Here is a 53,010-nt window from a genome sequence, read left to right on the forward strand (position 1 = left end):
AGGAAATGTAAAAGAAATTCCTTCATAAAAATAAATCAGGAAGAGGCTGACATCTGTGCTGTTTACCTTTCTTTTTTACACTCCTATCACACAAATTTGAGCCCTGACCCTGTAATTATCAGGCTTTTGGCCTGATATTAGAAAATGTTTGTGCATTTCCCTGAAAACGAGACTACTATAGGAAAGACAGAATAAAAATATTGTAAATCAAAATATTTTAAATAAAAATAACTTGTGCAAACTCAATTTGCTTAGGCTGGGAGAGTCTGGGAGGTAAATCCAGCCTGATGGATCACTCCCACGGAGGAGGGAATGTTTCCACCCTGAATTTGGTTTTCAACCCTGATTATTTTGTTTGTAGTCGGGGAATGTTTCTATTGTCAAGACACAGCTCTTGGAGCGGAGAGAACGAGCAGCAATATGAGTGATCCATGCTAAAATGTCAGGATAATATTCCTGTATCTCAGCACGAGGGAATGGTGTTTGCTTTTACTTTATCAGAAACCTGGTCTGCTCAACAGTTCTCACCCAGAGGAGTTGGGAGGGAAGATGAAGTGAAGGCTCCCGGCCAATTTAGCCTTGCTTTCACAAGGATTGAGTGAATTGCTGGAGAAGTTGGCAGCGCCGGGTTGTATCCGCGTGTCAATCTTTGCCCGAGCGGCCCAGAAGGGATTCTGGAATTGCACCTTCGGCACGCCGGCGGCTGCGTGACTCCAGGCTGGGTTTCACGCTGCCCTCCATCCACCAGTCTTGTTTCTCAGGAGATTCACTCGATTCTCCAAATGTTCTGGCTGCTCTCGTGCACTTCAGGAGCTTCCTAGAACAGAAGGAAGTCTCCACACTCCCCACATCTCTCCCTTGAGCATCCTGGTTGCTGCGTGGGAAGAGGGAGAAAGGGTGTCATAGTTGCTCTCTCCAGATCACTTAATTTTTCTTTGGAGTTACAAGAGGAGGGATAAAAATGGGTGAGAGGCAGCCCAGAGGTGTCCAAACCCTCTCAATCTGAGGAAGACACTGAACCTGGGTGCCCTGTGGTGAGTCAAACATTCCAGGCCCCAGAATGTCATAATAAAGCAACTTGTTTTGCCCCTGAAGCCAAAACACAACAAAATCCAGGAAAGAATCGCAGCCTGAGAGCTCAGATTTTATCTGAGTATTTCCTTTGGTTGGGAGTGAAGAAATACCTCGGGCTCTGATCGTGGTGACTAAGAGCAGGAAAAGGGGAGAAGCTGGGAGTCAGCTCTGCCAGTCAGGCTACAGGTTCTGCTCCTGACCCATCGGACACTCACCCAGGGTCAGCCAGGACAGCTCCAGCAAAACAAGGGATGGAAATGTCCCCCAAATTCCAGGCTGGCTGCTGGGTGGCTGAAAGCTTTCCGTACACAGCATCACCTGCTTGGCATGGGGGCACTGGGGAATTGGAGCAAAACTGGGGGGCATTTTTGGAGACCCCAAATGAAACCTCACTGTGCCTCTTCCCTGCATGGCTCTCCCTTCCTTACGGCTCCACCAGAGGATGCTGCAGACTTTGGAAAGAGCAGCCTGGACTGCAGCCCTGCTCATCCCTTCCAGGATCCAGAGATCCTTGTCCAGTGGCTCGCTGACATAACCTGGACCTCTTTACATGCATAGAATCACATGAGTTCAATAGCTGAGGATCCTGGAGTGAGAATGTTCTGGGGGGGATAGAAAGAGGCTGGTACAAGTAGCTTCCCTTGGTGGACAATTCCTACCTCTTGCTGTTCAGCTGATCTTTGTATTGGGAAGAATCCGACCATGGAAGTGCAGGGAGGGCTTCAAAAAGCCTTTTCCTGAAGCTCTCCTGGGTGGGAGCCAAGCCACCACTCAGCAAACCTCTGAGTTTGTCCCCCAAACAGAGACAGAGCTTTCAGCATAGTCTAAAAATGCAAATTCCAGACAAACTCCTGATGGAAAGCAAACAGCAGGCCCTTGCTCCGTGTGTCAGCTCTGCTTAGGCTCTCCTGCTATTCTCCATAATAAATTTTGGCATGTGATTGTGCTACAAATCAAACATCCCACAAATACTCCCCCTCGTGCTGTTCTATGGTCAGTCTCAAAAACCAGAAGTTATGTATATTCCGGCAAAAAAATTCCAAAATCCTTGTGTCACTTGAAAAACACGGGATTTGGTAAAAATCCTTATGTGTTTTGTCTTAAAAGGAGACATTAAAATACTTAAAAGAAGCAAAATTTGCTTCACAGCAAAGTACAGTCTGTTTTGGTGGAGAATCATCAAGTCCCACCACCAAAGTCCAAGATCATCAAATTGTGGAATGGTTTGGGTTGGAAGGGACCTTGAAGATCATCTCATTCCATCCCCTGCCATGGGCAGGGACGCCTTCCACTATCCCAGGTTGTTCCAAGCCCTGTCCAACCTGGCCTTGGACACTTCCAGGGATGGGGCAGCCACAGCTTCCCTGGGAAAACTGTGCCAGGGCCTCACCACCCTCACAGCCAAGAATTTTCCCCTAATATCCAACCTAAAGCTACTTTCTTTCAGTGTGTAGCCATTCCCCCTTGTCCTGTCACTCCAGACCCTTGTAAACAGTCTGTCTCCCTGTTTCTTGTTAGCTCCTCTCAGGTACTGGAAGGTCACAATTAGGTCACCCCCAAACCTCTTTTCAGGGCTGAACAATCCCAGTTCTCTCACCTTTCCTCACAGCAGAGCTGCTCCATCCCTCTGATGATCTCCGTGTCCCTCCTCTGGACTCGCTCTGACAGCTCCGTGTCCGTCCTGTGCTGGGGACCCTGGAGCTGGAGGAAGGGCTCCCTCCAGGTGGGGTCTTGGTTCAACCAGGTGGTTGAAATCATGATCCCTTTCTTCCTGAAAACTTAGGCCTCTACAGCACCGATGACTTTAATGTATCAAGGCGATTAATAATTGTTTATCAAATCACCACTTGGAAAATATAAGTGTTTGTCACCTTCCTGATGTGGACTGTTCAGTGTCCACTCCCTACCATGATTTACATTAACCAATGTGGTTCAAAATTAAATTAAAAGCTCTTTTCACCCCTTCAAGTTCCCTTGTGCTGTCGAGTCAGCAGTTTTGATACCAACTCCGTGTTACTGATACAGGGACACATCCAAAAGTCACTGGAAGGGCTCCCACCGAGGTCAAGACCCTCATTTGAGAAGGTCTCTCAGGAGCGAGCTCAGAGCCAGGTCAGCAGCACCCTGGGCACTCAGGCACCCCTGATTTTGGCTCTGGCCCATGAATTGCTGCTTTTCCCATCTCATTTTTCTTGGTAGCTCATTCCTGTGTGGCGGCATCTGCGATAGGATGTGTTCCCACAACCTCAGGGAAGGGGGGCAGGCCTGCTTTTGGGTTGATTCGCTCCGATCCTGACCCCACACTCGTGACAAGTGGCGTGTTAGGGCGATGGAAACCCAAATTTAGGGAGTGTATCAGCGATGGCTTCCTTTTGTTACTAAATAAATCCTCTGCACAGCTCGTTTGCTACGTGCCCTTGTTTATTACACATTTTTAAGCCCTTGGCACATTGTAAACTTCTTTTTCTTCTCCTTCTTCCAGAGAAACAAAAATGTTTTAACCCCTGCTAAACTTGAGGCATCAAACCCAACAGTCACCTGTGGAAAGGCATGATTTTCTATCACATTCCAGGGAATTCTGAAGGCCTGATGCAGCTCTCAGACAGCATTTCCCTCCCTTTTTTTAACTCCTGAACCCTTCCAGTTAAGCCTATTTTTAAATAGTTTTAGTAGTTTTAAATAGTTAAGTTGAAGTCAAGCCCATCTTTAAATAATTTTAGTTGAGTTTTAAATAGTTGAGTCAGGGGGTTCATAAATATCATGAAGATCCTGTTTCTCCATCAAGGATCTAGAAAGCAGGTGGATGATGTTTAGTCTCAGCCTAAGGGACAGGATGTTAATGCTTTCTCCTCTTGGAAACAACCTCCTCCTGTTTAGTTACAGGCACTTCAATATAAAACAAATATTCAATCAGCAAAAGGAGGGGGGGAAGAAAAACACCCTTTTTTTTTGTTTTTCCCCTCTCCTCCGCTGGGTCCCTTCCAAGTCAGACCCTGCTGTGCTAAGGCCCATACGGATTGCAGGGGATCACAGAGAACACATGGATATTAGCACCTCGCTCCCAGCCAAAAGAAACAAAGCAAAACAAACCCCCAAAGTTATTCTTAATGGCAAGAAAAGAGCGATTCCTTGCCAGGTTTACAGTCCCAGCCTCGCTGATCTTATCGGCCGCTGTGTTTGACCACGGCTCCGGTTAAAATAGCTGCTGGTTTGATGAAGGTGATGCCAGACAAACTCCACCTGATCCCAGCTGTTAACCAGGCAGAGCTTTAAAGAAAATAAGTCTAAATACGTTGGACTGAGTGATATTTTGGCAACGACCTGCTGTGTTTTTCCCTTGTTCCCCGGAAAGCAGCGTTGCCTCCCGAGACCCCAAACTTCATGTCATCCTGCAGGAGCCTCTTGACTTTCAGACACTGGAATTAGCCCTGTTGTGTTTTTTTTTAATGTAAACATCTGTCTTCACAGCAATAATATTTTCCCCCCAGTGATTATTTTCCTTAGAGTGCTGAAAATCCAAATTATTTGGGAAAAAGATGAGAATTTAGGTTTATATCTGGCCTCCCTGTGTGTCCTGAACCTGAGCGACTTCAGGGAGTCACGGTCTGCCTTTGGGCATCATTCCGTGGGCGTATTCCTGCCTCCAGGTGCTGTTGCAGCGATGAGAAAATGCCCTTTCTATCCCCAGATTGGGTGTGGAGTCTTGGCCGGGGATGACTAAACACGCGAGGAGCAGCTGCCTGGCGAAACAAACACCTGGCAAAATATTCCCGCGGAATTTCACGCTTAGTCACCGTCTGCGTGCCGGGGGAGGTCGGCCCCAGCTGCGCGGCTCGGGGGGTCACACACGCAGTCCCACGGAATCATTTAAGGCTGGAAAAGACCTCCGAGGTCATCGAGTCCAACCTGTGACCCGTCACCAACCAGACCGGAGCGCCGAGTGCCACGGCCAGAACACCTCCGGGGGGTGGTGACTCCACCGCCTCCTAACGCCTGACAACCCATTCCACGAAGAAACTCCCATCTGCTTTCATCTCTCATCCCGTCTTTGTCCGCTCCTTTCAGCTGTCCTGCTGGGAAAAGGGCCAGCTCCAGATCTGTCCCCGTCGCCCTGAACGCCGGTGGAACATCGTGATCTCATCACCAGGCACATCACGCTGCAGTTCGAGCTCATTAAGAGCCCAATTAATCCCCTTTTAACCATCAATATTTGTTCCCAGCACGGTCATTAAGCACAGAAGAGGAGAGGGGAGGGAGGTTCCGTGCTGGAAGTGAACAAATGGGTTATTTTTGGACTCCTCCCAGAGTTTGGCTTTTCCCCCCAAGCCCTCCTTGCCCGGTTTGGAGGGGAAATAATTCATTATTTCCCTTATAGAATAACAACAAAGAGTAAAGGAAACGAAGGAGAATGCTGTTGTTGAGGTGGTCGGGCTCTCCTGGGAGGTGGGAATGGGCAGGGCTGGTCCTTTGCTCCACCTCAGACTAATCACTCTTACAGATATTAATCAGATATTAAAACTGAAACCATCAGAGATTACAATCTTTCAGGAATTCCAAGAAAAGCTTAAAACCCAGATAACTGGAATGAGGCTTGGATGTGCCTCTTGTGGGCTCGGTGCCCACGTGGAGCTCAGGGTTGTGCCAGCCTTGGGGATAAAGGAGCAGATTAGGGATTTCTGGCTGTTTGACTCCCTAAGATCTGTGTCACTTCGCTTCTTTTCCAGTTGTTTTTGCAGCTCATATCCTTGGCTATGGAAGCAATTAACTCCCAGTCAGCAAACATCACTTACCTGGATAAGGGCTTCCCCCTGCTTGCCACCCTTCCGTGGGATCCCACCACCTGAGCAGTGGATAATTAATGAAAAGGAGGATTGATCCAAGGGGATCAACAGTGGGAAACGTGGCTCTGCCTGTGCAGGAATTCATGGGCTGGGCCACACCTTGAACCAAAACCTGCTTTTTACATCTAAAGGTTGGACTTGATGACCTTGGAGATGTTTTCCAGCTGAAGTGATTCCATGATCTGGTTTTGTCAAGCTCCGCCTTTGCACATCCCGAAAGTCAAAAATAATCCACCTCTAAGGCGAGGGGCTCAGTGGACTCCACCTGAAGGAGAAGGGTTTGGAGAGCTTTTCCCCCAATAATTTACCAGCTTTGTGCTTATTCCTAATAATTATGCAAAATCTCAGGGGTGGTTTTTAGAACCGTGGCCACCTTGACCTTTAAAAATACAAAAAGTAACATACAGAAGTGTTTCCAGGCTAACAGGTCGTCTTTGAAAGGACATTTTCCCAACTAACACTAAAATACTAGTATTCCTAGAGAGCACTGGGGTTAGGAATGCCCAGACACCCTTTGGAAAAGCAGCTGTGACTTTTGTTCAGGCCACGAGCTCTTTGTTAGAAGCATCTGCTTTTACTCCGGGGTGTTTTAACGATTGCAAAGCACCAGAAAGCCACAAATTCAAGAGCTGTAGAAATGCCAGAGTGGATAAAGTAAAAGTATCCCTTTGGCCGGAGCTGGAGTTTATAAAAGCTGTGCTGCACCTCAATTAAAACATCATGCTCCGTCTTTATCCTTTATAGGATTATAAGCCAGGATTGCAGGGAAGCAGGAAAATGTTGCTGCAAACACGGAGAAGGCTCCGAGTGAGGCTGAGTTTTCTGGGAGAGGCACAGGCAAGATGAACCGTGGTGCCCGAAGGGATGGATCTGACCTCTGGCCATCCCTCCACCTCGCTCTCCTCGGGCAGAAAGGGAAATAGGAATTGTTTCCATGGGCAGAAAGGAATTAGAACAGGTAAAAAAAACCTCGACTTGTTTTATTTCTCAGCGCCCTCAGAGATGGGGAAAATAAAGAAGCTGTGAACATCAGGAAACTGCTGGGGGGGGGAAGATGATTTTGCTGGTTTGCAGAGCAAAGCAGGTCTGAAATGACACCTAATTACATCTAAAATTCCGAGGAATTCTAAAATGAAGATTAACTAGGTCATCAGTGCCAGTGGGATATTTATTATGGATGTGCCAAAGAATCCTGACTGCACTTCTGTGAAGGGGCTGGCAACAGATCTCCAGAGCGCTGTTTATCCCAAAAATCAGCCAGGAGTGGTTGGGAACACCAGGATGGTGCTGCTCTGGCTGCAGTTGGGATTCCATAGGTGGGACTGCCAAGCCCGGGCTTGTGTTGGGAAGAACATCCCAAAATATGACAGGTCTGTGTTTTTAAGCCTTACCTACCACGACATGTGAAGACAAGAATATCCATCCTTAAAAAAGAATAATGAAAGGAAAACAGGCTGGACCCTTCAAGTGTCAGAGAAAAATCTGGCAGGGACATAAATGCCTCGGAAAGGCTCAGAAGCTGAAAGGAAGCAGAAAAAGATCCCAAATTACTTAAATATGATTTTTTACATCCATCTCTCCTGGATGGACTTGGGGGCCAAGGAGCTGACTGGCTGCTTCCCTCGCCCCACGCTGCCAGGAGATGCTCCACGTGACATTTCAAACTTCCCAAGGGAACACACGGGGATTCTGGAAAAGTTTCCGAGTGGATCTGTGGCTCCACAAATAGCACTTCCCTCTGCAGAGCAAAAGGTTGAGGGTTCAAGACACGCAACCAGAGCTGAGATATGAGCAAAGGGCCGTTTATAGGCCGAGAATTCCCACGTCTAAATGCCAACCATCAGGCTGTGCCGAGCTTTCCTGCCTTTTTCCGGAGCTGGGACAAGGTGCACAGAGTCACGCCATGCCTGTCACTGTGGCTTGAGCCACGAGGATCAGGGTGGGAATTGTGTTCCTCTGGAAAATGTGAGTGCGTGGGAAGGAGCATTCCATCTTTTCTGTGAAGCAGGAATATCATCCTTTTATTCCAAGGATAAGGTGCAGGACTGGAGGAACGGGGCAGAGGAAGGTGGGTTGGCACGCTCTGCTCCCTCCCTCCAAACTTTCCAGATGGGGCTGGAAAAGCCACCTGGGTTATTTTGCTGGAAAGATACACCCAAGAGGGTCTCCACACCTTGCTCCAAGCCCTCCTTGGGCAGAGCCGAGAAACTCTCCCGGTGTGCACCGGGATGCGCTTCCCCTCGGGAAAAACAGCAAGGGCCGTTTCGGGGGGTGCCCTCCTGGAGGACCCCCGAGCAGCAGAACAAACGCTCCGATTCCAAGGGCGAGGGTGGGAATTCTTTGTCCCGGAGCCCCGGGGCAGCGGAGCACCCCCCGCCTGTTTGTTTTGGCAGGGATGTGCCGCCCTGGGGTGGAGTTTCCGCCTCTGACCCACCCGCCACGGCCGCCCCGGGCTCGCCGTGACCCCCGCGCGATGCAGGCACAGCGTGTCCGTCGCCTCCCCGGGGAATTCTGGGGCTTGCTTTTTTTTTTTTTTTTAGGGAAACCGTCCCAAAAATGCAGCCGGAGGCGTGAAGACACCAGTGCCTGGGGTCCTTCCAAAGGGGCTGCCCATTCCCGAGCCCGACAGCTACACACGGCCCGGGATAACCCCGCTTATCCAGGGTCTGTGAAAATAAAGTTCATCCCAGCTGGATGTCAGTGCTCTGTGCTTGGAGATCGGCCAAGATATCCCATCCCAGGGGTTCCCGTCCGTGACACACACGGACTCACTCGCTCCTCAGCAAGCCCAAAGTCACATCCAGGCGGGAATGACGGAGGCATCACGCACTCCATGACGGAGCAGGGCAGCCTCCTGCCTCCAGCACCCTCGTGGGGATCCGTGTTCCCTGTTTTCTGTAATCCTTTCAAGCTGTTCCCAGCTTGAAATGTTTGCAAGAATTAGAGTCGTGCGTTCACGCTGTTTCTGTGACGGGAAGAGGCTGCTCCCTCTAATCCCCTGGAAAAAAAGCTTTTCCCAAAATGCTGCTCCGAGTCTGCCCTGCCATCCCAACTCAGGCAGGGAATGACCAACAGATCCCACCATGTCCAACACCACAGGCTGGCACAGCTCCTCAGGCATTCCTCCATGGAAAAGGAGGATAAGGAGGGATGCAGGCCATGGGGAGGCACAGAAGAGGAGCCTTGTCCTTGCTGGAATCCTGGTTGTCACCACGGGGAGCTCCTTGGACTGGCTGGCAAACCAGGAATGACCCCATCCACTCTGCTGATGCAATCCAAGAGCTCATTGCCATGGCAACAGAGCCAGGACCAGGACGTGGTGTTTTTCCAGCAGCTCCGGGTTCATTCCAGAGAGGCTGTTCCCACAGAGGGGTTTGGTCTCCCCAGTTTGGCACCAAGAGCTGCAGAGGAGACTCGTGAGCTTCCACTAGCTCAGTGTCAGGGAATGAGGAGGGAAGGACAGTCCCTCAAATCCCAGGTAAATGGGAGGAATAAGTGGCTGCGTAGCTCCAGCTATTCCCAAACACACATACCAGTGCTCCCAGTGAGCAGCTGGAACACCTGGAGACCCAAACTGATCCCACCTAAATAAAACCCTCACTCCTCATCCCCCTGCTGGAGCCGTGGCTGTTTGATCCCGGATGGATCACCCCGGGATTCTCCACCCTCGGCGTTTAATCACAACCAAATGCCTTTCGAAAGCCGGGTGGGAGCTCCAACACCGCCATTCCCGCTCCGAGCCAAAACTGCCGGGGAAATTTATAGCCCAAATTCCACAGGAGGCCGGTCCGGAATGCTCCGTGCTCGGAGGACACGCGCCCAAGGAGGATCACATCCGACATTCCGGCCTCAGCGGCACGTTGCATCCAGGGATTTGTGGCTGGGGGAGCAGGGGGGGGCTGCAGGAATCCGATCCCGTGGCCAAGGTGGGAATTTGCCGAGGACAAAAATGAAGGAGGGGCCGTCTTACGTGGAAAACCTCTCTGTCTCTGGGGATTGTGAAGGGGGATAATTTCGGGAGGTGGAATTTGGAGAGGGAATTTGTGGTTTGGATGAGGCTCCGATACCAACTTCCCTGCTTGGATAACGCGGGATGTCACTGGGAGCAGTGACACCGTCACCCCCCACGACTTTGCCCTGTCGTTAAGAGTAAAAATTAGAAATGGAGAAAGAAAGCTTGAGGAGCTGGGCAGGGAAGAGCTCCAAGGGAGGCTGTTGCCAGCACCACACATTCCTGCAGCCATAAACAGTGGGATGCCGCTTTTCAACCCCTTCCTCTTAAAAGTCATGGAAGTGGTGCCTGTTTTAAACTGTGCCAATGCAGAAGTGGCATTAAAGAGGAGAGTTTGGCTGAGGGGGATTCCCACGTCCATGATAACAGAGGGATGAGCACTGGTGGGAAGGGGAGCCATGGATACTGCAGGAATGCCAGCAGTAATCCTGTCTACTTGGGAAAGTGACTTTGCCCCCTGTTTCTTTGCAGGATGGGAATGACATTCCCTTTATTTTCCAAGTTGGCCCGTTTACAGTGGATGTGTGGTACGACCCGCTTCCCGCTTCCCCAGGGATAATCTCTCTTTCCAGAGGTCCCAGCTCCCACTGTCCTGTCAGGGTGCCACAGTTGCCAGAGGCAGAGCTGCCTGATAAGGCTTTCCCAGCTTTTCCTGAGATTTTTCGGGAAACCACACCAAACCTCCCAGATTGAGCTGTTCAATAGAGAAGTGAATCAGCTCCAGCAGGAGCAGTTGATGGAAAGCCCGGCCTTGGCACAGCATTTCCACTTGATCCCAAAAGGCAGCCTTTGGGGAAAAAGAAAAAATTGGAAGCTTTTACTTTGTGGGAGTGCAGGCTCTGACCCCCAGACCTCCTGTAGCTGAAGGTATCCAGCTTGGATCTCATTTGGAGCCTTCATAGGATCTTGGCAGCAGGAAAAAGGGAAATCCCAGGAGGGCTTTTGGAACGGGCTCATCCTTTAGGCACAGGCTCACCGTGTTCTGCCACATGCATTTTTCCTTGAATCCTACATGCCCAGTCCCTCGTTCCCCGGTGTTTTCTTTCCTACAAAAACAGGGAGGAGGGAATGTTTCCCCAGTGAGGTCAGTGGAAAGGCTGCCCTTGCCTCCAGCTGGGCTGGGATCAGGCTGGGCCGTGCAGGTGGCCGGGATGGACAAGGATTGTGTCCGTTTGCAAACCTCCCCCTCGGCAGCTCCATCCCCTGCGAGCCCCCACTGGCCCCTCTCTGCCCCCTCGGACCATCCCCTGTTCCTCCCCTCCTTTCTGCTGCTGCTCCTTTCGGGATAACAATTGCAGGATCCAGATGCTTATCTGCAGGGCTCTTCCCATTTCCAGCAGGCCCGTCCCGGGGCCGCGCTGTCCTTCACCAAAATCCACAAGGGATGCTCAGAAAGCATCCACAGATAATGCCTAGAGATGATCTAGCTCCTGAGAAAGGTAAAAAGCCTTGGAATTACAGCAGGGGAGGGAGCACCTGGAGCATCAAGATTCCTTTTTCATTTCCAGCGTGGGAATCGAGGTTGGCCATAATTATCCAGTGAAATCCCACAGCAACTGCAGCTACGGGAAGCTGCACACACAGCTTTGACCTGCCAGAGAATCACCAAAATATGGGAAAACACTAAATTTTGGAAAAGGGGGAGCATCCCACCTCCATACTGCTGGACCAGCTCCCTCCTGTTGGCAGGATGCGGCCTCTGGATGGCTGGTTATGGCCTCAATCCCTGGAACTGTCTCAACCAGTGGGCTCCCCCTTCCCAAACCCAAGATGAGACCCCTCCATCCCATGAATATCTGAATTCTCCCAAAAAGCTTAGCAAGCAATTTGGGACCCATAACAGCCTTGTGGCATCTCAGGAGCTGAACATTGGAGCCCAATCCATCTTTTTTTGTGGCTGTTTACGTTTTCCACCCAGGGCCAGTGGTCCCAGAGCTCTTCCCTCCCCTGGAATTCCCGTGACCTCAGCCCTGTCTCCATTCATCCCCCCTCCACAGGTGAATCCAGTGGTGGATACCTATAGCCACATGTTTGTATGGCACAGGAGAGGACACAAATAGTGCTGGAAAAGACAAGATGCCTTTTAAACCCCCAGGGAATTGTTTTCTTCCCTGTTTTTGGCGCCCCGGGGGGGGGGGCCAAAAAAAAAATTAAAAAAAAATCCCTGGAGTCAAGGGGAGGTTTTCCTCTGGCTGCGATCCCAGCGCTTCTCCCTCCCCTCCCTGTTCACCTTTATTCCCTTTTTCCCTCGCTGAAGCAGTGCCACTCCAGCTCGGGCACCCAGCACATCCCTTGGCACCGGCGCCCGGCTCCTGCTGCGCCGCGATAAGGAGGGAGGAACGCGGCCGCCGGACACAGGGAACACGTCCTTCCATCCGGGAGGGGCTTTGCCCAAACCTCCCCGGCTCTTATCTTTATCGCCCACATTCCGAACAATCCCCGCGGCCCCGTCTTTTTATTTATGGAGTTCTTTATCCTGGAGGTTAATGTGATAAACACGGCGGCTCGGGCACATCCAGCACCCACGGACGGGATCCAAGCAGGATCCAAGAGGAGGATGAACAGCAGCGTAATTCCACTAAAAATAACCTAATCCATCCCTGCTCCGCTGGCACCCCGGGGGTCCCGGCTCCCACTGGGAGCAGGGAAGCAGGACAAGCCGGGGCTCAGGCAGTGCCTGAGCGATGCCTGCAGAAAAGTGCTGATGTTTTCCTGTGCTGCGGGGTCCCTCCCTGCAGGAAATAATGCATTGTGCTGCGGAGCGCCTCGCTTCCCGGAGAAATCCCGGCGGGATCCGCGTCCCGCTCTGCTGACACCCCGCAGAGACGCAACCAGCACTGGGGGCTGTGCACGGAGGGGGAATGGGCAGCAAGGCCCTCCCTTCCCACGGGAGCTCCACCAAACCTCGGAGGGGTTTTAAAGCAGAGCTTGATAGCTCTGGTAAATCAGGCCGGGCTTAAGGCAGGGATCTGATCCCATTTTGTCAATCCCACCTCGGTTTGGGGCACGGGGGCTTTTTGGTCAGTCACCCGTGTCTTGGTGCAGGCAGGGCCTTCATTAGCAGAGAACAGCTAATTACTGATTGCTTTGCCAGAGTGATGAGTGCTGCACGTGGATCAGCACCCACCTGTGAGGAGACGGGTGCCATCGGATGGAGACGGCCGCTCTCCCATGGATCCATCCCAGCCCGGGAGAGGGAAGGGGCTGCCTGCCCCGTGGGTCACCGGTTACTAATCCCGTGTGGAAATGCAGTCATAGAGTGAGCTAATTATGGAGCTGATCCAAAGGTTCGGCCCCAGTGCTGGTGACCTCTGGCTGGGATCCATCCTGGCATTCTGGACGATTACAGAGGGATTTAGGGATGTTTTCCTGTGCCGCCTCCTGCCATGGTGCCGTCCTGCTGAGCCCCGTCCGGAGCGAGAGGGATTGGGAGCACATTTAGGATTTAATCCCAGCCACTTCCCAGCTTTCCAGCTCCCTCCCTGCTACCAGCCCAGCCTGTTCTGGTGACTCCAAGCACCCCGGGGTCAGATCCAGGGCTTTATTCCCACACAAATCACCCCCGCTGCTGAGCAAAGGCCATTGCATCCCAGCATCCATCCAGGAAGACCTGACATCCTGGTGATGTCTCAAACAGGGTGGGATTTGCTTCTTCCCAGTGTCAAAGCAAGAAAATAAAACCTTGCTCGACCTTTTCCCAGTGATTTTAGGGATTGTTTTATTTCCCTCCTCTCCCAGCCATCCCAGTTCCTTAGCAGTTGGTTTGCCCTGGCATGAGGCCCTCCAGCTGCTGGGATATCCTTTTTTCCAAGCCCTACATGATTCTTGCAGTGGAGTGAAGGGGAGAAGCCAGCTCAGAAGCGATTAGTCCTTCATCCTATTGGAATGTAGGGAAGCTCCACCAGCACCTGGATGCAGAGCCAGCTGTGCCGTGGGGCTCGACAGCTCCTGCCTTCCTCCCATTCAACCGCCCAGTTTCCGTGGATAAAAGTGAGCTGGAAGAGGGAAAAGAGTTAAACCAGAGAAAAACAAAGGAAAGAAAACTCGGAGCAACGTGGAAAAGAAAAACCACGTTGGAATTGCTCCGTGTATCCCACCAGGCTGTGGCTGCTATCCCGAGCTGTGCTCAGGACTGCGGCTCTTTTCCGTGCACAAAAAGGGCTTTTTGGTTGTTTCTCCCGCTCCAAACTGTTGCAACTGTTGCACCAACAGCTTGGAACAGCACAAGGCTTTGCTTCCCTCATGTTTTCCACGGAGTTTAAATCCATCTGCTCCACATAAACTGGGAAAACCATGGTCAAAATGCGCTTCCCTGGGCTCGATGAGACCCCGCGTGTGGTTGTAAAAATTCATAATAAAAGTAATTTAAAAAGTGGGTGAAAGGCAAATTTTCCCCTCAGAACGGAGCTTTTCCGGGATTTCTGTAATTACCTGAGCTCTCAGGAGGATGTGGGACACACCTGATCCTGCAAAAGGGACCCTTCCCCTGAGCAATTCCAGGCTCAGCACATCCCGGCAGCCTCTGGAGCTCAGCCAGGAGAGGGCACGGCAGCCTTGGCCACGGAACAGGGATCCCAGCTTGGGATTTACAGCAGCACCTCGTAGGGTTTCGGGTTCAAACCACTCCAGTGGACACTTTCCAGCCTCCTCTTGTTCCTGCAGAGGTGGCAGGGCTGGGGGATGCTCCTGGAGGGAAAGAGTCAGCCTGGGATAGCATCACTGACTCGTCCCGGGAGCCATGTGAGTCATTTCCCAGTTTTTCCTCAGAAACTCCGCCTTTGGGTCGTGCCAACAGCATTTTTGTGAGCTTTTTCAGCTTTTTATCTCCCAATTATGTGCTAGTGGGGCTCTGAGTTCAGGGATAGGGCAGGTTTCTGAGGAATTCTCCACAGCCAAAGGGGCTGGAAACTTTAAGGCAGAAAGTGAAGCATCAGCAATTCCAGGGAAATATTTACATGTTTATTTATTTATTTTGGCCCAGGTGGGAGCAAGCATTTCTTTTTCACTTAAAAGCTGAATTCTCCTTATGTGAGAAAACGTGGACAGGAGGGAAAGCAGGATTCTGGGATTTTTCTGTGTTTGGGAAGTGGGTCAGAGTGGGACATGGCTCTGCAGGGCAGGGAATGACCGGGACCTCCAGGCACTGGGAGCTGCAGCATCACACACCCCATGTGAGAAAACAGACCCAGCAGCATCCAGGGCCTGAATCCCAGGGGATGTGAGCTAGAAACAGGGAATGGTTATTCCAGTGCACGTTCTGATCTTGGAATGCAAACTCTTGGGGTTAAAGCAGAGCTCTCCCACATCCAGGCGGTTGGGAGGGAAGCATGGCCCGCTTTTTGCTACCTCAAGTGTGACTTCCAGCTGAACCCTGGGCCTTAGGAGGAAGCAAATCCATCCAAAAGTGGGGATGGGCCCACGTGGATCGGGCTTATCTTTGGCTTCCCCTTGGCTTTCTGTTTATACTCGGTTATGAGCGAGGTTTATACTGAATAATGTTCAGCACAGATGATTCTCTGTTTGTCCTGGAGTCAGCTGGATTTGATGACACCGGGAATAAAGCTCCGGCAACGCTCCCCAGCTGGCTCCTGGCACGTCTGTGATGCCAAAAAACCCGGAGCAGCTCCTTGCACACGAGCAAAACCCACTTCCCTGCCTGTGGAATCGGAGGGTCTCTGAGCTCCCTTCCAACCCCATCCGTCCAATGCTCCACGGAAACACGTGGCCTCGGAATGGCACATCCCAAAAGTCGTGGTTTTTTTCCCCCCAGAAACCAATTCTGCATTGGCAAAGAAACGGGGAAAAAAGGGGAAAAGACAGGACTAAAAAGCCCGTGCTATTCCCAGTTGGAGGTAGCATGGAAGAGATGCCCAGTAGGGAAGCAGAAAGGCAGCCGGGATAATCTTTCAGTTCCTCCCACCAGTGATAAATATCCCATTTAAATATCCGATTTCTCTCACCTCTGAGCCACGAAATTCATTAGCGAAAAGGAAAACAGATTATTTTTCCTCCGGATTCCTCTCGTGCCCCCGGAATGACAAGTGCAGCCCCATTCCCAGGGCAATCCAGAGGCACCAGCGCCTTCCAGGCAGTGCCTCCCTCCTCCTCCTCCTCTTCAAGGATGAAGATTTGCTGGATATAACTAAGAAAAAAGCCTGGAAAAGAGCCCAGTTCTGGAAGGCAGGAGCAGTCCAGGCATTGCTGGGATCAGATCCCGGGGGGAATGACCTCAATGTTTTCATGTGCTACAGGATACTTTCCTGCCAATTTTTTTTTTAAGGAGTATTGGAGTTTTAGGCTCATCTTCCTTCTTGATGCACTTCCCGACGGGATCTCTCCTTGGATGGGGAGAGGGCCTGGAGCTTCTGGGGGGCTGCTGCCGGTAGCAGCTCGGCAGCTCCAGATTTCCCAGTTGATGACACATTTATAACCCCGTTTTTTATGGAATTTCCCCCCCACACACACACACACGCTGACCACCCAGAGTCTCCCAGAGGGTTGGTGTATCCGTCCCACATCCTAAACATGACCTTTAGGGGTAGATGATGCCTGGAGGAGCCGTTTGCTTGGAAACGTTATCAGGAGAACAATAATTGTGAGGTGGTTTGTGTTGGAAAGGACCTTGAAGTGCACCTTGTTCCAACCCCTCGCTCCTTTGGAAAGCAGGGAATTAATTATCCTCCTGATTCCACTGCAGGTTGCATTTCACACCCTTCATCAATCCCTGGTTATCTGGGCTGTACCCATCTTTTATCCCTCTCTCCAGGAAGCAGAGGAAGAAGCGACCCATCCCACGCCACTCAAATGTGCCCTGGAAAATTGGGAAGGGTTCGGAGGAGCCGCTCATCCCTTTGGAGGATCCCACCCTCCCTTTCCTTCCAGCTATTGCTGCCCAGACCGGGCAACACCCCGGGCCCCTGGATTGTTTACAATCCTGCCTTTTCCTTCACGTTTCAGCCTCTTCCAAACCCATCTCCTTCCCCGGGAGCGTGCGCAGCGCCGGGAGGGAACGGAAAAGCAATTCAATGCAGCTGGGCTGGGACAGCGTTAAAAAAAATCCTGGGGAAAAATAGGAAAATGAGGAACAAGCCAGCTGGGTGTGTTGGAGGCACAGGGATGGTGCCACCCCCGCTGAGTCACCCTGGTCCCTCCCAGCCCCTGGGATATGGGAATGATGAGTAAATCCCGCAGGGAGTTCAGGTTGAGAATTAATTAAGCCCCATCCTTGTGTCTGATCCTTGGGGCCGGTCCGGGGATATTTGGGGGGGGTGGGATTGGAAATTTGGATTCTGCCACAAACGCAGAAATTCTGACAGGAGGGAAAACAGGCAGGAAATTGTGTGTGAGGAGTAAACAGGCTCTAAAGGGAGGAAATCAATATTTAATAACAGGGCCCACCACTCCCCTGGCTCTGCTCCAGGGAGGAAACCACGGACACTCGGAGGCACCTTCCTTTGTGTGGGTATGTGACTGCCCCAGACACCCAGGAGAGCCCCCAGATCCTCCATCCCAGGCCCTGGAGCCCTTTCCAGACCCGACTGTTCCCCCTGCTGGGATCACATGTGGCAGAGGCTGGATCTGTGAGTGCGAGATGATGGGGTTTCCTTTGGGATTCTCCCTCTGGCACCACGTGGGACGGGCACAGAGTATGAGGGACCACCTCAAACCCCCCTGCTCCTGGTTTTAGGTGAAAATGGGGAACTCGGGATATCCCTGGAATGTGGAGGACACCCAGCCCTGCAACACTCTCCCCTTGGAGCAACATGGAGCAGTGGAGGTGTCCCTGCCCATGGCAGGGGTTGGAATGAGAGGATCATTAAGGTCCCTTCCAACCCAAACCATTCTGGAATTCTACGATTTTCTCCCCTCGAGTCCCATTTGCAGCCCTAACAGAGCCCAGTTTATCTCCATTCCTACTTCCTGGCCTTTCCTGCCGCTCCAGCTCAGCTCCAGGCCAAGGGTGTTTCCCAAGGCTTGACGCTCCCTTGTAACAGGGACAAGTTTTTTCCATGGGAAAAAGCCTTAGGAACCACAGGGAAACAAGTCCCCACATATCACCTGAGAGAGCAATGGAGCAACACCTTCCTTCCCATGTGAATTCCATATTTAGACAGGCTGCAACCGGCTCCTGACGGACACCTTGGATCGTCTCCGAGGGCTCGGGATGAAGAGTACTGGACACCCACCAGCACAGGGAAATGTGCACTGGAAAGGGCCATTTGGAATTAAATATGTCTTACAGCCCAGCAGTAATGAGAGCTGATTAGGAGAATGCCTTGGATTCAGGCAAGCTTATTGGAGAAGCTGCTATCCAGGATCCACGTGCTGCGCTCCCTGCGGGAACACAGCCGGCCTTGCTGCTGCTCTTCCCAGGCAGTGCTTGATATGTATCTTTACAGCACTTGAAGCAGCTGCAGAGAGTGGAAAATGCCCCAAAATTAGGGATATGACGGCACCTGCGTGGAAGGCAAAGGGATGTTCATCCCACAGGCTCCGCTTTAGCCGGGAACCACGGGAACCACGGGAACCACATCCTCGCCTGGACACGCTTATCTCACTTCCACTTCGAGTGCTCTGTGGGTTTAGGATGGTTTTTTTATTTAAATTTGGCTTTTCTAGTTTAAATATCAGACCCAGGGCTGCTGCAGGCTCTGGAGAGCCGCCACATGCCTGAATTTCCAGGATCCATATCAGTGCTCCACAGTCCTTGCTCGGAGTGTTTAACACCCTTTGAGTGTTTGAACTGGAGAAACAATGCTGTCACCCAGTGGGATGAGCTAAAATGGGAATGCACAGGGGAGAATCCCAAGTTATGCCAAAAATAAAAGTTTAAAATGTGCTAAAAATGTTTTCTCCCCACGTTTTGCCTTTGCCTCCAGCTCCCCACAAAGAACAGGCACAGGAATCCAGGGAGAAAACATGCAAACCTTCCCTGTCCTTTTGGAATTATCCATTTCCTTCTGACACTTTGTATTTTGGGGCCAGAAATGGCAGGAACAGGTGAACCAGCCTGATTTTCCTTTCCTTGGGCAATCCCATGGTTGGGAAGGTGGGTTGGAATTCCCTCAGCCACGACTTCAGGAGCAGAGGGAACACAACCTTCCCCGTGCTGCCAAATTCCCTAACGGCTCATCCAGCAAAGCAGATGACCAGGAGACACTAAAAAAATTTGGGAATAACAGGGAATTCAACAGAGCTGAAGCGGGTTTTTTTTGCAGGGTTTTTTTTTTCCTGCCAGGGTCCCAAAACCAGCTTTGTCTCAGATCATCATCAGGCAAATCCCCGCTCCGAGCTCAAAATCCCAGCCCCGGCACCTCTGGATTGTTTGGCTGGAGAAATCCCAGAGTTTATTTGTGTGGTCAGAGGGGTGTGGGCTCTAGCCAGGTGTCCTGGTGCCATTCCAACATTAATATCCCTAAATCTCCCTCTGAAATTAAAGGGAGGGAGTGTGGGCTGTGGTTTTACGTCTGTCCTCTCCTTCACCTTCCCCCCCTGCTATGGCATAACTCCTGCAGAACTGCTCGTTGGAGAATATCCCTCATCCCAACAGTGGGAGGAGGGACAGCAGCTCATTTAATTCCCTGGTTTTCCTGAATGCACTCCATCTGCAAGGAGAGGTTGCTCCACGCCACGTTCCCAGCACCAGACCACCCAGTACAACCCAGTCAGCAGGTTCAAGGCACTGTATTGTTTGTAACTGAATAATGAAAATAATAAATAATTTTTTCCATTAAATAGTATTATTATTAGGATTATTTAAATAACAATAATAAACCCCCACTCCTAACAACAAAGTAAGAGACAAAACATCCCTTGGGGTGAGGATTTCCTTCCCGGGAGGCTTCCCAGGATGGTTGTCCTGTTCCCATAAGGATCTGAGGAGCTTTTCCTTCTCTTGTGCCAGAAAATCTGTGCAGACAAAGAGCCAGCTTTATTTTGTCATGATTTCCCAGTTTTCCAAGTGGCCCTGCTGCTGCTCCCAGGTCACCTATGAGAGCCTAACATTCCAGCTGTGGTCCACTCCTTCCACTTCCAGGAGGAAAAAGCTTGGGAAGAGTGTGCTCTGTGTATAACCCAAAGGAATTTAAAAGCACGCTCAGGATGTGCCTGCTGGTGTTCAGTGGGATTTCTCCTCCCTGAATTCCCAGTGACTGTATTCAAATGGAAAGGGAGAGACGGTGTTTGGAATTCCTGGGTTCAAACACACAGCAAGGTGGAAAATGGGCTGGAGAAGGGGGATAAAACCCAGCTGGATTTGGGAAGATGAGGACCGTGTCCTTACTTGACTTCCAGCATCACCCACATGGGAGCCACTCAGAACACCCAGAGCAGCTCCCTCCCACCTGGCAGAGACCCCAAACACCAGCAAAGGTCCACACACAGCTCGGGTTTAATCTGGGAGAGATACGGAATTCCTGGGTTTGATAAGGAGGTTTAGCCTGGGAGCTGCTCCAGTGTTGGAGAAACGCTGATAAAGCTGCAGGGAGGGTCCTTGGACACACAGTGCCAGGGTAGAAAATGCCAGCCCAGGCTTGGAACAAACCCCTCCTGCCGTGAAAGGGAGTGAGAGACCTGGAAGGGACGGGATATTTGGGGTGGGCACTGCTCCTTCCTTCCCTCACTCCCTGTTTCCTTCTGTCCAGCTGGGTGTTCACCCACTCCATCAAAACAAACCAGAATGGACTGGGTGGGAAAGGACCTTGAGGATCATCCCATTCCAAGGACACCTTCCATATATATATAATATGAGTCACAGATTTCCTCCACGGCTCACACGTTTCCCCCGAGGACAGGGACTGCCTGAGGAGTAAAGTGGCTGTGCTGCATTCCCCCCATAACAACGGTGAAAAACTAAGTAAAACAAACCTCCTGCTCCTGGTATTTGGCATTTCATTCCCACTTACAGCCCTGCTAATTCCGCCTTCTTAGCGAGGGGCTCCCAAACTGGCCACGGGGCTTCCGCCTCCCAAAACATTCAGCTGGGAAATGCCCCGTTCAGCCCTGACGGCTTGGAAAAGCACACAATAAAAACCTTCACATCCAACAGGGCACCTTTGGCATTAGCAGGGGGCACAACCCCGCTCCGCGCTGCCCAAATTCCCGATATTTCACGGATTAAAGCGCTGCCCCGTCCAGAGTGCCCTTCCCAGGGCTGCCAGGCTGTCCAGTGCTCCGTGGCCTTGGAGATGTCTCCGGAGGAAACCCAGTTCCTCCTATTCTTCTCCGTGGGCTGCTGGCGCAGGTGTCCCCCCCTCCGGCCCCATTGTCCCTCATCCCAGCCCTCGGGATCTGCTGATGTCACACACACAGAACACGTTTCCTCCCTCAGCCTCGCAGCAGCAGTTTTTTTAACCAGCGTCCCCTCGTCAAGCCGCTTTTTAAATTGTTTTTTAATTGAATTCCGCTTTATTTTAAGCCCCGCGTGCCCTCCGGCAGGAATTCTGCTCTCCACGAGATAATTTGGATTTGATTATCAAGCGAGGCGGGGGTTTATGGGCTCGTTCAGCCAAGAAACAAACCCCTTCTTAAGTCATGAGCCACGGCTTTGATTCTCGAACCATCAGGCCGAGAAGGAAATTTAAAGAGCATGGCGTATTTATTAAAAATGAAAGAAGCTCGATGTGTTTTTAACTCACCAAAAACCTCCCTTTGCCAAAGCTGTGGGTAAAAAATACTGGCACAAGTTTTGCAGACAGGGATCTCACCAAAAAGCGATGGGGGGGGAGGTTTCCTGTCCACAGAACTGTTTGTAAACAGGGATATTCAAATATTTATTGGGGAGAAAAATATAGTAAAGCTGCTGGCAAAGGTTTTTAGCTTCATTTTTGCAAATTGAGACACCACGGTCTTGAAAAAAGAAGTTCTTCCCTGGGACAGGAGCCCTGACTTCCTACACATCCTAATGGAGCAATTATTTAATTACCCTGGAATGACCTCTTGGATCCACACCCAGAAATTATATTTAAGTATTTTGGGGGTTTTTCATAAGCCCAGGTTGGGAACATCCAGAGGAATTATAGTTAAAAAATGGGCATTTTTTTTCTTCGTGGAATGGAGAAAAAGTGGACCAAAAAAAAATGCTGAATTGGTTTGTTGAAGCAATTTGTTGGTTGGGACTTGTGGGACCAGTTGGAAAGGGAAAACACGAGCCGTGTTTTTATAACAGTCCTGGGCTGGCAGCAAGGAAATGCTTTTGTGTTGAGCTCTCTTATTCCTTCCAAGGCAAAAAAAATCCCCCACCCCAGCCCACCTTTCTGAAATTCTGAATAAAATCAAGTTGAAATGGCATCAAAGGTGGGTTTTTTCCTCCCACTGCAGTTTTTTGGGGTGGCTGCTGACCCAAAATTCTCTGGTTTTGGAGTGTTAGGTGTGGATCTCTGGACCTTTGCTCAGACAGGGGAAGCCAGGAGACATCCCAGCAACCAGGGCTGTCCTGGGAATGCTGTACATGGGCAGGTCTGGGGAATAATGGCAGAAATCTGCAGTGTTTAGTAGTGGGATTTCTGGCAGCTTTTCTCTTTAGGAGGGATGCGAACGAGGGGGTTCCTCATTTTGCTTTCTCTGGTTACTGAGCCAGCTCAGCCCACAAAACCCAGATAAACCAACAAATCCTGGAATGAGCAGGGAATTCATGGCTGTGATGGGTGCCTGCCAAGCAGGAAAGGATACAACAGACTCCCAGGTCAAGGGGTTAAAGTCTGAATGAGCTGCTGCCAGAGGGAAGCTCCAGGAGAAGCTCCTGGGGATGCAGCAGGGCGGGTGGACCATCAGGGATGAGCTATTTTTAAACCCATTTTGGTCACTTGTTATCCCTCCTTCTGCTTTTCCAGTGACTGGCATCGCTTGACACGTGTCATCAAAGCTTCTGCCAGCTCACCTTCATCCCAGGGTCTCCCAGCAGCCAGTGGGAAGCACCAGGAGCACCGTGGCTGGAGACACCATCCTGCCTTCCTCCTGCCACAGGTGATCAGGGAGGTGTTAACGGAGCATCCTGGCATCCAGGCCAGGTTGGACAGGGCTTGGAGCAGCCTGGGGTGGTGGAAAGTGTCCTTGCCCACGGCAGGGGGTGGGACTGGGTGAGCTTTAAGGTCCCTTCCAGCCCAAACCATTGTGGGATTCCGCGATCCACCCTCGCCCACGTGATGCCAACACCGACCAGGGTTTGCTCGGGGCGGCATCAGAGCTTGGCTCTGTCCTGGCAGCCCGGACCTTCCCACGACCCAGCTCCTATTCCAAGGGCTCGTCCATCTATTTAAAGCACATGGAGAAGGGGAAAAATGCACTGGAAGCGTCGCGCGTGCGCGGGGGAGACGGCGCCAAATATTCCGTCTGCTTTAGAGGCCGATGGCCAGGGATCCCACGGCTCCTCCGTTCGGTTGTTTTCCTTCCCCGTTTTAGCAAGACGTGCCTGCAAACTCTCGGACCCTATTAGGGGTTAGAAAACCGTCTGCCGGGTTGAGGGAGTAAATCAAGCCCTTGAAAAACAGCAGCAATAAAAAAAAAAAAAAAAAAAAAGGCAGGAACGGGGCGAGTTTTTCCCGTAGAAAAGCGTCACCAGCCAGAGCAGCCGAAACTTTGGGATGGGAGCTCGGAGCCGGCCGTGCTGGGGGGAAGGGGAAGACAGCGAGGGACCAACAAGCAACCGGGAGCCGAACCACGCTACAGGAAACCGTGGCCTCCGGTGATAAATAGGAGACCCAGGAGCACAGGATGCGCGTAGGGCGAGCTCGGCGGGACGAGGGGATGTGAGCCGGCGTTGCCGAGTCCCTGTGTCCGTGTGTCCGTCCGTCCAGTTGGAGGGATGGCCCTGGCCTGGCTGCTGCTGCTGCTGCTGCTGCTGGCGCTGGCGGTGCCGGGCTCTGGCGGGGAGGAGGCGGAGGTGGTGTGCGCCGACAACGCCTGCTACACCCTGCACCGGGATGAGCTGGACTGGAAGGGCGCCCAGGAGCGCTGCCGGCACAACGGCGGCAACCTGGCCAGCGTGGGCAGCCCCGGCGAGGCTGCGCGGCTGCAGGAGCTGCTGGAGGCGGCCGGGGGGCACGGCCCGGCCTGGATCGGGCTGTGGCTGCAGCGGGGGCACTGCGTCCAGCCGCAGGAGCCGCTGCGGGGATTCTCCTGGGTGGCCGGAGGGACGCCCGGCAACTTCTCGGCGTGGGCGTCGGAGCCGTCGATGACCTGCACGAGCGCCCGCTGCGCCAGCCTGCGGCCCCGCGGCCCCCACGGCCCCGCCGGCTGGGCCGACCGGCCCTGCCGCCTCCCGCTGCCCGCCTTCCTCTGCAAGTTCAGCTTCCAGGGAATGTGCGGCCTCCTGCCGCTGGCCGGGCCCGGCCGGGTCACCTACGGCACCCCCTTCGGGGTGCGCAGCTCCCGTCTGGCGGCCGCGCCCTTCGGCACCTTGGCCGAGGTGGATTGCGAGGGGGACAAGAGCCAGGACTTCGCCCTCTGCAAGGGGACGCTGGACGGGGGGGGCTTCGCCTGGGACCCCCCCGGGCCCCTGTGCCCCGTGGCCTGTGCCCACCGCAACGGGGGCTGCCAGCACCGCTGCCTGGAGGTGCCCGGGGAGCCCCCGCGCTGCTCCTGCCACGCCGGCTACTCCCTGGCTGCCGACATGGCCTCCTGCGTGCCCGAGGATTCCTGCCACCCCAACCCCTGCCAGGGCACCTGCCGGGCCCGTCCCGGTGGCTTCGAGTGCGGCTGCGAGGCCGGATACACCGTGGCCCCCGACGGCCGGAGCTGCCTGGATGTGGATGAGTGTCTGTCCGGACCGTGCCAGCACCAGTGCCACAACACTCCCGGGGGCTTCGCGTGCCTGTGCCCACCCGGCTACCGCCCGGCGGGGCCAGGTGGCCGCCTCTGCCAGGACCTGGACGAGTGTGCCCAGCCCGGCGTGTGCCCGCAGCTCTGCATCAACGTCCCCGGCTCCTTCCACTGCGCCTGCCGGCCCGGCTACCAGCGCCAGCCGGGCGGGGATTCCTGCCTGGATGTGGATGAGTGCCTGCGGGATCCCTGCCCCGGGCCCTGCCGCAACTTGCCCGGGGGCTACGAGTGCGTGTGCCCGCCCGGCTTCCTGCCGGAGGAGGAGGGACGCGGCTGCCGCGCCGCAGCCGCCGCCGGAGAGGAGCCGGCGGAGGAGGTCCCCGACGGCCCGCCGGGCACCGCGAGCATCCCAGCGAGCACGGGCGCCGCGTGGACCGCGAGAACCCCGCGGAGCACGGGCACCCCCCGGACCACGAGCATCCCGCGGACTCTGGGAGTGCCCGCCGGGGTGACGCCGGCGGCCCCCACGGCGGAGGGAGCGGCCCCCGGCCCCGACGAGCACAGCGCCGACGGCCCGCGGCTGCTCCTCTACTACATCCTGGGAAGCTTGGTGGCCATCCTGCTCCTGCTGGCCTTCGCCCTGGCCCTCGTGGCTTGCAGGAGGAGGGCCGCCAAGAAGGAGAAGCGGCCGGCCAAGAGCGCGGCGGATAATTATTGCTGGGTGCCCGAGCAGCCCGAGAGCCGCGGGCAGGGCGGGGAGCGCAGGTAGGAGGGAGGCGGGGAGCGCGGGGCGGTCGAAAGTGGAAATAAAAGGGAGGGGGGATGATGTGTGTTCGGGGTGCGTCTGTGCGGTGCGGTCCTGCACCGGGAAGAGTTAACCAGGGGGAGGAGGAATGGGGTGGGATTTGCCTGCCAGGGCTTCTCCTCGGCTCTTCGGGACCTCGCCGTGCTCCAAAAAGGCAAATTAACAGCTATGGTTCGGACTCCTAAAGGAAAACAGTTCGTTTCGAGTTCTCCTGTAGCCCTTCCCCACCCTGTCCTTTGCTATCCCCAAAGCATTGCTCCCCCCCACTTCCACTCACGGCTGAATTCCACCATTGGATTTGCTTTGTTCTCTTGGAAAAGGGCTTGAAATTCGGATGTGTCTCACCGGGGTGAGAACTGACCCCTGCAGACACAAGCAGGGCGGGCTCGAATGTTTTATTTTGGGGTTTTTATTAAAAATCTGTCACCTCAGCGCTGGGAAAACTGCTCAGCGAGGGGCCAAGGCAGCACCTGTACTGGAAAAAAAGGTAGGAGAAGCTGTGTTTGGAAGAACCACCTACCCATTTCCAGTGTATCCTGCCTAAATCCACTTGCAAAATACAGCAAACAATGCTCTCCTTCGCAGCAACAGGATGGGAGGCCGGACTTTTCCTGTTGGATCACTCTTTTTGGGTAGGATCCCTTTCCTGGCTGCCTGGGCTCCGGGCTGAGCGTGTTTTCCCTCCCTCCCCGCGTAAGGAACGCGCTGGATGTTGGGTATTTGCTCTTTGTTATGCGTCAAACTTGTAACTCCACCACTGCAAATGCTTTCTCAGGGCAAAGGTGCCCCCCAGGTACTTCCCCAGCTTCACGGAGCCCCTCCTGACAACGAAGCCGTTTCATCAGGAATCCTTCCCAGAATCCCGAGGGGCGCGGGGACCTGCTTCCCATCCCATCCCAGCAGCGTTCCTTCCTGGTTTATCCGCGCTCTGCGGGGGCAAAAAGGTGCTAGCAAAGAACAGACACGTGATTTTAGGGTACAGCAGCTTCCTGAGGTTTCTGCTGGGTTCATTGTCCTTGAGGCTTAATTGCTCCAGGAGTGGGAATTGAACACAAAGGAGTTTGCAGTAGGCAGCGACCTGCATCCTGTTCTTCCAAGCATGGAGGAAAACCCTTTCCTGCTGTTATTTTTTTTCGTCTTTGGGGCTCCATTGTGAGATGAAAACACAGCACAGGAAAATGTAGCTGATAGGAATGTTTTCCATGTTCTGTCTGCGCTTTCTTTTCTCTGCATGGTGGCTGGAGAAGGGGGAGAAGGCAGCAGTGGGATTCTTAGAAATCCTACAGAAAATTCCTCCCCTGCCTGTGTTCTCCAAGGCAGGCACCGAACAAATTAGGCAGATTAATTACCCCGTCAAAATCAGGGGGACAGCCAACATACATCAAATTATGCCGACTCGGGATCTGTGGGAAAAGACAGCCTTCATTTTTATTAAGGTGTCCACAAACTGCTGGCTATAACAGTATAAACAAGAGAAAAGGAAGCATAAGGGTGGGACCAGAACTGGTACATTTACTCCAGAAAAAATGGTAATCCTAATTCCTGTTACAACCTCTGTGCATTCCAGTGGAATACAGAGGTGGGTCCGGCCTTGGGAAGACACTGCTTTTGATTCAAAGAAACTTCTGCCAATCTGAAAAGCACCTTTATTACGGCCGGGGAATGCAAAGGGGTAGTTGTTCTCCCCAGTGCACTCCGCTGAGCCAAGAAATAACACAGCTTTTTATACAGTTTGAAAGTAGCAAGTTCAAAAATATCTTTACACACACTCTTTTTGCAGTCTGTCTTATCTAAATAGACATTTAATTTTACCCTCTATTCTTACCATTAGAGAGTAGTTACATAAAGTTTTATCATTTCAAGCAGTTTCAGGTTCCCCACCCCTCTCTACGTGCTAAAAAAAACTTTCCCTATTTTCTAAGCTATTTTATCTCAATTGCCCACAGTTTGGGCAGAAACTTTTAAGCAGTTTTACATTTTGCAAAGTCACACTTACATTGCTGAATATCTAAATTTTATTTCACTTTCTATTTCACTTTGTGCTGGGCTTTAGTCTGAGTTCTCTCTGGTGGGCTATTCCCTGATGTGCAATTCCACCTGGATAATCTCACGGCTCCCTTTCTTCCTGCCACAAACCCAGCAGGACCATTTTGGATCCGTGTGCTCCTTAGGGAGTTGTCCAGGGACCAGTGAATCCCACGGGACAGGATAGTTTGGGGCCCTGTCTTACAGAGGATGCAGGACATTCATCCTGGTCCAAGGTTTTTTTTTCCTCATGGATGAGTGTTTTATTTTCCTGGGCCAGAATTAAACACTTGGACTCAAAGGATAAGGTTTTCCCACCTGTGGAAAAAAGGCTGTAAGTTGCTTTCTGGATGAAACACCAATAAAACCTGAACAGAAAGTGTCTTCAATGGTTTTTAATAAATATATTCATAGAAATCTGTTGGCTTGGTACTTGGAATCCTTGTGTTTCCCACAGCAGTGGATGGTGCTCCCAAATCCTCTGCCAGGGCTCATCCCATGTGGAATCTCAGCCTTTCCCAGGCTCTGCGGTCCTGGGCAAGGCCTTTCCCTTCATCCCTACCAAGGCCACGGTGTGGGGGCACTGGGATGGGCTTGGTTGGATCCTAAACCCATGAGCAACTTCCTAAGCCCACGAGGAAAGTCCCAAACCCATGAGCAAGTTCCTAAAACCATGAGGAAGGTCCCAAGCCCACGAGCAAGGACCTAAACCCATAAGCAAGGTCCTAATCCCATGACCAAGTTCCTAAAACCACAAGCAAGGTCCTAATCCCATGACCAAGGTCCTAATTCCACGATCAAGGTCCTAAATCCGTGAGCAATCCCTCTGATTTCAGCACAGCTCTCTATGAGGGTAGAGATCTGCTTTTTAGGGATCAAATAATAGGATGAAACCATTTTTGATGATTTCATATCAATTACGTTGTATTATTATTTTATATTCCATATTAATTACATTACATAATATTATTATTTTATGTTCCATTGCATTCTATTCCCCCGTGGATAACTGCCAGCATTCCAACTGAGGAACCTCATCTCCAAAACGCCACAAAGACGCCAAAAATCCCCCTGTTGACACACACAGGTCAGGACAACCATTCCAAGTACCCGCTCCCGGTGTCCCTCTGCCCGCGGGGCTGACAGTGACAGGGATGAGTCAGAGCCAGAGGGAAAAAGGGAAAGGTCTCCGTCCCCTTATCGCTCCGGGAACATCTCCCAAGAGCTTTGTGTGGCAGAGGAACATGATTAATGGGTTTGAGGGGGGAGGAAAAGCCGCCTCACAGCAGGAAGGGCATTTCTGGCACCCTGAGTCAGCCCCGGGCTGGAGGCAGTGCCGACGGGGAGGTTCATCCGAATAAAAAAGGGAATTATTAAAACATGATTAATCGCGTTCCTCCCGCCCCAGTTATCTTTTTAGCGGCAAAGGTCGACCCTGCAAATGCTGTTGGTGGGGCAAGGACATCAGTGTGGGATCATTGTTTGGGAGGGCTGTATTTTTTCCTGGAAATATTTCCCATCGCTCAGCCTTGACGAGGAATTTTTTTATCTGGTTTTACAGTTGCTTTTAAAAAAAAAAAAAAAAAAAAAAAAAAAAAAAAAAAAAAAAAAAAAAAAAAAAGGAACAAACCAGAAATCTATTTGGGTTTTTTTGGTTATTTTTTTTTTAATTTTCCACTTATTAAATTTGGTGTTCTTTTATTTTCTGGTTTTTTTGCCCTGAAATTCCACCCTTATTTCGCTGCTTTGCTTCTGAAAAAAAAAGAAGAAGTAAAAGAAGAAGTAGAAGAGGAAGAATTGAAAAAACTGAAGTGAAAATTGGGGAAGCAAGAGGTTTTACTAAAGCCAAGGAAGGTCAGTGTTACCCAGCTCTGCAGGGAAGCCCTGGGAATGATCCTGTCCTCATTTTGAGGGGATGGAGGGTGGCTGAGCTCTCCTTGGATGAATTCTTTATCCCAGGAATGGCCACTGCAAGCTCACACACGAGGACACTAATCTGTCCCTCCAACCTTTCTCCTTGGGCTGCATCCCTGCCTCTGGAATTAAATCCCATGGACACTGATTTTCCAAGCGTGTGGCAGAGCTGAAACCTTCAAGGGGATGAAAGGAGAGATAATAATTTATTGTTAGTGTTATTAAGCATTATTATTATTATCCTTTTCCCCACAGCCTCACGTGAGCTACGGGACCCACACGGGGTGGGAAGAGGGACAAGACAAACCACAGGAGTTTAATAAATAATAAATGAAGTTTTAATGAAGTAAATTCCTTGGGATGAGCCGAGGAAATAGGGATTTGCTGCTCCGCTGGGGGGATCCCAAGAGTTAATTGCAGTGACTGAGCCTTTAGGAATTAAAACCAAAAAGGGTCAAATACCTTTTCTTTGGGGTGGAGAAGCTTTGGATGTTTGGTTTTCATTTTTACTTTGTTCCTGGCTGTGTCCTGGCAGCAGAGACAGATCCCCCAGAGATGACACAGGGAATGGGACAGCTGGAGGTGCCCACAGGGAAAGGGAGATGATATCCCGGGAGTGGGACCCCCTGGTGCCCTGGGAGGAGGCTGTGGGGAAAAGGGTAATAATAATAATGCTTAATAAGATTAATAACAATTATTATAATTATAGAATTTTATATCGATATATAAATTATCTATAATAATTTACTGGCATATATACATATATATTGATTTATTATTGTCGTTTAAATTATTTAGTAAATAAATTTTCCGAATATCCAACCTGACCCTCCCCTGGCACAGCCTGAGGCCGTTTCCTCTCATCCTGTCTCTTGTTCCCTGGGAGCAGAGCCCGACCCTCACCTGGCTCCCCTCTCCTGTCAGGGAGTTTTTGGGAGCAAGAAGGTCCCCCCTGAGCCTCCTTTTCTCCAGGCTAAGCTCCCCCCCAGCTCCCTCGGCCTCTCCTGCTGCTCCAGACCCTTCCCCAGCTCCTTTCCCTTCTCTGGACACGCTCCTGCCCCTCAATGTCCTTGTTTTCATGCGGAATCCAAACCTGGAGACAGGATTTGAGGTGTGAGCTCAGCAGCGCCCAGCACAGGGGGGCGGGCACTGCCCTGGGCCCGCTGCCACGCTGTGGCTGCTGCACAAACAGGGTGACGACACCATTGGGGTGACGATCCCATTGGGGTGACGATCCCATTGGGGTGACGATCCCATCTGGGGTGACGATCCCATTGGGGTGACGATCCCATCTGGGGTGACGATCCCATTGGGGTGATGACGATCCCAGCGGGGTTCACCCGCTCTGACTCCCATCCCGGGGTGCCCTTTTGTGAAACCCAGTTGCTGTTTCCCCCTCGGCACCGGGAGAACCCCCGTTTTTCCCGGTCGCGCTCGGCCCCATCCCGCTCCCCGGCGCGTGCCCCCGTCCATCCCGCGGGATACCCCGCTCGGCTCCCGCCCCTCCCGCTCCTCCCGGGCGGGACCAGCCGGGGAGGAGCCGTGGGGAGGATGCGGGAAGGGGGGGCCCCGGGGCCGGCGTGGGCGGGTGGGAGGGGAAGGGGGAGACGCGTCTGGCCGGGATTCACCCGCCGCAATCACTCCCCGTCCCCCGAGGCGCTTCCTTCCCCCGACGGGGCGGGCGGGCGGGCGGCTATAAAGGGGGCGGGCGGCGGGCTCGGCCATGCCAGAGCTCCGCGGCGGCGCCGGCCGCCCCCTCCGCCGGCCATGCGGCGGCTCCCGCTGCTGCTGCCGCTGCTGCTGCTGCTCGGGATGGGGCTGGGAGCGCCGGGCGAGCCGGGGGAGCCGGAGCCGCTCGCCCCGTCGGGCGCGCAGTGCCTGCAGCACGCGTGTTTCGCCGTGTTCTGGGGGTCGCGCCCGTTCGCGGCGGCGAGCGCGGGGTGCGAGCGGGGCGGGGGGCACCTCATGACCGTGCGCTCCACCGTGGCCGAGGAGGCGATCGCGCTGCTGCTGCAGAACCGCGGCGGGCGGCTGTGGCTGGGGCTCAGCCTGGCGCCCTCCCTGCGCTGCACCGAGCCCGCCCGGCGGCTCCGCGGCTTCCGCTGGGTCACCGAGGACAACCGCACGGACTACACCAACTGGGCGCCGTCGGGGCCGCGCTGCGGCGAGCGCTGCGTGACCGTGTCGCGGGAGCTGCGCTGGGAGGAGCGGCGCTGCGAGGACCCCGCCGACGGCTTCCTCTGCGAGTACAACTACGGCAGCAGCTGCCCGCTCCTGCCGCCCGCCGAGGGGCTCCCCGTCAGCTACACCACCCCCTTCGGCGCCCGCGGAGGGGAGTTCCTGGCGCTGCCGCCGCGCAGCGTGGCCTCGGTGCCCGCCCTGGGGCTGGAGCTGCGCTGCGACGAGGACGGCGAGGGCGGGCGGCTGCGCTGGGGCCGCGCCGAGCCCGGAGCGTGGCCGTGCCGCCTGGGGCGCGGCGGCTGCGAGGGCGCCTGCAACGAGGGCGCGGGCGGGCCGCGCTGCTCCTGCCCCGACGGCGCCGTGCTGGGCCCCGACGGGCGCGGGTGCCGCTCGCCCTGCGCGGGGGCGCCGTGCCAGCAGCACTGCGTGGTGTCCGGCAGCTCCTTCGTGTGCATGTGCGACACCGGGTACCACCTGGGCGCCGACGGCAGCTCCTGCGAGGACAACGACGACTGCGCCAGCGAGCCCGGGCTGTGCGAGCAGGTCTGCGTCAACACCATGGGCGGCTTCGAGTGCCGCTGCTACGCCGGCTACAGGATGGTGGACGGGCACTGCCAGCGCGAGTCCCACTGCTACAGGGCGCCCTGCGAGCAGAGCTGCGAGGACGTGCCCGGCGGGTACCGCTGCGGGTGCTACGAGGGCTACGCCGTGGACCCGCGGGACCCCGCGCGGTGCCGGCTGCACTGCAGCGACAGCCAGTGCCCGCCCCACTGCAACCAGTACGGCGAGGGCTGCGAGTGCCCCGAGGGCTTCCTGCTGGACGACGACAAGCTCTGCGTGGACATCGACGAGTGCGACATGAACTACTGCGAGCACAACTGCACCAACCACCCCGGCGGCTACCGGTGCCACTGCCCCGCCGGCTACCGGCTCGTCAACGACCTCGACTGCGCCCCGTTCCCGGAGCAGGACACGGAGGGACCGCCGTTCTCGGGGGATTTCGAATCCCAGACGCTCCCCCCCACCCCGGCCGTCCCGCGGACGCCCGCGCCCAGCCGGACCCCACCGAAGGCGGAGCCGCTCCACCCCGGTGCCGTGGTGGGCATCGCGGTGGGCGCCGCTTTGACCGCCCTGGCCCTGCTGGCTCTGGGCTACCACCTGGCAAAGAAGCGCTGCCGGCCCCCCGCCACCATGGATTACAAGTGCGGGGGACCCCACGAGAAGGAGCTCGGGCTCCAGCCGGTCGCCTCGGGCTGTGCCGGCCCCGCACAGAAACTGTAGGGACTGCGGGCAGGACGGAGAGAGGGAGGTGGACTGAACTGGGTAATATTTACAACCCCCCCCGCCACCACCACCTCACCCCTGCTGCAATTTTTTAATGACAATTTGGGAAAAGCTGTGATCAACCCACTTCTAAAAATACTCGCTGCTTTCCAGCCGGCTCTTGGAACCCTGGCGCCAGAGAGCCAGGAAGGCAGAACGCGCGGAGGCTGCTCCGTTCTTGCTCTGTTCGTTCCTGCTCCGTTCGTTCCTGCTCCGTTCCCGCTCCCTTCGCAGGCGGCAGCCGGCATTCAGCTTTCCTTTTCCCGAGCCAGTGGTGGGGAAAAGCCCCAAGGAAAAACGTCTGGAACTGACTCTAAGTCCGCGTGGACCCTCTGACTGACTCGGTGGGGACTGTGGAAGGTCGCCCGGCCCCCAACCCCTCTCCCTCGGGCCGGGCTGCAGAGGATGGTTTTCCGGGATTGGGAGGCTCCTGCCTTTGTCTGGAGTCGGGTTAATTTGTTTTAAACTGATGGCCGATGGAAGCAGGAGCAAAGATGTTGTGGGCAGCACTTTATGTGGCCCCTCTGCCCCCCGTGTCTGCACCGTGTCCCCCCCATGTCGTGCCTCATCCCCGAGCACTTTCCACCTTAAATCACTGGTGGCAGTGGCGACCCAGCTGAGTGTCACTCGGGGGGGGGGGGCTAAAATGCCTGATTCCTGTTCCCTCAAGTTATTTTGGGGCTCTCTGGGGGGGTGTGGAGGTTAAACAGGGACACGACACTGCCGGGGTGGGTTTTTTTCCGTGGCAGGGAAGGTTTGCGGCGCCGCAGAGCCTCGTGTTCCCCACCCAATTCCTTCCCCGATTTCCCACCCTGGTCGCATTTAAACGGATTCAAGGTGTTTTTACAAACCCACTTACGACCCCTCCTGCCCACAGGGATTTTTCCTGTTTTCCCTTGACCGGGGCTGAGTCTAATCCATGCTGGAACTCACAGCGAAACATTCCCACGGGGGCAGGAGCCCGCCCGCTGCCTATTTTCCAGCCACGGCCTGGGGGGGAAAATCTGGGAAAGGCTGTGTTTTTCCAGCTCCTTCATTCCATGGGGGTCCTGCTCCGGCAGCTGTGGTGGGGTGAAGCCGGCGGCTGCTGGTGGGAATGTGGGAGCGGGTGCTGACAGCTTTATGCCAGTGAAATATCATCCCAGAGCAGCACTTTGCTTTCCCACAGGAAGTTTTGTGGGCCCGGGGTCAGAACTGGGGGGTTCTGTTCCCCCCCCCATGTACTGTGAACTCGCTAACATGCAACATCCCCCCTGGAATGCTGAACTTACATGTCAAATTCCAAGGAAAATCAAAATAGTTTTGTGAACTGTGGGTTTCCTAAAAGGTTGTTGCCCCCAGGGCCGGGTGACTGAGGGTCCTGTCAATAGGCAATTAGAGGGAATGATTTATTGCAAATATAAGTCTGTGGCAGGTTTATTTTGGAACAATTTGCTTGCAGTGGAAAGGAGGGATGGAGCTGTTTGCATTATCCATAGAAATGGAGCAATATCAACATATAAAGGAGTCACTTAAGAAAATATATAAGAAGAAAGAAAGAAAGAAAAAGAAGGATAAGAGCAGACAGTGGAGAGGAGAGATCCCACCCATGGCTCCAGTGATGGGACTTGACTGTTGTGATTTTGCTGTGTGATGGTCACAGCCTTGATCTGTCAGGGATGGGGGAAGCCCCCAAAATACAAAAGCTCCAAGGGTTAATACACCTTCAGGCTCAGGTGGGAACACCCGGGCACCTCCCCTGCCTTATCCAAGTGTGGATCACACACAACCCTCTGGAGGGAGCCCCAGAAATGAGTCTGGGGGCACCTCGGGAGTCTTTGATGGTTTATGGCCCCTTCTAAGACGTGACCAGGTTTGACCCTGAGCCAGTTATGCCTTGTCAGAAGGGATGAGCACCTCCTGGTTTATGGGATGGCTCCTGGGGGGGAGGACACTGCCATGACAAGAAGCATCATCCCACCTTTCAGGAGCTGCTCCTTCCTGACCTTTTCCCTCGTCTGGCTCAAACCTCTCAGCTTGTTGCTTACACAAAGTCGGTTTGTCGTGGTCGCCCTCCAGTGTCTTACACAGGTCAGAGGTTCTGCCACCACACCCCCAAAAACTCTGCTCCTCCCCTTCCGTGCTTGGCTCAAATTCCCTCTGTGGTGGTTTATCCTACAAAAAGTGCCTAAACAGTGTTTGAGACACGCAGATGTCTTTAATTCCTTCCCCAAGGTTCAGCCCCCTGTTTTATACCCCCGGCATGTTTTGTAAATACTTATTTATTTATTGGAATTGTACCCTCCGTGATGTCACGCAGCGATTCTGCGTGGAGACCAATAAAGCTTTTACAGTCTGGTTTATAGAAAGCTGCTCAGGGAATATTCTTTCTCCCCTTCCCCAAAAAAATGAGTGGTTTTCCTCACCGAGCTCCCGGAGCCCCCCAAAAAAGCCCAGGAGCATTTGGGGCTGAAAACATGCCCGGTTATTTCCCCAGGTTATTTCCCCACTGGGATTAAAATAGAAGGAATGAGCCGTAAATAATGGACAAGAATAACATTAAAAGGACGAAGTTATACCCAAAATAAACCCAAATAAGCTGGAAATGGCTCATTTAATGTGACCTTGGTGTCACCCCCGTGCTGTTCCTCACCCCGACTTCCTGGGGGTCTCAAGTTTACTCGAGATTTGGTACATCAGATACGGTTTGGTCCTGTGCGTGCTAAAATCCTGGGAATTTGAGGGGCAGTGGGAGTGACTGTTGGTGGGACCTCACTCGGCTGTAGGCCTGGCAGGGCTGATGGGCTTTGGGGCTTTTCCCTGTCTCTCAGGGCATGTCTTGGGAAGGAAGAGGAACTTGTTATTTATCAATCTGGAGGGGCAGGTTAATAAATGCCAGTGATGTTTTGGGATCCTTCCCGTCCCTGATCCCAGCCGAGGCTCCCGGGTGCCAAAGGGAACGGCAATAACGACTCGGTCGATGGAATTCACGGTATCCCAGGCCAGTCTTATGGCTTTTTATTTGGGGAACTGCACAGCACAGCACAGGGTGGGCCGGCGGGGCGGGCACGGCATCCGTCCCCTCTCCCTCCGGGATCCCCTTCCACCCCCGGGGCTGGCACGGCGCGGGGGGCCTCCCCTAGAAGGTGGTGGTCTTTGTGAGGAGGGGCCCGGGCTTGCAGCAGGGCTGGGGGTGCAGGGGGTCCTGCTGGCAGGGCAGGGGGGGGCACACGCAGCCCTTGCCCTTGTCGTCCCCCCGGGGGACGGCGCAGTAGTCGAGGGGCTCTTCCTCCTCCTCGTCCTCATCGCCGTCCCTGTCCCCGGCGTGGCAGCAGCACAGGCTGGCGTCCAGGCAGCGCCGCAGCACGCCGTGGAAGGAGTGCCGGAAATTCTCCGAGAGGAACCCGTAGAGGATGGGGTTGGCGCAGCTGTTGGAGTAGCTGAGGATGAGCGAGGCGTTGTTGACCGTGGCGTCCAGGCGGCCGGGCAGCAGGAGGTTGACCAGCTGCACCACGTAGAAGGGCATCCAGCACACCACGAACACGGCCACCACCATGAGCACCAGGCGGGTGAGCTTGCCCTCGGAGCGCCGGCGCTGCTCCCAGCCCACCCGCTGCGCCACCGCCCGCATCTTGCCCACGATGAGCAGGTAGCAGAGCCCCATGGCCGACACGGGCAGCAGGAAGCCCAGCAGGGTGGTGTACACCACGAAGGCGGCCGACCAGGCCGGGCTGGGCCACAGCAGGTTGCAGGCCACGGCCTGGCCGTCGCGGGTGGCCGCCGTCCCGGCGAAGACGGGGATGGGCGACGCCACGAGCAGGGAGAGGAGCCACACGCCGCCGTTGACCATCTTGGCCACCCTGGGGCGGCGGTAGGTGGCCGCGCGCAGCGGGTGCACCACGGCGATGTAGCGGTCCAGGCTGAGCACCGTCAGGCAGAAGACGCTGGTGAACATGTTGAGCCCGTCCACGCCCAGCACGGTGCGGCACAGCGCCCGCCCGAAGGGCCAGTGGTGCAGCGCGGCCGAGGTGGCCACGAAGGGGATGCTGAGCATGAAGAGCTCGTCGGCGATGGCCAGGTTGAGCAGGTAGATGTTGGTGGCCGTCTTCATCTTGGCGTAGCGCAGGATGACGAAGATGACCAGGGAGTTGCCCAGCAGCCCCAGCAGGCACACCAGGGCGTAGATGCACTGGATCACCACCATCCCCGCGATCTCACCCGCCGTCCCGCCCTGCTCCGCCAGGCCCTGCCGCCGCCCGGCCTCTCCCGCCGCCGCGCTGCTGTTGGGGGGCATCTCGGAGCCGGCCCAGCTGGAGACGGTCCAGAGGGGCACGGCGGCCGCCCGGGCCCCTGCCAGGAGCTGCTCGGCGTCGGTGCTCATGCCGGGAGGTGATCCATGGGGGGCCGGCCTGAGGGCAGGGCACGGGCAGAGAGAAGGGGTGAGAGCTGTGGTGTGTGGCACATCCAAGCCCGATCCCCGGACATCCCCCTTGGACTGGGCAGCTCCAGCCGTGGCCCCCTGGCTGCCTCCATCAGCCCCCTGCCCTGCCTGGACACCTTCACCTCGCTCCTAGGGGCAGTGGCATCACTGTCCAGGTCACAGCATCCCGGCTCTTTGGGGTCTTGGGACATTCCAGGCTGGAGCATCCCGGATGTTTGGGGTCTCAGGGGGCTCTCTGTGTTGTTTGGGGTCTCAGTGGGCTCTCCTGGTCAGAGCATCCCGATTGTTTGGGATCTCAGGGGCTGTGCTGTGGGGTGGGCATGAACCATGTGTGGGGCTCCCCAGCTGCCAGTGGCAAACCGGGCAGCATGGCCTGGGAACCAATGCCAGCACGGCCTGGGAATCAGTGCCGGCATGGCCTGGGAATCTGTGCCAGCATGGCCTGGGAATCAGTGCCGGCATGGCCCGGGAATCAACGCCATCCACCTCCACAGACCCCCGCAAATCTCCAGGATTTCATTAACCTTGCGGGGAAAGGAAAGAGAAGGAGAAACCGAGCCGGGAATATTTTACCTCTCAGTCTTCCAGGGATTGCAGGATCCTCCCACCTCCTTCCCGGGGGGCAGCGGCCGGCGCGGGGAGATGCTCCGGTGGGATCTGCCGGCTGTTGGCAACGGAAAGTCCTGCTTGACCTGAGTCAGATGACCGGGAGGATCCGGACCTTTTAAAGCGAAAGGCAGAGCGGGGATGGGCGCACAGGCTCTCCCTCCTCTCCCGCATCCCTACGCCGCAGGCATCGGTTCCGCGTTAAAGATAAATAGAACGCGAGTTTCCCATCCAGGCTCCGGATTTCCGATGGAAAACAGCGCAGCAGACGAACCCTCCTCCCTCCAGGGTGCGGGGCCGTGCGGCGAGGAGCCGGAGCATCCCCCGGGCGTTGCCGGCGCGGAGCCTCCCGATCCCGCGGCCAATTCCCGGCGCTGCGGCGGGCGGGAGCTGCAGCCCGGCCCCCCCCGCATCCCGCACCCCGCCCTCGGATCCCCTGCGGGTCCCCGCGGGGTCCCCCCGCCCGAGGGAGGCCGGAGATGGAGGAGGAGGGAGGTTGCCTTGGCAACCTCCCGCGCGCTCCCGCATCCCGCATCCTTCCCGCGCATTCCCGCCTTCCCTGTGCCCAGCCCGGCCCCATCCCAGCGCTGCAGGGACGCCCCGGCTCCTTCCTGCTGGGTCCCACTCCCTTGGCAGGGAAGGGGCACCCCACGGCACCGCATCCCTGAATCCCAGGAACGGGGAGGACCAGCCCAGCCTGGCCCCAAACCCAAATACCCTGGGAATGTCATCCCAAACCGGAGTCCATGCTGAAATTCGTGGTGCAATGAGTAAAAATGGGCAGAAATCGCATCTTTTGGGGATTTTTTTTTTTTTTTAAATCAGTTCCTGTGTTTGGGGCTTTTTTTTTGACGAGAGGGATCCAGGGAACTTTTGTGCCAAGGAATCACTGGCTCAGCTCAGTGACAGCCCAGGTCATGGAATCAGCAAATCACAGAATCACGGAATCATGGAATTATAGAGTAATAGAATCAAAGAATCATGGAATAATGGATCATTTAGCTTGGAAAAGCCCTCTAAGATCGAGTCCAATGTTAATCCAGCACTGCCAAGGCCACCACTAACCCGTGTCCCCAAGTGCCACATCCACATGGCTTTCACATCCCTCCAGGGCTGGACAACCCTTTTGGGGAGAATTTTTCCCAATATCCAACCTAAACCTCCCCTGGCACAACTTGAGGCCTTTCCCCTCATCCTGTCCCTTGTTCCCTGGGAGCAGAGCCCGACCCTCACCTGGCTCCCCTCTCCTGTCAGGGAGTTTTTGGGAGCGAGAAGGTCCCCCCTGTGCCTCCTTTTCTCCAACATTCCCAGCTCCCTCAGCTGCTCCTCATCAGACTTATCCCAGCCTGGGCCACCAAGTGATGAAGCAAAAGGACTTTGGTCTCAGTTGTCCCCATCTCACTCTCCGAGTCACGGCATTGGGAAGTTTTTTTGGGAAGCTGGAGCTGGCTGAATGACCCCGTCTGTGCGTGGAAGGGGCCTGACTGCTGGGGTGGGAATACAGATAAACGTGTATATGATATTCCTGGGAATGGGCTCGGCACACATGGGAAAGCAGGTGCATTTTCTGCATTAACGACCATAGTTAATTGTGCAGCTGGCACAGATCCCTGCTGGAATATCCAGGACACGGAGGAGTGCTGGCTCCCGGAGCCGTGGCGGCGGGAGCACCCCCCTCTCCATGCGGTGTTGGAATGGGGGATAAAGGGACACGGAAACCCCTGGAATGTGTGGGCACGGAGGCCCAGGAGGGCCGCGGAGCTCCGAGGGTTCCTGTTCCAGCCGGAGGCCGGAAAAGGTGGAATCAAACAATGAACCCACCCGTAGATTGCAGGGACCCTCCGCCCCCCCCGGGAGCGACAGGAAACTTTTAAATGCTCTTTTACTGTAAAGGAGGAAACTCCTCCACAGCCAGCGGGGCTCGGACCCACACTGTGCTCCCGAGACTTCCACGGAAAAGCTTTGGGCGGGGAAGAGCCTTGGCTGCAGGGAGACCTCTGGGGGTGGCTGGTGCCACCAGAGCCTCGTCGTAGGGTAATGATGCCCTGGGATCATTCCAGCAGCAAATCCTCCTTGGATCTGAGGGGGTTTTTTTGTGCCGTTTATTATTTTCCAAGGGGATTTCCCAGCGGATCCTGCGCAAAATGAGTTTTTCTGGAGCTGGCAGGACGAGCTTTGAACCCTCTCCTGCTGCTGCTCTCCAAGCTGAGCCCACCAGCCTTCACCCTCCTCCCTTCTGGATCCCCTGGAATGCAGAGATTTGGGATCACAGCCTCATCACCGAGTTATTTTAATCGATTTGCCTCAGAAGCCGAATTCCCGTTTTCCCTCCAGCGAAGTTCTCCAGATGGTTAATTCTAAAATATCCACACCTCCACTCCGAGACGGCATCAAACGCTATTTAAATAGGTTAAATCCCCTCCCAGCCTCAAAAAAATCGGCTTTTCCAGGTGAAATCCAAAGCTTTCCGTATGGGTTTGTTGCCAACACACCTCGAGCCGGCCCGTGGATGTGGATTTTATTTCCCTCTAACAGCAACCTGTCATATATTTCATATATTTCATATATTTCATATATTTCATATATTTCATATATTTCATATTTATTTCATATATGTCATAAATATTTCATATATATGTCCTATATATTTCATATATATTTCATATATATTTCATATATTCCCAGTATTTCCAGCCCCCAGGCTCATCCTGTCGCAGTGGGTTTTCCAGCAAAATCCAGCTGGTACTGGCTGGTTTTTCCCCTGTCTCCAACCGAAAAATCCACCCTGGAATGCGGCCAGAAGAGTTAAAAACGTGGTGTTCTTCTCTGCTCCAATGGAAAATCCAGGGAAGTGTGGTGCTGGGCTGAACAGACTGTGGAGGGGTATTTTATCACCTTTTGGGCTATTTTTAGTTTTCAATCTTTTCCTAAAAAAAAAAAAAAGAGATTTTTTTTTTTTTTTGAATAAGACATTCCAAGTGAAAAATGTTGGGAAAATATATATTACATGTATTTATTTATTTTGATGTATATCTTAATTTTAATATATAGTTCATTTATATACAATACATTAAAATATATTTATTATTACGTATTATAATATATAATATGTAGTATATGTTATATGTTATGAATGTATACATGTTATATAAGTTACATATTATGTGTTATATAGTATATGATTTATACTTAATTTATATTTTGCAGCAAGTATTGTATATTATATATTATAGAATTTCTGATATAAAATGTATCATATGGTCTATATTAAGTTATACAACACCACATATATTATATAGTACTACATTGCTATATTTACTTAAATATATGTTAAAATACTTAAAATATATATTAAATGGTATATACGTTATATATATGTTATATATATATGTTATATACATGTCATACATCATATAGTATATAAATTATATATAAAATATATTTACATTGTATATTGTGTATTATATTATATAATTTATGATATATAATCTCGTATGTTACATTTCAAGTTTTATTTTATTAATGAATTATTTAATTATATTTTAATACAACGCTACATACATTATGTAGTTTTCCATTAATACATTAAGTTCTATGACATTTAATACATTATTCAGGATTATATTACTATATATATATAATATATATATTATATTACTATAATTCATTAAGTAGATATTAAAATGCACTTTAAATATCTATAAAAATACACTTTATATTCAATATCCACTGCTCTGGAGGTGCTGCTGTTGTCCCTCCCGTCTCATTTCCTCCCATTCCCATCCCTGGGGATGGTTATCCCGTTACTTCCAGCTTCCAGCTGGAACATCTCCCATCCATCCCACCTCGGATTTAGCCAGGCCAAAATCCTTTGCCTACACAGTCTCCCCTGGAATATGGTGCAGCGGGAAGGAGGAGAAGGAAAATATAGAGTGGGAAGGAGGAGAAGGAAAATGCCCTGCCCTGCTTGTCTTTAATTTAATCTAATTTAATTTAATGTCATGTAATTAACAGTCCCATCAGCTCATGGGATAAGAGCTCATCACAAGACCCAGGGCCTCCTGCATCCCAAATTCCTTGCTTTTTCAGGATTCTCAAGTTCATCTCCGTTTAACTGGAAAAAAAATCCAATTAATTTCACAATTTCAGTTTAAAAGCAGAAGGCAGAGCGAGAAGGAAGAGACATTTAAAGCACTAAATCACATTATAGGGCTTTGCTGCTTCCAGTTCCATGGCACATCCCACCCTTCCTCCGGGTAAATATTCATCCACGGCATATCCCACCCTTCCTCCGGGTAAATATCCGTCTTCTTCAGTTCTTACTTCCAGAAAGAGCTGGCAGAAAATGAGGAGAAACCAACGAAATTCAAATTTAGCTGTGGAGTAACACAAGGCTCCTCGGGAACATCCCTGGAGATGAGATTTTCTGGGAGCTCAAGGCAAAGGGCAGCATCCCAACCCCCCAGGTTTTTCCCTGATTTCCAAGTCTGGCAGCAGGAGCATCCCCCACTCCACTGCCAAGCCAGGGCAGAGGCCTCAGCCCCATCCAGGCATCTGGAATGTGCCATTTCCAGGGGTATTATTAGATTCTTCCCAGAAAACTCTCTCTTTCAATTGCTCACCCCGGGGAGAGGCATCCCCAAAAAATGGCTGGACAGCTGGGAATCTCCCTGTCACTGATGACTCAAGTCCTGAAGAGTGCAGAGGGGAGGATGCACCCGGCATTAGGCTGGGTTTGGACACAGAACCGTAGAAAATCCCGGGATGATTTGGGCTGGAAGGGATCTTTAGCATCCAACCCGCTCCCCTGCCGTGGGCAGGGACACCTCCGACCCCTCCGGGCTCTCCCTCGGCGCTCAAGTGACAATGGAACCCGTGGAGGTGAGGCCGGTCCGGGCAGGGCTGGGATTTCCTGGCAGCGCGCAGGGCTCCTCTGCTCCGGGAAGCAGGAGACCGGCGGGAACACCACACCTTTGGGGAGGGCTCGGGGAGCTGGACCCGCGCCGGGAACACCCCGCGCCCCTCGGGAGCCGCGGCCGCACCCCCGGGCAGGGGCAAAGCCGGAGCCGCGTGTCCTCACCCCTTCCCGGAGATCCGGCGGGGACAAACGCCCGCATCCCGGGGAAGGAGTTGTCACCGCGGTCCCAAAAACCCCGCCGAATTCCCGAGGAAAAGCGAATCGAGCCGGTTCTTAACGCCGCGTTTGGTACTGCAGGGACTCATCCCCTCGCTCCCCGCGGGAGGTGGGATGGTTCTCCCACCGCATGTCCCTTCCAGCATCTTCCCGAACTGAGGGAAGGGCGGCAGAGTGGGGATTCCTGGGATACTCAGTTCTCTGGGCCCATCCAATGGGAGCTGCTTTATTCCCTGCTTTGTGCTGGAAAAACATGAGTGAAAAACCGTGGAAAGGTGGGAAAGTTAAATTTAAAACTTATTCCGTTTTATATTAAATAACTTTCTTTTAATATTAAAATAACTTTCTTTTCATAGTAAATAAATTCATTCCATTTTATATTACATTAGATTTAATGTACTATGTCAGTATAGAATATATAAATATATTTTTAATCTCTCTGTCTTTAGGAAGCAGATTCCCAAGCCCGGGAAGCCTCCGCTCCTCCCCACGGAGCAGCATCTCCCAGTGTGAGCCATTAGATATTCCCGACGTGCCTGCGGCACCTGGATCCACGGAGCAGGGGACAGCCAGGCCCGGGGAGGGGCTGCAGGAACTTTCTGGGTGTGTTTTTTTGCTGGCTCAGCAGCGGGAGAGTCACGGCCACCCCCCCGCCCTGGAGGATGTCACCCCCACCCTTCCCGTTGGGAAGCTGCCGGATGGGACGGGATGGGACGGGATGGGGTGGGATGGGATGGGATGGGATGGGATGGGGTGGGATGGGGTGGGATGCTCCTCTGCAGCCACAAAGGATCTTTCCTTTTCTTTCTTCCAGACCACCTCAGGAAACAGGGACAGGGACACACGTTGAAGGCTTATCCCGAGTGGGAAAGGGGGGATTTGGCTTGCCAGTGCCGGGGGTGAGCCTGGATGGCAGAGGATGTTATTCCATGAGGAACAGAGAGGCCTCTGTCAGCTTTTCAGCAGGGAGGGGAGGGGAAAAAAAAAAAAAGGAGAGAAAAAAAGACAAACTGATTTTCCTGATATTGTTTTGCCCCTAAAAAGGAAATTCCAGGACTGGGAACCTTCAGGGAAACAATGAGCGGGGCCGAGGGTGAAGGTGGGCTGGTTCTGAGGACCTATCCCAGTTTTTTTGGAGGAGGTTCCCACCCTCTTGTGTATGGAGAAGGGGTGACCCGCTGCTGGCATCCATCCTGCTGCCTGCATCCCATCTATTATTATTTTTGGAGCCAGTTTAGGAGGAACTATGGGTGCCCCATGGCTGGAAGTGCTCAAGGACAGCTTGGATGGTTGGAGATCCCTTCCCACCCAAGCCAGGCACAGTGGCCGTGTCCAGGTGGGATTTTTCATGGCACTGGGGGCATCAGCACTGAGATCCACGGCCTTGGATGCTCATGGAATGATGTTTCTCCCTTTCCCTGGTCTCCCTTCCAGCTGGAAGTTATTAAGTCGTTAAACCAAAATAAATTACCCCAAAGCTGTGCCTCCCTCCAGCTGGTCTGTGATTAATTTGTGCAGAGGGCTGGAGCCAAACTCCTGCCCGTGGCTTTCCTCCTTCCCTTCCAGCATCTTCCTGAACCGAGGAAAGGGCAGCAGAGTGGGGATTCCTGGGATACTCACTTCTCTGGGCCCATCCAATGGGAGCTGCTTTATTCCCTGCTTTATTCCCTGCTTTGTGCTGGGAAAAAACAAGTGAAAAACCGTGGAAAGATGGGAAAGTTAAATTTAAAATTTATTCCGTTTTATATTAAATAACTTTCTTTTAATATTAAAATAACTTTCTTTTCATAGTAAATAAATTCATTCTATTTTATATTACATTAGATTTAATATACTATATATTAATAAATATTTAATATACCTGTCTTTAGGAAGCAGATTCCCAAGCCTGGGAAGCCTCTGCTCCTCCCCATGGAGCAGCATCTCCCAGTGTGAGCCATTAGATATTCCTGAGGCCCCGAGTACCACCAGAACCCAAACTTCATGGATCATTTCCTGCTGGGAACAGCCACATTTTTAAGGGCATAAACCATTTGCAGTGTTCCCTAAATCTGTCCCTCTCATGCCCATGTCCTCACCCTTCCCTTATTTTTCCCCACCCGTGGATCCAGTTTCTTCCTTTCCGTCTGAGTTGGCTCAGGATTACAAAGGAATAAAACCAGCCCTGGTGATTTGCGTGACCTCATCCCCAAATCCTCCTTTGGACACAGGGTTTGAGTTCAGTTTTACACCCCTCCAGCTCAGAGGAATGAAGGGAACGTGTCTTTTTTCCCTGTCTGTCCGTCTCCACTGCAGCCAGAGGGGCCACGGGGCCCCCCAGCCCTCCCACCCCCCCCTGGAGCTCTCCAGAGGCTCCAAACCTGTTTTCCCTTCCCAGACCAGCCACGTTTGTGGAAGGAGGGTTTGAAAATCGGGGTGAGCTGCACCCAGAATTAAAAAAAAAGGAAGAAAATAAAACCCCCCACTCGCATTTCAGATCTCTGACAACGTTCCAGCCGAGCTGGAAAGAAAACAACCCCGGGGTTCAATGCTTGGATAAAAGGGAAAAAGAAAAAAAAAAAGCTGGATTTGCTGAATAGAGCAAAGCACCTTCCTCTGGCTGCAGGGACAGGAGGGGCCGGATCTCTCCCTCCCTCCCAAAAAACTCTGCTTATCAAACAGCCTGAACAATTCCGGCTGAATCAGAGCAATTCCTGGCAGGCAGGAGAGGCTCCTCAGCAGGGAAACATCCCGGGGCCCACACGTCCCCTCAGCTCCGCTGCCAGCACCATTCCCGGGACCACTCTTCCTTATTCCAAGGAATTAGGGGTTCAGGGTTGCTTTTTTTGGCGTGTCCTATTATTAGGATCAGGATTTGGCCAGGAGAACAAAAATCCGTCCCCATTTTAGGGCGCTCTGGCAGCTTCTGCTTTCTTCCCACTCCCTGTGAACATCCACAGGATCCTGGAATATCCTGAGCAGTGTCCTGATATTCCATGACCCACAAGGATCATTGAGGCCAACTCCTAAAGCTTAACCTTTGGATTCCCCTCAATTCCACCCTCAGGTGCTTCCCTGCTGCACCCAGGTCCCAACCTCAGAGCCAAGGGAAAAGCGGGATTTGCTCGGTGCTTTCCTGGAATGCTGTACATCCCATGGAAGCTGGGGATGTCTGGATCAGCAGTTTTGGGGTTCTAAGATCTACTTTTAGGCAGCCTCTAAGTCAACCCCCTCCAAGGAAAGAGTCCTTGGTTTTAAGTGGGGTATGGTTTTCCCTGTGCCCAACTCTCCTTAGCCTGGCTTTGAGCTGGAATAGAGTTAATTTTCCTCTTTTCCCCCTCATCCCTGTCTAGGGAACCCCCACTTCCGTCCTGTCCTCCTTCCCCAAAATGGCTGGATCCAAAATTCCCAGCCAAGGAGCTGGCACAGCTGGGAAAAGAGGAGGGGAGCCCATGGATGCTGGGGATTAACAAACAGGTAAACAGGGGCTCCTCAGGCAGGATTTCCCTGGGTTTAAAGGGTTCCAGAGGCCCTTCCCTGTGGGCTGGGGGTGGGATAAGTGCTGAGGAAGTGCTGTTTTCCCAGTGGTTTCTTCCAAGAGCTCTGGGGCTCTGCTCTGCTGACGAGGAATCCGGGATGACCTTGGAAAAAAATCCGTTCTCCTGCTGCCTCCAGGCCTCTTGTTTCCCTCCAGGATGACGGATTTGCCTTTGATTTGCATTTCTCCTGCATCTCATCACCCCGGTGCTGCTGCAACGACGCCCCTCTGCTTCCTGCTCCGTTGCTCTGTGGCCTTGGAAGAGCTGGGAGTCTCCCAGAGCTGCTTTTCCACCCTCTGTGGGATAAACCCCCTCCTCCCAGGGCAGCCGGGCACAGACATCCCCTCTCCACGGGGCTGCTTTGATGCCGAGGCATTTAACGCAGGGAAAAGATGTTTTTGGGACTGGGATGGGAACGCAGGTCCCCCGTGGCCGTTCCCTGCCTGCGCCGCCGCGATCCTGTGTTTTCTCTCCAAATCCTGCCGGGTTCGCGGCCGAGGAAGGTGCTGAGAGGAACCACATGGATAACGGAGCGAGAGGAGAGACGGCGAAGCTGCTGCTCCCCCTGCTTGTCACATTAAAGGCTGGAATGGAGCAGCTGGAGGGAGGGGAAAGCATCTGGAAGGGGGGAAAAGCATCTGGAGGGGGGGACAAGGAGCTGGAGAGGGGGACGGTGCTTTAGTTGGCAAAATGAGGCGATGCCACACCCCTTTTCCAGGTACCCCCCGCCCCCCAAGTCGCGATCCTTTTGGACGGGGCTTTTCAACACCTTGGATCTTCCCCGAGCCTTGGGACACCTCCTGGGAACAGTCGGAAGCGGGAATCCATGAATTCCGCACAATCCCAGAACCGTTAGGGTTGGAAGGGATCTTAAAGAGCATCTGATTCCGACCGTCTCTGCCCTGGGCGCTGTGCGAGGCTGTTCCCAAAATTTCCTGCCTGCTGCCCCCCCTTCCCGCTTTTCCTGCCTGAGTTTCCTGAAGAAAGCCCGAAACGTGGATATCTGCTGCCCTCTCCTGCCTGCTTTGCCTGGGAGCCGCCAAATCCCGGGATTTGGGGTGCTTAGAGGTGTTATTTTATTCTTCTGCTTTAGGCTTTAACGCTGATTAAAACCCCCAGTTCATTCCCCAAAAAAAAAATCGATCCTTTAAGAAGAGTGGGAATAGGATCCTTCCAAAATTCCAGACAAGCTGGTATTGACCCATTTAAAAACTTCTTTTTCCCTTCCTAAAACACCACGTTTTTGGGAGATGTGGGAAAACTTCGTCTTGGTTTAGGAACAAGTTATTGGCCAAAATCAGGCCGGGACCTGTCGGCATCTTCCACTCGGCCCCTGCCACCTTGTTTTCTGGAAAAATAAGTAATTTTAAACTTTCCAAGCTTTTTTTCCCCCACTTAACTTCAGGGTTTCTGTTGCTTCACGGGGAAAACCGTTTTTCAGGAATGTGACTGTTTTTTTTGGAAAATAAAGGCAATAACAAAAAACTCTGTGTAGTTTATAAATATAAAATTTATTAATAAATATATAATTTATAAATAAATATATATATGTAAAAATAAAAATAGGGGGGAAATGTTTCAGGAGAATCCTCAGTGTGTCCAACCCTGGATGAATAATAAGGAAAAAACCGGTTTTATTAACTTTGTGCGGTTATAAAGTGAATATCCACAAAAAAAATGAGGGAAGCCTGGAAGCTTGGTGGTATTTTGGCCCTTGCTCCCGTGTGTTCTCTCCGTGGATCCATTGGATGGAGCTGCCTGCTCCTCGGGGTGTTTTCCTGCTGTTTTATCCCCGGAATACCTGGATTCTCCATAAATGGCCCTTTGCCCTCCCCGGGGGGTGAGGAGGTGGCGTTATCCCCGCGGGAAGGGGAGCTGGAGGTCAGGGCCGTGCCGTCCCCCCTTCCCCGATGCCGGGGTGTGGAGCTGGGCCGGGCAGGGGTGTGTTTACCCGGTCTGGGAATCACAGTGGTGTTCCTTATTCCCGGCCTGGCCGCTGTCCCGGGAGCTCCTGGGCTCTGGCAGACACTGCTGCGTTTCACAGCCCCGCTCAATGCCCCTGTGTCTGCTCCTCCGAGCGTTCCCACCTCCACGGCCGCCTCGGCAGCCGGCTCGGGCTGGGGGACGGCCGTGGGGTGTCCCCAAACCTCCAGCATCCCGCGTGGGGCGGCGGGATAAGGTGTGGATCCGGCCGCCGGCCGGGGCTGGAGCGGCGGCCAAGGTACACAGGACACGTCTGGGAGCGAGCTCCGGATCCAGCTGCTCCATCCCGAGGCCTCTCACGTCCTCCCCGCGGGGCCGGGACACGTGGCAGGGGCTGCGGGAGGCTCTGGGAAAGTGGGATGCCCTGCCTGGATCCCGTCTTTCCCTTCCCAAACCCCCCGGCTCGGGGTGTGGAGTTCAGCCCTCGCTGGTGCAGGTCCCTAAGCTGGGGTTTCATTTGTTTCAGTGAAGGGGTTTGTTCCCAATTCCCTCTGTGCGTCCGAATCTTGGATTTATTGGCGTGGAGCTTACAGAAAATTCCCCTCAGGAAGCAGGAAAGGGGCAGAGGTGGCAGGAAGGGACCCTCCTGTCACCTGAATCCCAAGGATTTGCAGGGCCGGTTTCCACAGGTGTTTTAAACTCAAAGGAAGATGCTTCCATGCAAGAAGCAAAAAGCTGGATCTATCCCAGCTCCAGCAATGGGAAGGACCTCCTGAATCCACATGACCCCAAAACAGACCAATTTTTAACCAATTTTTAACCTGAGGATGGAGAGGGGAGGAATTCAGTGAATTATCCATCCTGCTCCAGTCTGATCCCAGCAGCAAAGGTCCCTGGCAATTCCCCCCTGGCCCCTGCCCCTTTGCCACAAACCTGCTGGAAAAATGCATCCTAGGTTTGGAGGAATGGAAGCTGTTGGAGAGGAGGTGCAGGGTGAGAAATCCTAATTAATATTTAAACGGCGCGGTGGAATTTGCCTAAATCCTGCTGGATTAAACGGCAATGGCTGGGCTTGGATTCCCAATGTACAACCAAGCTGTGCAGAGATACAGTGGCCAAAGGAATGCTGGGGAGCTCCGGTTCCATCGGGATTTGGGCCAAATGGGATGTTGTCCGTGGTGGGAGCTATCCGTCCCAAAATTGATAGAAAGGGGGGAAACTGGGAACAGGTGAAAGTGAAAGGCAATGACAGCTTTGTGTAATATCCCAAATTCCCTTAATATTCCGAATTAACATTTCAAATTAATATTCCAAATTAATACTCCAGATTAATGTTAATATTCCCGGTTTTCCCCTGAGCTCCTGCGCTCTCCATCTGTGGTCACAGCTCGTCCTGGTGCCTTTCCTCCAGGGCATTTCTGGGAAGAGCAGGATGAAGCCAGGACAGAGGGATGCATTTATCCTCCCTGAGTCCGGGATGACATCACTCCCCACTCCCTCACACCATATTAATTAACTGCACCTTATTTTGGAGCGCTGCATCCTGAGGCTTCGCCGCTTCCTACGGCCTCCTCGAGGTTTCCTGGCTGCCAGGATGGAGGCACAGGGAATTTTTTATGGCAGAGGCACCGCTGAAACCCGGCCTGGGCCTGAACAGAGCCCAGAAATAGCAAACCTGGAGCAGCTCTGCCCAATCCCGCTCCGGAGGCAGGAAACCAGGGAGCCGGGAAGCAGCTCCACGGTCCAAGGTGGGACGGCGAGCACGGGGATGGGCTGGAACACCTGGATGTCCTGGGATATGTATGCCTTTAACTCCTGGATTTATTTACTTTCCTGGTCAGGCAGACGGATTCTCCCCTATTCCATTCTCCCCTATTCCATTCTCCCCTGTTCCATCCCTCCACATCCCGAATCCCCGCTGAGGGGAGGAAAAAGGCTGCTGTGCTTTTTCCAGGCCGCCTGGAAAAGGGACCCAGCTGCACATCCCGTTTATCCTGGGTGAGGAAACCCGCCCTGTGCTTCCCAGAGCCTGGCACTGCTGCAGAGAGGCCGCTGCCACCTCCGAACCAGCTGGCAAACAGCTCCTGTTTGCTCAGCAAAACCCTGGAAAAGATACAAAATGTGGTTCTTTTCCGTGTTTATTGCCCTCAGGTTCAGCCCCCAGCACCGTGAGCCCCACCCTGAGTTGCCTCCTTTTGAGGTGGCCACGGTTTTTCCCAGTTTTCCAGGAGGGATTTTTCCCTTAAACCCGGCCTTCCCAGCTTGTCTCTGCCTCCACACCGGCCAGGCGGGGAAGAACCGCACGTGTTGTTTCCACTGGTGCAAACCAGGGAGGAGGCAGCATCCTCCTGGCTTTCCCGAGGGAAATCATCCCACTGGGATCCCTCTGGAAGCCCCCGAGGCCGGGAATGTGCTTAAACCCACGGCGCCGCACGTCGACTCCGGGTTCCACTGGCTGTATGAACAGCTGGAGGAAAAATAACTCCCTGCTTCCATCGCTAGAGCCCTACCTGAGGAAATGTTTTTTCCTGCCTGGAGCCGGGATCTGGCAGCTGGGAGAGCAGAAGGAGCTGCTGTTTGCCCAAGCAAACAGCTGTGGCCGTGCCGGATGGTCCCGGCTCTCCCGTCCCTCCTCAGCATCCCTGTGCTGCTCAGGGATGGATGGGAAGGGCCCTCCTCTCCCACATCCAGCTTTTCACGTGGCATTCAGCATCTCCGAGGGAGGATGCTGCGGTCTGGGGGTGCCTTCCTCCTGCTCTCCCCTCTGCCAGGGGGGTCGGGAAGGCCGGCAATTCCCAAAATAGCTTTTTTTCACCTCATTTTTTCCCTGTGATGTGGTGCCTTCAAGCCACAAACCTCCCGATCCCGGTGGCCAAGAGAGGGAATGTGCAGGATATACTCCCATCCCTGTGGCATCCTCTGACTGCTGCTCCCGCTCCAACACTCTCTGTGAGCTGGTTCAGCTCGTTGATCCAGCAGAAGACAAACCCTGCCGGGAAAAGGTGGATTTTCTGCTGGTTTAGGGAGCTGGGCTGGTGGGGAAAGGAGAGGGGTAAAACCCAAAGGCAAAGCCAGGAATATCCTGGCAGCAGCCACAATTCCAGTTATCCAGGTGGGTGTTTTGCTGGGCAGTTCCTGGAGCAGCGTAGGCCAATGGGAAGGGCAGGATTTAAGGATTGGATCATCCTGGCTCTGCTAATGGCCCTGACTTCTCCAAACATCACTTCCTTCACGTGCACTCCACAGCTGGGAATGTGCCAGGAATTGCTAACACGGGTTATTACAATAATGCAGCAAGTGGTGTGTAAATTAGGGAACGCTCCCCTAAAAAAAAAAAAATCACCCCAATCCTGAAAAAAAAAACTTGGCATTTCAGGGGAGTTTGAGTTTGCCCAAACCCTGTGAAATTCCAGTGGGAAGAAAAATCTCTTCCAAAGGAAGGAAAGCCTCTTTTCCTCCTCTTTGCTTTTATCTGTGGGATGAGCAAATAAAAACAAGGGAGCGGGGAAGGATGATGCAAGGGGCAGGAGCCTGGGATCTGAGCCGTGTTATTACGGAGAAAATGACCTGGCACCGAAAGAATTAAAATAATGTCATTCCTGTTTGCTCTGGCTCATGTTTAATCCGCCCGTCACCCTGACATTTCCAAAAGAATTTTTCAAGTGTGGAAGTTCAAAAAATTATGCAACTTGACAAAAGCGAGGGGGGGGGGGGATATGGGAGCCTGCGGGAATAAACCGGGAGCTGGGAGTGACCTGTGGGGAGGGATGCTGGGATGGGTGAGACCGGGATGGGATCCCATGGCTGGAGTTTAACCGGGAAGTGGGATCAAATGGGACAGCTTGGGGTGCCAGCAATCCCAACCCAGCTTTTCCAGGGATCTGGGCCTTCTTTTGGGCCTTTAACATGTTGCCATTGAGACACGGAGTGTGACAGCCAAACCAGGCAGCCGCTGGAGGCTGGAGCTGTCAAATTCCATAGGGAAGTGCCGCTTCCCCCTGCCCATGGACACGGCCTTGCACACACCTTTCTTTACCAAAGCAGCGCCTTTTTGGGTCACCCAAGCCAGGAGAAAGGTTTTCCACAGGCAAACCCTGTCAAGAAACGTTTGGCCAATGCTCTCAGGCACATGGTGGGATTCCTGTGGATCCCTTCCAGCTCAGGATATCCTGGTATCCCGCTGGCCGTGCTTCCCTGGGGAACACGAGAGCTGGGGAAGGAGAGCCGAGGGCAGATCTCCAGCTGTGCTGCCCCTTTCCCTCAGGGAACAGGGAGTTGGGGAAGGGGAACCCGGGGCAGATCCGCACCCCCAAGCCGGAGCCGGGCGGTTTTCCCTGCAGGAGCGGAGCCGGAGCTCATTTGCCGGGATAATTGTGTGCTCTTGCCGTTAAGCGTATTGATTCTGAAAAGTTAATCAGACAATTTGGAGGCGCTTCCATCTAAAAACAGAAAATCCCATTAAACTGATTAAAAACTG

The 53,010-nt window shown here is 53.4% G+C and overlaps 3 protein-coding genes and 1 long non-coding RNA gene across 4 annotated transcripts; 2 read left to right on the forward strand and 2 right to left on the reverse strand.

The window, feature by feature from the left end:
* Positions 1-23,716: 23,716 nt before the first annotated feature.
* On the forward strand, positions 23,717-25,482 carry CD93 (CD93 molecule). Its single transcript, XM_027738569.2, has one exon. It carries the CDS (start codon positions 23,729-23,731, stop codon positions 25,451-25,453), a length of 1,725 nt encoding a protein of 574 aa, XP_027594370.1. The 5' UTR covers positions 23,717-23,728; the 3' UTR covers positions 25,454-25,482.
* A 3,712-nt stretch (positions 25,483-29,194) lies between these two features.
* Positions 29,195-30,055, reverse strand: LOC113997048. Its single transcript, XR_003543979.2, has 3 exons — positions 29,891-30,055; positions 29,380-29,604; positions 29,195-29,266 (listed from the first exon to the last, which is right to left on the reverse strand). It is a non-coding gene; the product is annotated as an uncharacterized LOC113997048 (long non-coding RNA).
* Positions 30,056-31,195: 1,140 nt separating this feature from the next.
* On the forward strand, positions 31,196-35,274 carry THBD (thrombomodulin). Its single transcript, XM_039389823.1, has 2 exons — positions 31,196-32,932; positions 33,047-35,274. The coding sequence occupies exon 1, from the start codon at positions 31,196-31,198 to the stop codon at positions 32,888-32,890; it is 1,695 nt and encodes a 564-aa protein (XP_039245757.1). The 3' UTR covers positions 32,891-32,932; positions 33,047-35,274.
* A 618-nt stretch (positions 35,275-35,892) lies between these two features.
* On the reverse strand, positions 35,893-38,390 carry SSTR4 (somatostatin receptor 4). The gene is made up of 2 exons (XM_027738566.2): positions 37,926-38,390; positions 35,893-37,320 (listed from the first exon to the last, which is right to left on the reverse strand). The coding sequence occupies exon 2, from the start codon at positions 37,290-37,292 to the stop codon at positions 36,051-36,053; it is 1,242 nt and encodes a 413-aa protein (XP_027594367.1). The 5' UTR covers positions 37,293-37,320; positions 37,926-38,390; the 3' UTR covers positions 35,893-36,050.
* Between the last annotated feature and the right edge of the window lie 14,620 nt (positions 38,391-53,010).

Source organism: Pipra filicauda, unplaced genomic scaffold (assembly GCF_003945595.2).
Source record: "Pipra filicauda isolate LSUMZ 115617 unplaced genomic scaffold, ASM394559v2 scaffold774_size96166_pilon, whole genome shotgun sequence".
In the NCBI taxonomy this organism is placed as follows: Eukaryota; Metazoa; Chordata; class Aves; order Passeriformes; family Pipridae; genus Pipra; species Pipra filicauda.

What these genes read in the sequence shown, in the direction of transcription:
- CD93 (XM_027738569.2), top strand. Translation starts at nt 23,729, where the DNA reads ATGGCCCTGGCCTGGCTGCTGCTGCTGCTGCTGCTGCTGGCGCTGGCG.
- SSTR4 (XM_027738566.2), bottom strand. Translation starts at nt 37,292, where the DNA reads ATGAGCACCGACGCCGAGCAGCTCCTGGCAGGGGCCCGGGCGGCCGCC.
- THBD (XM_039389823.1), top strand. Translation starts at nt 31,196, where the DNA reads ATGCGGCGGCTCCCGCTGCTGCTGCCGCTGCTGCTGCTGCTCGGGATG.